This window comes from Pleurodeles waltl, chromosome 6 (assembly GCF_031143425.1).
Source record: "Pleurodeles waltl isolate 20211129_DDA chromosome 6, aPleWal1.hap1.20221129, whole genome shotgun sequence".
In the NCBI taxonomy this organism is placed as follows: domain Eukaryota; kingdom Metazoa; phylum Chordata; class Amphibia; order Caudata; family Salamandridae; genus Pleurodeles; species Pleurodeles waltl.
The window spans coordinates 1,319,865,549-1,319,937,637 of record NC_090445.1 but is presented as its reverse complement, the minus strand read 5'-3'; the positions used below and the strand labels follow the sequence as shown (position 1 = coordinate 1,319,937,637).

At 42.7% G+C, this 72,089-nt stretch overlaps 1 protein-coding gene and 1 long non-coding RNA gene across 2 annotated transcripts; both read right to left on the bottom strand.

Annotated features, from left to right (window-relative positions):
• Window positions 1–15,413: 15,413 nt before the first annotated feature.
• LOC138300816 (uncharacterized) lies at window positions 15,414–27,701 on the bottom strand. Its single transcript, XR_011205013.1, has 3 exons — window positions 27,535–27,701; window positions 21,227–21,277; window positions 15,414–15,611 (listed from the first exon to the last, which is right to left on the bottom strand). It is a non-coding gene; the product is annotated as an uncharacterized lncRNA (long non-coding RNA).
• Window positions 27,702–62,564: 34,863 nt separating this feature from the next.
• Window positions 62,565–70,129, bottom strand: LOC138300815 (cornifin-A-like). Its single transcript, XM_069240622.1, has 3 exons — window positions 69,910–70,129; window positions 64,165–64,215; window positions 62,565–62,832 (listed from the first exon to the last, which is right to left on the bottom strand). The coding sequence occupies exons 1-3, from the start codon at window positions 70,112–70,114 to the stop codon at window positions 62,753–62,755; spliced, it is 336 nt and encodes a 111-aa protein (XP_069096723.1). The 5' UTR covers window positions 70,115–70,129; the 3' UTR covers window positions 62,565–62,752.
• Between the last annotated feature and the right edge of the window lie 1,960 nt (window positions 70,130–72,089).

Here is a 72,089-nt window from a genome sequence, read left to right as displayed (position 1 = left end):
TTGCCACCTTTGTCAGCCTCTTTAATAACAAGTGACTTGTTTGATTGTAATTGTTGGAGGGCCTGTTTCTGTTGCATATTGATATTGGAAGGTAAATATTTACTTTTTTACAGTACTTCTGGTATACTTTGTCAAGATCGCTGGATACTGCTGTGAAGAAGAGATCTATTGAGTTGCCAGCGGGTAACACAGGAGTGAGTGTAGATTTAGTGGGTAGGTCAAACAGATGGTAAAGGTTTGTCTCAATTTCCAATTTATGTGCTCTGGAAGTAATAGGGGTGTCTGGTTGATTAACATTAGAAAAATTGGTCAGAAGACTTATTTCTTCAAGGTCTTGAACTGTGTGATCACAAGTGGTTGGTAGTGGAGAAGATAAAGTGGGTAGAGGAGTGAAAGAAGGATTTGAGCTTTAGATGGCGTGTGAACTTGAATAGATCAATTTTGGTTTGTACAGGGTTCCAAAAATTAGTGGGACAGAATGAAAGGCCTTTGTTCAAAATCTGCTTTTGATTGGGTGAGAGAACTACGTCAGAAAGATTGACTATTAAATTCTCCTCCGGTCTCATGGTCTCGATGTTTTGCTGTGAGCTCTTGTTTGTATGCCTGATGTATTGGGTGCTTTAGTTGAAGTACTTAGTGTTTTTGTGCGAGGTCACCTATTTGGTAGACCTGGGCACTGCCAGAAGTCCCCTTAGGGTGCTTCATGTCAACCGTCTGAAACCTTATTATGACAGGGCTGACTTAACCCTGCTCATGGCCACTGATGAGGGGCAGGAAGAAGAGAATGACCCTCTCCCTGACCTCTTCTACACCACTGAAGCTGATGGCTTAGTGGAGGGAGTTGTGCTTGCAGATTGCTTTACTGCTGAGCAGGACAATTGCATAAATCTCTTAGAACAGTTCTCTGACCTCTTTTCACTGATTCCAGGTACAACTACCTGGTGTGAGCACATAATCAACACTGAACACAGTCTACCTGTCAAAAGTAAGATTTAAAGGCAACCTGACCATGTCAGAGATTGCATTAAACAAGAGGTAGAGAAGATGTTAGATCTAGAAGTGATTGAACCTTCTGAAAGTCACTGGGCTAGCCCAGTGGTGATTGTCCCCAAACCTCACAGTAAAGATGGTAAAAAGGAAATTAGGTTTTTGTGTGGACTATTGAGGTCTCCATCAAGCAACCAAAACTGATGCTCACCCTATACCCATGGCAGATAAGCTAATAGATACACTGGCTATTGCCAAATATCTAAGCAGTTTTGACTTAACTGCAGGGTATTGGCAGATTAAAGTGTCAGAAGATGCTAAACCCAAAACAGCATTTTCAACCGTTGGAGGGCACTGTCAGTTCACTGTTATGCCCTTTGGATTGAAAAATGCACCTGCCACTTTTCAGAGGTTGGAGAATACAGACCTCCAAGAATTGGAAGCCTTTAGTGCAGCATATCTAGATGACATAGCTGTCTTTAGATTCACCTGGGATGATCACCTGGTCCACCTGTGGAAAGTTTTGGAGGCCCTGCAAAAGGCAGCCCTCACTATCAAGGCTTCAAAGTGACAGATAGGGCAGGGGAAAGTGGTTTATCTGTGCCACCTAGTAGTTGGGGAACAGATTGCACCACTGCAGGTGAAGATCCAAACCATTATGGAATGGGCTCCCCCTACAACTCAAACCCAGGTGAGAGCCTTCTTATGCCTCACAGGGTACTATAGGAGGTTCATTAAGAGCTATGGCACCATAGCTGCCCCTCTTAATGACCTTACATCCAAAAAGATGCCTAAAAAGGTATTATGGATAGCTAGGTGTCAAAAGGCTTTTGATGAGCTCAAACAGGCCACGTGATCTGCACCTGTCCTAAATAGCTCTTGTTACTCCAAAAAATTAATAGTCCAGGCTGATGCTTCTGAATTAGGGGTAGGGGCAGTTCTATCACAGCTTAACAATGAGGGCCAGGATCAACCTGTTGCTTTTATCAGCAGGAGGTTGACCCCTCGAGAAAAATATTGGTCTGCAATAGAGAGGGAGGCCTTTGCTGTGGTCTGGGCCCTGAAAAAGTTGAGACCATACCTGTTTAGTAGTCATTTTATTGTTCAGACAGACCACAAACCTCTATTATGGCTTAAACAAATGAAAGGTGAAAACCCTAAATTGTTGAGGTGGTCCATCTCCCTATAGGGAATGGACTATACAGTGGAACATAGACCTGGGAGTACCAACTCCAATGCAGATGGACTCTCCAGATATTACCACTTAGACATTGAAGACTCATCTGGTCAAGGGTAGCCTTATTGCCCCTTGTTTAGGGGGGGTTGTGTTTAGGGGGGGTTGCCTGGAATGTTACCCCCATTTTTACATGTATGTAAGTTTGTTTTTGCCTGTCTCACTGGGATCCTGCTAGCCAGGACCCCAGTGCTCATAGTTTGTGGCATGAATATGTATACCTGTGCAGTGACTAACTGTGCTAACCAGAACCTCAGTGCTTATGTTCTCTCTGCCTCTAAAATTGTCACTATAGGCTAGTGACAATTTTTACCGATTCTAATTGGCACACTGGAACACCATTATAATTCCCTAGTATATGGTACCTAGGTACCCAGAGTATCGGGGTTCCAGGAGATCCCCATGGGCTGCAGCATTTATTTTACTACCCAGATGGTGCTCAGACAAATCTTACACAGGACTGCCACTGCAGCCTGAGTGAAATAACGCACACGTTATTTCACAGCCATTTTCACTGCACTTAAGTAACTTATAAGTCACCTATATGCCTAGCCTTCACTTGCTGAAGGTTAGGTGCAAAGTTACTAAGTGTGAGGGCAGCCTTGCACTAGCAAAGGTGCCCCCACATAGTTCAGGGCCATTTCCCCAGACTTTGTGAATGCGGAGACGCCATTACATGCTTGCACTACACATAGGTCAATACCTATATGTAGGTTCACAATGGTAACTCTGAATATGGCCATGTAACATGTCTAAGATCATGGAATTGTCCCCCCATGCCAAATCTGCTATTGGGGTGCCAATCCCATGCATCCCCGGTCTCCACTGTGGACCTCGGATACTGCCAAACCAGCTCTCTGGATTTTTCTCTGCAGATACCGCTGCTGCCGCCCCACAGACAGGGTTCTGCCCTCCTGGGGTCTGGACAGCCCAGCCCCAGGAAGGCAGAACAAATAATTTCCTCTGAGAGAGGGTGTTATACCCTCTCCCTTTGGAAATAGGTGTTAAAGGCTCGGGGTAGCCTCTCGCAGCCTCTGGAAATGCTTTGAAGGGCACAGATGGTGCCCTCCTTGCATAAGCCAGTCTACACCGGTTTAGGGAACCCCCGGTCCCTGCTCTGGCACGAAACTGGACAAAGGAAAGGGGAGTGACCACTCCCCTGTCCATTACCACTATAGGGGTGGAGCCTAGAGCTCCTACAGTGTGTCCCAGACCTCTGCCATCTTGAATCCAGAGGTGTGAGGGCACTCTAGAGGCCTCTGAGTGGCCAGTGCCAGCAGGTGACATCAGAGGCCCCTCCTGATAGGTTCTTACCTGACTAGATGGCCAATCTTCCTCTGAGGGCTATTTAGTGTCTCTTCTGTGGGCTTTTCCTCAGATAACGACTTGCAAGAAATAATCAGAGTTCCTCTGCACCTCTCTCTTCGACGTCTGCCAAGGATCGACCGCTGATTGCTCCAGGATGCCTGCAAAACTGCAACAAAGTAGCAAGAAGACTACCAGCGACATTGTAGCGCCTAATCCTGCCGGCTTTATCAACTGTTTCCTGGTGGTACATGCTTTGGGGGCTACCAGCCTTCATCCTGCACTGGAAGCCACAAAGAAATCTCCTGTGGGTCAAAGGGATCTTCCCCCTGCTGCAGAAGGCACCAAATTTCAGCATCACCGGTACTCTTGCACCCCTTTCATCCTGACGAGCGTGGCCCCTGGAACACATGTGGTGGACCCAAGTGACCTAGACAGTCCAGTGGCCCAACTGTCCAAATTTGGAGGAGGCAAGTCCTTGCCTCCCCTCTGCAGACAGTATTGCTGTGCACCACGTGAACTGCACCTCCTAGGGCTTCGGTGCACATTTCCAAGACATCCTTCATGCACAGCCAGGCCCAGCTCCCCAGCACTCTGTCCTGCAATGCTCAGCTCCCTGAGTTGATCTCTGGCTTCGTGGGACCCTATTTTGCAGTGTTGCAATGACCGCTTTGTTCAGACATCTTGAACCCATCTTCAAGTTCTTCTGTGGGTGCTACCTTCTTGTGAGTGGGCTCTCTACATTGCTGGGCCTGGGCAGTGCCCTTTTTCTTTAACTGCAACTCTTTCAGCTAGCAAGACTTGTTTGCGGTCTTTTGCCAAAGAAACGACTCTGCATCCTCCAGCACTCCATCAGACATCTTATGCATGAAGGGGAAGTTCCTAGCACCTTTCGTTGTTGCAGAATCTTCAGCTTCTTCCATTCGGAGGCAGCATTTTGCACCTTAATCCGGGGTTTAGTGGGCTCCTGCCCCCCCGGACACTCTCACGACTCTTGGACTTGGTCCCCTTACTTTGCAGGTCCTCAGGTCCAGGAATCCATCTTCAGTGCTTTGCAGTCTGTTGTGGTCTTTGCAAAATCCTCTATCACGAGTTTAGTGTGTTTCTGGGGAAATAGTAGTACTGTGCTCCTACTTTCCAAGATCTTGGGGTGGGGTATCTTGGACACCCTTAGTGTTTTCTTACACTCCCAGCGACCTTCTACACACTACACTAGCCTAGGGGTCCATTTGTGGTTCGCATGCCACTTTCTTAGTATATGGTTTGTGTTGCCCCTAAACCTATTGCATCCTATTGTATTCTACAGTGTTTACACTACTTTCTGACTGTTTTACTTACCTGATTTTGGTTTGTGTGTATATTTTGTGTATTTTACTTAACTCCTAAGGGAGAATATCCTCTGAGATATTTTTGGCACATTGTCACTAAAATAAAGTACCTTTATTTTTATTAACCCTGAGAATTGTCTTTCTTATGATATAGTACCTATATGATATAAATGGTATAGTAGGATCTTTGCATGTCTCCTAGTTCAGCCTAAGCTGCTCTGCTATAGCTACCTCTATCAGCCTAAGGTGCTAGAACCCTACTAATCTACTAATAAGGGATAACTGGACCTGGCACAAGGTACCCACTATTAGCCAGGCCAGCCTCCTACAGTATAGCTACTAGTTTCCTTTATTTTGCATTTATAGTGTATATATACTGAGATCTTAGCCAATAAATTATTATAGTCGCTGAGCTAGTCATTTCGGACACATTTCTCTATTTCCAAGCTGTTAATAATGAATTCCTCATTGCTCAGCTCCAGTAATTTGTCTGAAAAGCCCTGATCCCATCATACTCTATTGTCTTTGATGCTATATTTTCACTTTCTATGCTTTAACCCCTTCGTTGCCAGGCCTTTTCCCCCTGAGGTGTCAGGCATTTTTTTGGTTATTTGTGGCAGTTTGAGCTTAGGCCCTCATAACCTTTTGTCCACATAAGCTACCCATGCCAAATTTCCGTCCTTTTTTCCAATATCCCATGAATTCTAGAGGCACCCAGAGTTTGTGTTCCCCTGGAGCACACAGGAAATTAGCCAAAATCCAGCAAAAATGTCATTTACAAAAAAAAAAAAATAGGAGAAAACGGCTGCAGTGGAAGGCTTGTGGTTTTTCCCCAAAAATGGCATCACCATCTTCCCAGCTTTCAGGAACAAGCAGACTTGAATCAGAAAATCACATTTTGTCAACACAATTTTGGCATTTTACAAGGACATACCCAATTTTTAAAAATGTTTATGCTTTTAGCCACCTTCCAGTTAGTGACAGAAATGGGTGTAAAACTAATGCTGGATCCTGGACAGCTAAACATTTCTGAAAGTTGGACAAAATTCTGAATTCAGCATGGGGTCATTTGTGTAGATCCCACAAGGGTTTCCTGCAGTAAATAACAGCTGAAATAAATATTGAAATTGAAGTAACAAAACAGCCATTTCTCTCCATGTTTTACTTTGTAACTTTTTCCTGCGATGTCAGATTTTCTAAAGCAATATACTGTTACGTTTGATGGACTCTTTTGGTTGCGAGGATATATAGGGCTTGTAGGTTCATCCAGACCCTTAGGTACCCAGAGCCACTAAAGGAGCTGCACCTTTCAATTAGTTTTCATTGTATACTGTGCATGGAGCAATTCATTTGGTGAAATATAAAGAGTGAAAAATAGGTATCAAGGAAACCTTTGTATTTCCGCAATGGGCACAAGATAAGGTGTTGAGAAGCAGTGGTTATTTGCACATTTCTGAATAACGGGTTCCCCATACTATCATATGCATTACAGCGCTTTTCCCAAATAGTTGTCTTTTTTACACACTGTCTTACATTTGGAAGGAAAAAATGTAAAGAAAGACAAGAGGCATTAACACTTGTTCTTCTATTCTGTGTTCCCCCAAGTCTCCCAATAAAAATGGTACCTCACTTGCGTGGGTAGGCCTAATGCCTGCAACAGGAAACGCAACATGGACGCATCATTTTTTACATTGAAACCTGACCTGTTTTTTGGAAAGTGCCTAGCTGTGGATTTTAGCCTTTATGCCAGCCGGCACCTAGGGAAAAATAGCAAACCTATACATTTTTGAAAACTAGACACCCAGGGGAATTCAGAAGTGGGTGATTTGTGGGGCTCTCACCAGGTTCTGTTACCCAGAATCCTTCACAAACCTCAAAATGTGACAAAATAAAACAGAGGAGCCACAAATTTCCTTCCACCCAGCATTACCCCAAGTTTCTCAATAAAAATGGTACTTCACTTGTGTTGGTAGGCCTAGTGCCTGCGACAGGAAACGCCCAAAACGCAACGTGGACACATCAAATTTTTGCATTGACAACTGACATGTTTTTTGGAAAGTGCCTAGCTATAGATTTTGGTCTCTAGCTGAGCCGGCACCTAGGAAAACCTACCAAATCTGTGCCTTTTTGAAAACTAGACACCTAGGGGAACCCAGGATATGGTAATTTGTGGCACTCTCACCAGATTCTGTTACCCAGAATCCTTTGTAAACCTTAAAATTTGGAAAAAAAAACTTTTTCCTCACATTTCGGTGATAGAAAGTTCTAGAATCTGAGAGGAGCACCAATTTCCTTACACCCCGCACTACCCCACATCTCCCGATAAAAATGGTACCTCACTTGTGTGGGTAGGCCTAGTGCTCATGATAGGAAACGCCCCAAAACACTATGTGGACACATCAAAATGATCAATTACAGAACTACCTGTTCTTTGTGGGCGAGCACCTGGGTTTTTGGTCCTGCGCTCAGTAGCCATCCAGGGAAACCTACCAAAGCCAGACATTTCTGATAACTAGACACCCGTGGAAGTCCAGGGAGGTGTAACTTGCATGGATCATTCAGTGTTTTCCTACCAGGAATCCTCAGCAAACCTCAAATTTAGCTAAAGAATAAAACATTTTCCCACATTTCTGTGTGGGATCACGGCACTGGCAAAAAGTCTCTACAACCCAACATTCCCCCTCAGTCTCTTGGTAAAAATGATATCTCGCTTGTGTAGGTTGGCCAAGTGCCTGTGACAGGGAAGAGCCAAAAACATGTTGAAACTGAGGAGCAACCAAAGCGGATCCAAAAGGGCAGTTTGGAAAAAAATGTTTTTAGGCTGACAAGTGGGGCATAATTTTTATTGGTATAGATGTGACAATGCTGGGTGGTAGAAATTTTGTGGATTCCTGCAGATTCCGGAAGGTTCCATTTAAAAAATGTGGGGAAAATGTGTGATTTCAAGCAAAGTTGTAGATTTGCAGGCCATTGTGGGTAAGAAAATGGTGTGGTTGTATGTGAAGCACACCACCCTGGACTCACCCACATGTTTAGTTAGATGTGTCTTGATCTCATAGATTTTCCTACATGGCAGCATCCCAAAGTCCAAAAAGTGCAACTCTAACCATTCCAAGTGGGCCGATTTAGAGAGGTAGGCAAGCTCTCATGGCCCAAATGTACAACCAAAATCCAAAATAATCAAATGTCCTATTGTGTGGTGTGGGATAAGATGCTTTAATGTGCAGGGGGAAAGCTGAAAGACTGTTACCTCCTTCAGTTGGGGTGAGGGCATAACCATGCTCATACTGGTTGGTAGCCACCACCCCACTATTTTATTTTAATTGCCTGGCATCTATTAAGCTTCCTGCCACCCCGGAGAGCGGATCAGGGGTAATTGCCCCATCTGCCCATTTATTTGGGGTGCGGGTATGACCATACCTCCAACCTCTGTTCAGTGGTGTTTAGAGGGCTTTCTGCCCCTGTGAGGCAGATGACCCTTACAAAAATAGGCTGATCTGCCCCAATGGGGGGCAGAAATGGCCAACAGTAATGTGCCCCAAGGGAGAGTGCCCCTTGCCAAAGAGGCTGCCCCCCAAACAAAACACACAGACACACCCCAATTCTTGGTACCTAATTGATTTCTGCCCCCACTGGTGGCAGATCGACCTAATAGAAATAGGCTGATCTGCCCCCAAGGGGAGCACAAATGGCCTAAAATAAATTTGCTTCTGGGGTCAGATTGGCCTAATTAAAATAGGCCTTGGGGCAGAAATGGCCTAATAAATAATTGCCCTAAAAGGGAGCAACCCTTGCTCAAGGAGTCGCTCACCTATATCGCTTTTGTAAAAAAAAAAATACTCCTTGGTGTCTAGTGGCTTCTGCCTCCCCGGGGGCACATCAGTCTAATGATAATATGCCATTTGCCCTCGGGGGCAGAAATGGGCTAATAAATAATTGCCCCCCCAGTGGACCGAACCTTGCTCAAGGGGTCATTCCCCTTCTTCATTTTTGCCCCCCTGGGGGCAGATCGGCCTAATTAAAATATTCCCATCAGCCCCAAGAGGGTGCAGAAAAGGCCTAATAATTAAATGCCCCCCTTAGGGAGTGGCCCTTGCCTAAGGGGCCCCTCCCCTTACATGTAAAACACAAATAAACAAAAAATCCCTGGTGTCTAGTCGGCATTTCTGCAGCCCGATTGCTTTACGATCAGGCTGCAGAAATGATTAAAGAGACATTGAAGGCCTTTCCTTTCCTTTGATGCCTCTGCCTGCCCCCACCCCAATGATCGGAAGAGAAATGCAAAACATTTCTCTTCCGATCACACTGGAAGCTGAGCTTCTAATGTGGTGGGGGTGGCCTCTGATGAGGTCAGCATGCGATCGCAAGCAGAAGTCTTCAGACGTCACAAGGGGTTAGGGGGGTGGGGATGGAAGCGGAGGGGCCCGGGTCCAGGATGTAACGGCTACATACTCGGCACCCGAGCAGTTAAAAAATGTTGACTATATGTCAAAGATAACGCAAACTCCTGTGGGTTCTGATTGCTTTCTTTCCAATGAGTAATTTCAAAGTTTCTACATAAACGGAAAATAGAATAATGTAAAAATGTGTAATAAATTATCAAGCTGCCCAGAGAAGACATAGTATTGGGGGCTCTGAATGTAACAAATTTTGATTGTTATATTTCATTCCTAATGACTCAAGCCCTTGTAATGCCAATCAATACTTAATTATATATTACACTTTAACGTTGTCACACATAAATTTGTGTCTTACCCGAGACCAAAATAAATCCTTAAAATACTTCGGGGTAGAGCGACATAGGCATAGGTAGAGATAGACAGAAAGGATGAGAGGTTTAAATAGAGAAATAGTTTAGAAATGGGTCAAAAAGAAAAAACTCATTTTCTGGGGTTGTCCCTTGAAAGGTAGGAGTCCTGTACAGTTGCCCACTTTTCACATGCCTTAAAACATCTCTGGCTGGGTTTTAGATGGTTCAGTCATGTGATGTAGTGTTCTTTGAGGAGCTGAGGCTTCCACTTCTTAAATTGGAGTGGTTTTAGGGCAATGCTGTTGGACACAAAGATGTTGTTCAAGATTCTGGATGCATAGATGGAAAAGGCCTTCTGTCTTGGTTTTTCTCTTTCACAATTCTTAGTGTCTGGTTGTGCTAGGAACTACCAGATATAGGGGGTCATTCTAACTCTGGCGGGCGGCGGAGGCCGCCCGCCAGAGTTCCCCCCACCAGAATACCGCACCGCGGTCAGAAGACCGCTGCGGTTATTCTGTGTTTCCCACTGGGCTGGCGGGCGACCGCCAGAAGGCCGCCCGCCAGCCCAGCGGGAAACCCCCTTCCCACGAGGAAGCCGGCTCCGAATGGAGCCGGCGGAGTGGGAAGGTGCGACGGGTGCAGTTGCACCCGTCGCGAATTTCAGTGTCTGCTAAGCAGACACTGAAATTCTTTGTGGGGCCCCCAGGGGCCCCACGACACCCCATACCGCCATCCTGTTCCTGGCGGGCGAACCGCCAGGAACAGGATGGCGGTATGGGGTGTCTGAATCCCCATGGCGGCGCAGCAAGCTGCGCCGCCATGGAGGATTCATGAGGGCAGCGGGAAACCTGTTCTCCTGTTCTGACCGCGGCCAAACCGCCGCGGTCAGAATGCTCTGCGGGGCACCGCCAGCCTATTGGCGGTGCTCCCGCCGACCCTGGCCCCGGCGGTCCTTGACCGCCGGGGTCAGAATCACCCCCATAGTGTGGCTCTTCTGCAAGGTAAGTAGGAATGGTGGTTGTGATGGCTTTCTAAATAATGTAGATGGTTTTGAAGATGGTAAGAACTGGCAAGGGGAGTAAACTGAGTTCTATCAGGATGGGGGTGATATGATCATATTTCTCCAGGCCCTAGGTGTGACATGCCTTGGCATGCCCTTAAGGTGTGCGAGGATAGAGTCTGGGAGGCCCTGGGGCAAAGCCTTAGCACCATCCAAATTTGAGAGTATGCGAGATTGAGCAGCAGTTCTGAAGCTGCTTTCTGGTAGAAATAGTTTCCCTTACTTTAGAAGACAGAGCTGATATCAGGCTGCCTTTGTATGGCCTTGTGTTCTTTGAAGGTGTGGTTGACATGCGGTGGAATCCAATTGACTTGGCATCACTGTGATAGTTTGTGTTCAAGCTGTCATGGTTTATGCCATAGGCTCAGGTTTGTGCTTTTACTTGCTAGTTGTTCTTGGCAAATACGAGGTGACAGTATGGAACCCTGTGGGATTCTCCCCAAAATAAGGATCTTTAATTGAATTGCAGTCAGGATCGACCCTGCCCCAGTGCTGTCATTATTTTGCGCTATAGCAGCTTGCTGCTGCTCTTTACTATGTCTGAGACATGGCACCTCAAGCACCCACTGGATCAGTCTGGGCACCAAGTTCTCCATCAATCTACGGGGTGAATGGCCAACAGAAAAGGTAGGCCATGGACACAAGATTTCAGGTCTTCTTGGGCATTTTTAATCATGTGTTTTTATATAGCGCTTTCTGCAACATCTCTGTTTTCAAGCATTATTATTAGACCTGTCAGCATTAGGGTGGTCTTCCCCCCAGCTGTTTGCCAGCTTTCATCACATTTGTGTTTTGTCTTTCCAATTACTTTAATTCTCTGAGCACTTTACCACTACTGACCAGTGCTAAAGTGCATGTGCTTCTAACCTAAACATGGTAACATTGGAATGTACGCAACTGGCATACTTAATGTACTTGTAGGTCTCTTGTAAAGTGATATACCACATACCCCAGCCTTTAGATTAAATGCTACTAGTGGGCCTGTAGCACTGATTGTGCCACCCACTTAAGTAGCTCTTTAAACATGTCTCAGGCCGGCCACTGCAGAGCCTGTGTGTGCAGTTTCACTTCCACTTTGACTTGGCGTTTACAAACCTTGTCAAGCCTTAAACGCCCCTTTTATCACATATACAGGACCCCTAAAGTAGACCCTAGGTAGCCCATAGAGGAGGATACTATGTAATTAAAAGGCAGGACATGTACTATTCATTTTTACACGTCTTGGCAGTGAAAAACACCCAGAGTCATTTTCATACTGTGAGGCCTACTCCTCTAACAGGCCAGCATTGAGAAGTCCTTAATATACTTTTAAAGTTTCCGAAACATAAAACTATAACTGCATCATGTTTCCTATTATTGGAATAGTAATGATAAATCCTCTTTACTGGTAAAGTCGGATTTAACATTACTATTATAGAACTGACATTTTTAGAAAGTAGGCCTTTATCTGCTCTTACAGCTCTGTGTGCCTGCAGCCTGTTTCCAATAGACATCGGGGGTGTGAGACAGCTACCATCTATGCTTTCCCTCTAGCCAGCAACTAACACAGGAAGGTTAGGTGTATTTCAGCAATCATCTGCATTCATCTGTATTCTGATGACTCTTCCTGGGCAGAAAGGTTGAGGGGAACTGACACTTCCACCTAAATAAGGAGTGCCTCTCTCTACACGTAGGGTTGATTAGCCCATACTGATAGACTGGACCCAGGGCTTGGACGAAAAGACCTCTGTGCACTTCAAAGACCCTTCTTTCAAATCAACCACACTTCAAAGGGACATTTGGGTGCAAGAAATGGGTCTCTGACCCTATCAAATCAGTACACTACTGGATCTGTAAAGAACTCTGCCAGGAATAAGGATTGCTGTGCTACAAAGAATGCCACTTTTTGGACTGCTTTCCAAGAAAGACTGCTCTCTGTTTTGATGAGATACCCTGTTGCCAGCTGAACTCTGCCCTGCTGAGGAAGGACTGGATCCCGTTCACCTGAATCCAGAGATAATCCAAGGGCTTGTTGGCTTGCCCCAGTTCTCCTGCAGTCTCAGGGACATCAAAGACTGCCTGCAACCTGCCGCCAGCCACTGAACTCTGTCTGCTGTCAGTCCTGCTCTTCCAAGTTGTGCCAAGCCAGTCCTGGGCCCTTGGAAGTGAGTATCTGTGCTGCAACCCAAGAAATTCCATGCATCATTGACTTTGTGCCCATCAGAATTGGCACATTTCCTGTTGACTCAGATACTTTGCCGCTGCAGCCCAAACTGTGGAAACTGCATTGCCAACTGAACAATGCATTGTCCCCAAATTCTGATGCATCTTCGACCCTGCGCGGCTTGATGCCAACGCATCACACCAACCCAGCAGTTCGACGATGATGCATCGCCTCGATGCCTAACACTGCCTGATCTTTGATGGGGCCTCAACGCATGGCAGCTCGGAACCAATGCATCGTCCACACCTCCTCAATCGACAGTGATGTATCTCCTCCCCGGCAGCACGCATTGAGCCCTCGACGTTAACTCTTCTTCCATCCAAGGTGCATTTTCCGCTAACCCTGCATGGGTTCGGTAGCCGGCCTGCCCTCCATCGTGGTCGGCCTGAACTTTGGATGTTCCCCAGTCAAGCACAACCTCAAGTAATCTTTTAGCTGTTTTTTTGTGTTTATTCTTTAAAAAATAATATTTCTACTTCTACTGATTGGACTTTTTGATCTTATTTTCTACATAAAAATATAATCTATTTTTCTAACCCTGTGTGGAGTACTTTTGTGGTGTTTTCTTTGTGTTATTTTGTGTGTGTGTTGCACATATACTTTATGCATTGCCACTTTAGACAAACCTGACTGCTCTGTGCAAAGCTACCAGAGGTTGAACACAAGTTATCTCTAAGTGTGCATCTAGCTCACCCTGAATAGATGTGGTGGTTCCTGCTTGTATAGGGTGTCTACTCTGACAACCAGAAACACCATTTGTTACAAATTATAAATAACGCATGTTTCTATTAAATGACTTAATTGTACTCAGTTTACTTACAAGCTTGGAAGGCTACGTTTGACTTGCAGTGATCTGAATTTGTGACCATATAATTTCTACATTTGGTAATGGTGAAAATCTAATTAACTCAGCTGTCATGAGAGCAGCTCTTTACTTGTGTTTAAGGGGGTTATTACAACTTTGGAGGAGGTGTTAATCCGTCCCAAAAGTGACGGTAAAGTGACGGATATACCACCAGCCGTATTACGAGTCCATTATATCCTATGGAACTCGTAATACGGCTGGTGGTATATCCGTCACTTTACCGTCACATTTGGGACGGATTAACACCTCCTCCAAAGTTGTAATAACCCCCTAAGTCTCAATAGGAAATAAGGTTCCTGAACATCGCAGATACTGGTCAGATACACTGTTGAAAGTGATTTCTGGCAACCATTATTGGGGTGATCCTGGGTACATATTGAGATGATGTGGTTTAGTAGTTAATTAAGTACAGTTTTAGCTTTCATCATTCCATCAGGGACAGTAAGAGCCATAAGCATCTTCAAAAAAGCTTGGTATTATTATTTGGACTTTTATTAAAAAATATATCATATTGAATAATTTTAATCTTAGTAAATCCAACTGAGGTAATATTTAAATTAACGCAGATCAGGATTGAACCCTTGACATTAGATTTAGGAGCCTGAATTAGAGTTTGGCAGAGGGGGTTACTCCGTCACAGACTTGACGCCCTGTTAGGCTGTATTGTGATCCCTTAATAGCCTATGGAGATCATAATGCTGAAAATGGGATATCTGTCACATTTATGACAGAGTAACCCGACCACCAAACGCTAAATCAGGGCCTAAGTTATGAATGCAGACAATTGCACCCATGGGAGAAGAGCCATATTGATGAACACTTGAGCATACAATTGTTGTCCCAAGGCATTTTAGATTACACATGATAATTGCACGTTGGTAATTATGGAAGCGCCCCTGCCATATCTTGATGGCACTCTGGTCAAAATAAGGTAGTGACTGAAATACACATTTCTGGGTTTTCACAACTTTTGTTTTTATTTGACCCTGCACTTAATGCTCAGTTCTTAACTTCAGTTTTACCACTTCATGTAATATTAACAGTTTTAAATCTCATGTGACATCACTTCCTGAGACATTATTGGGTCAAAGGTCACATAATGATGATATCACTTACTTTGATGGATGTCATGGGGTGATAGAGCATGTGATGTGACTTCTGCTACCCTTGGTAGTTTGGTGAATTGATTGCCATTGACAGCTGTGTACTTTATGGAAAATAATAGGATGCCACCTCCGTTGGCATATCCAGATTATTTTGGCTGCCTGTAACATTTACAAACATTTTGCTGTAAAGGAACATATGTACCTTAAAGGATGTTTTCACAATTTTCTTGGAAGAAGACACCCATCCAGACAAATTCCTTGTAGTGGAAGAGGCTTTCTCAGCAGGACATGCCAATGTATTTCGAAAATGTGCTGTAAAAAGCTTGCTTAATTCCTTCCATTGTAAGGTCTGAATTTACACATTATTCAGTTTAGAATATGCACATTTTGCACTAAGTTAAAATATAAAACTCCTATTTTAGATTACACTTTGTGTCCCATTTCACCACCCACTAAGCTGTTTCTCACACATAATCAGGCATCAAATTTCAGCGTATTGAAGTATGCACTGAAGTGTTCGTCTCCATCTCCAAATGCTTTGCTTTTCAGTGAAAGAAGGCAACAGACAAATAATCAACACTAGGGCAAAATAAATGGTTTAATTTGAAGTAAGAGATTCTTATCACATTAATCAGAGATGGTTGTAAGATGAAGGTGTTGTCACATTGTTATTTCCATGCTTTGGGTACCTCTTCAACACTTCTTGCTTCCATAATATTGCCCTTGATTCTGGTCTTGACAAGGATTAGGTGGACATGGGTTGCAGGGATCCACTAAAAAGACAGAAAGTCAAGTCAATGATGAAACTAAAATTATGACATAATTTAAAAAGTTAAGTGAACTAGTATCTGCAATCTAAACATTTCTATTTGTTCTAGCCTAAAGTACATTATTAATATGTAAAATTAAACGTTCTCAGCGAACCTTCTCTGCTAAGCAAAAACAGCCAGTGAATGCAAACACGACCATGGTGAAATTCAGCAAATTGTGGGATGATGCATATACAACCATAGTAAGAAGGAGCAGATTCAATAAGCTTTTTTTTCAATCTTACAAATGGAGGATAGCAAGGAAGTGAGGGTGGAGGAAGGCCATCACTTCACTCTCTTCCCTTACATTTTCAATGTTGCTTAAATTTAGGTATATTTCCCTTTACACTCCTCTCTGTCTTCTGATGTTTTACTTGGAAAGCTTGTGTGATGGTGTGTCAGGATGAAAGACATAAACTGGCTGGAGTGGTTTCCATGTCAAAGCATCCAATCTGGCTATCACTCCTGCCTGGTGCATACCATCAGACTTTGCAAATCCCCTGTTTTTGTTTGATGATCCTTCCCTATTAGACTTGGGGCATGAGATCAATTGATGTAGTGTGCTCTATGCAATATGTGAATGTGGTGGAATAAAACTCCACAGATTGGTTTGGGTAGTCACACTATTACAATTTGGTAAGTTAAAACAATGAGTAAGCAAATAGCCTTCTCGAGCGTGATGGCAACACAATGGTGCACAATATATTGAAGGGATAAAAAATACTAGGGGACTCAGCACACTGTTGTAAAGGTGTAAGCTGTAACATCACTCAAAATCCTGCTGAGAAGGTGCAAAGCAAATGAAGAAAAGCACCAAAACTGACTCCATTTTGCCACCCTTGCTTAACTAGAGGTTAAACTTTAATTCCAAAACAAATTTCATGTCAGGGAGGGTGGGAACGGGAAGCAGAAAGAATAAAGAGATAAGTCCCATATGGGAAGGAGGATATGGGAGATACCTGACGCAATTAAAGTATGAGAAGTAAAATGCTACCTACTCTCAGATTTTCTGTAACTGTAACTATTTATCCTTCACCATCATTTTATTTATCACACAATCCTTGTTCTAAACATGACATTGTATTGTTTATATGTGCCTTAATATTGTTTATATGGAAACACTAATAAAGAATTATTATCAAGGGGAGTAGGACACCACCATAAATGGCTTTTTTAGAGCAACAAACAGGACAAGAAGAAAAGTTTAAATATTGTGATGCTGAACCTTTAAATTCCATTGAGGTTCACTTACAAGGTGCATAACTACTATTGCTTAAAAGGTATTTGCCAACTGTTTTAGAAAAATTAGCAAGGAAACTGACACTCATAATGAAGGCTTAAAGTCTATGACCCAGTGCTCCCCAAACCTTTTAGAAAGACAACAACTGTTTGCGACTCACCTAGTTTTATTTGACACAAGGCAAGCAATATTTTAATTCAACTTTGGCATTGTGTGGAAGATCAATGTAATTTATAACCAGCACAATTACCATCGAAATGGCCACTAAATGTACATAGACGTAGAGTTTTACAGATAAAACTATATTGCACACAAATTATAATGTTTGGAAATTGGTTTTCAGTGAATATTTATCATTTGTGCATCACCAAAAAGAGTGTGTTGATTTGTTTTGATCTTATTAAAATATTTTTCCATCATACTTCAGAATTACATATAAATGTGCTTCATGTTTGCTTTCATAAGAATGTCCACAATCAATTTACAGGTATTTACATTTTTGGGTATGTTACAAAAAAATGACATTCTACGGCTTTCACACTCCTTGTACCCCAGCAAGATCATCATACAAGTCACTTTACTTTTCCTTCTTTAACCATAAAGCAAGAGGAGCATTAAACACTAATTTGCGTGTTGCAAAATAGGCAGCACTTTGTCAGCAGACATAGCTTGACATTTGCTTTCTGTCTTTGAAGCACAGCAAATGTGACAAGATAAATACAGAATTTAAAGACATCTTTATTTAGTTATTGGTTGGACTTTCTCAACTCAAAAATATTGGCTCACTATACACCAGTGAGTTGCACCCAACACTTTGGGAGACACTGCTATGACTCATTACTTAAATATAGCTTACGGGCTTACATGAAGGGGGTTCAGTATATTATTTATTACATCTTGACCCTATGAAAGCCAAGAAATGTTAAGGTTGGAATGTTAACAAAAAGGTCTCTTATGATAAATGGGTGCCATTTAGAAGTTATAACTTCTTAGGACCCTGTTATCATTAATTGTTTTATCTGAAAGTAAGAACCTTTTTTTACTTGTTTCATTCAGTGATTAAGGCGTATAAATGCGGCCGCACTCCCGCGGCCCCCATTCCAACATTCCTGCTGGGCCGGCCCAGCGGGAATGAGGCCGCAACACAGAAGCCGGCTCCGAATGGAGCTGGCGGTGTTGCGGCCGTGCGACGGGTGCAGTTGCACCCGTTGCACTTTTCACTGTCTGCTACGCAGACAGTGAAAAGCTGTCCGGGGCCTTGTTAGGGGGCCCCTGGACACCCCTTACCGCCAGCCTCTTCCTGGCGGTGAAAACCGCCAGAAACAGGCTGGCAGTAAGGGGGTCATAATACCCAGGCAGCGCTGCAAGCAGCGCTGTCCTGGCGAATTATCGCCGCCGGGACAGAAATGGCGGAAAACCGCCGGCCCCGGCAGTCCGACCGCGGCTTTACCGCCACGGTCAGAATACAACAAAAAGCACCGCCAGCCTATTGGAGGTGCTTTGGTCCTTTTTTCCCTGGCGGTCTCGGACCGCCATGGTCAGAATGACCCCCTATGTCTAGATGCTGTGAATTGAAGATGTGTAGTATCTTAGTGGATGAAATGCATCTACAAATTATATTTTCTGCCCAAATCATTGTTTTATTCTGCTTACTTATGATTGTAAATCTAATTCTGCTACAGCCTTATAGCCCCGTATTGAGGGCTATATGGGTTGTTAAAGGCCCTGAACTTATGTTATAGGCCCAGCCGCAGTAGAGGGTCTATAATGAGGGAGAGTGCCTTTAACAACTTGTATAGCCTGAGGCAGAAGGGCTAAAAGGCTATTAGGACAATCCACTCACTGAGGTTATAATGTTTTAAATTAGAAAGGGAGAAGCAAGAAGACAAACATTGAAATGTTGGAGAAGAAGGCTTATACCTGCCATTTTAAGCTCAGATCTACTTCATTAGCTTCCATTGTTCTAATACACATTTGAAGTTTTGAAAACTGGCCCAAAAGAGCAATTTAAAATTTTGGGGAGTGACTATTAGGTGGTGGAATGATAACACCATGGTGGATCCTGTCCTGCCTGATTTTAAGTTCACAAGGTGAGGACAACCAGTTCTTCCACTGCTGTTTGCACACAGATTTTCCTCCTGCTATTTTTCCCACTGAAATCTGGAGGAATTTCTGTTCAAAAACAGGCCCAGGAGGAAAAGGCCGCCGTAATTCTGGGACTAGCATGTTAGTCCTCATTTTTATGCAAGCTATTCTTGCTGGGGTGGAATAACCAGTCAGAATCAGTGTTTCTGGGCATGATCAATTGGGAACCTGGTACCATATTACTTTTAGGCAGGGCGTTGTTGTTTAATACTGCTGATGTGAAATAAAAATTCTAACCTTTAAATAAATTATGCCTTTTTCCAGAATTTAGTGTTTCCTAAAAAATGTATTCTATGACAGAAGGGCATTTAGGACATTGCTGTTTGACTCAACAAAAGAGATCCGTGCAGTGGCATGGCCTTGCTGGACGACCCATTTCCTGAAATTCTCTAAGGCTGCTATGAAAACTGAATTACTGTTTGATGAGTTTTTCCTTTGAACATTTTAAATTCTACTTTCCTATTGAAATGGATCATTTAGGTTTATCCCACATACATAAAAAATGGCTTCTCTTTTTAAACCTACAGATATATTTTTTCACTCTGCCTGTTTGCAGCCTGGCTTCCTAAATAGCCAAAATGATGTTGCGAACTTTGTTTGATCTTATAATAGCTCTTGAAAAAATGAATGTTTTTATTTGTGCTAAAGAACTTTATATATATAAAAAGCCAGGAGAACACACATTTTAAAATGGTAATTAATGTTCCAAGAGGCTGGCTAGTGTGAGGAAAACAAATTTGATGTGCAGTCTAGGCAAGTCTTAATTTGTCAAGTTAGATCAAATATTCTTTATTCGTCAAATTTTGCCATAAAAGCTGCAAGTCTTTCAAACACTGGCAATAATCCACAATATGGAACATAATAAATAGATATAAGTAAAACTACTCAAATAAAAATTCAACAATTCATGGGAGAACAAATACAATGGACACTCTTAAAAATGTATTCCAATGACACGTCTTCATAACGGTTCCTAATTTTCATAGCCATGTTAAGAATATTTAGGACAGCATGGCAAAATTATAAAGTCGAAAACCTCTGCAGGAGCTTTAAACCTAAAATGTGGTTTCTTAACCTTAGGCAATGCCATATTGGACTAAGAAAGTTTGTGGATAGCCGTGGAGTAATGGGCAAAACAGAATAATGTAATGCATGCTCTGGTTAGTAATATTATTACATCTACATGGAGTTAATGTGCAGTACCATCATTTTTGGATCAGGAAAGCTACCTTGAAATGCATTTTATTTAGCTTGATCAGGGTTAAAAAGTTACCCAGATATGATTTTTCTATTCAACACAATCTAAAAAGCCAGTTTTAGATACTGACACATAACTCATAACTGTGCCCGGGTCAAGTGCACCTTCAATTCTAGACTCCCTACATCTCTCCAGGAACGCATTTTTGATAGCTGCTTTACAATTGAGGTTACATGCTTGTGGACTAGTGGTAACTTCGGCTATATCAATGCTTCTGCAGGTATTTCGCAAATAGGCTATCCATGGAATACTGTTAACGTCATCTAATGTTACACGGTCAGACAAGAACTGACTAGGGTTGCCTCAGGGTTTCCCCAGCACTTGATCAACAATAGAAGTGTGGCTAGATTTATTTGATCCTCAATATACATAACATATATATATAATTTGTCAACACAGCACGTGGTGGGAGGTTGGTGTCATCAAGAAACAACTATCTTTTTTTTTCAAATTAGATTTTTCACATTTTCAATTATTTGAGAGCAATTATTATTGACAATCGGTAAGTTTTATACTAAGCTTCCTGTTCTCAGGATCTCTTACACTACCAACGTCGCACTGTATGAATAAAATCAAGCGCTGGATTATGTAGGTCCTCGAGAGGTGAAACATGTTTCAAAGATCACATGGAGGATCGTGTCTTTGAAATTCCTGGCCCTGACCAGGGTTGGGATGTGAAAGAAGTAGTCTGCCATAAAAATAAAAGGTTGCATGATAAAGGTGACTGCATGCGGCTGTGCTTGCCGCAGGTAATGCTTATGGTAATTTCAAGAAAATCAACTGTGAAGAATGGCCCATCAGGCCATAAAACGGGCCCACAAATAGACAAAACCCGGCCCACAGACTGACCTGTCAGACTTGCCTCACAGGCCAGTCTGACCCAGCCCTATGCACTTCAAAAACAAATCCTGTTCATGCTGAATAACATTCACTTACCTGGAGCACACTTCTGTGTGTTATCCTGGCACTGTGGCACGGGTGCACATGCTGAAATGAGAGAAACGAGAGCCATAGTGAACACAAGCACTTCTGCTTTTTTCATTAAAATCTATTCTAATTGGTATGTAAAAACATAGGAGTCCATTTTAACTTTGCCAATGACACCAATCGATCATTTCGTATTGGGGTAGTCATATTTAATGGTGTTGGATAAAATTGCTCCTCCATTCTGAGTTTTCAGCTTGATAATAGGGATATCCTGCTTCGGTGCATGCACAGCCTACTTCAGCATACTTCAGAAAGAGGATGAAGACTTTCCTCTTTCTGATCAATGTTCTCAAAGCAAATGTTGCCAGTTTTTTCCTGGCAAAATGTGTGCAATGCATTTTCGGTTGTGCACTCATTCCTCGCGTCCTGTAATGCAGATTCTTGTTCAGAAACCTTTTTTTCACTCAATGGGTAAATGACAATGACTGAGAACTGCGAGGACATATTGCTGGAGCTCTCTTTTTTTCTGTGGAAACGATGTACTTCTTCTAAGGTTGGTATGCAAACTTCATTTTGACAATCTGGAATATCAATGAATCAAAACTGATAGAATACCCCACATATTTCAACAATAACGCATCTAATGTCACACTGACACTAGAATAGAGTTGTGAAATATTGTTTTTCTAGATGTTGAACTATGTCGAAGAGAAAAGGGCATTGATAAAATATACTGGAAAAGCACTTTATAGCTGTTGCATGTTAGAGCAGGGTACCCCAGAAAGGAAAGACAGAACATTTGATTCAGGAAACTTTTACAGGCCAAATGTAGTTGCAGCAAGGACGGTATTTACCAATTAAAGAAAGGGAATAATAAAAGAAACGGTATGGCCATGGAATGCAGGTTTAACTATATAAATGTGCACAGGCTATGGGCCCTAATTACACATGATTGAATCAACATGTCTAAATTTACTCATACACTTTGTGGTAAATTTACCATTCTTTCCTATTCACCATTCCTGACTGCATGCCTACATGACTCTACCCCTTAAAAGAAGGCGTGGAGCCAAATTTATTAAAGTAATGATACTGCTAGCAACTTTTCACATGTGGGGAGGGCCTCTGCCACCTTGGTGGAGGTCTCTGCCACTATGGTGGAGATCTCGCTTTGGTAAAGTATATGGAAATGTAAAAACATTTATTGACCTTTAAAAATAGTTTACATTAAATATTAATGTAAATTATGTGAATATATTTATATTAAATGTAGAGCAAAATAAAAAGATTCCACATCACTTTTAACTTAATTTTCAATTAAATATGTATTTAATGTAAATATATTAAATTACATTGTTTTTAATGATTACAACAATCTACATAAATTAAAATAGTTATATTTATTTATTATGTATCAAAAGTTAATACAAGTTATATTTAGATTTAGTGTAAATTAATGTAATTATTTTATAAAAGATACCATTATTTGTAACCTTCAAACAGTTATGAACATATTTAATAATGCAGTATTTACTTTTACTTGTTTACATTTTTAACATTACATTAAAGTTATATATATTATTAAAAAAGTCAAAATAAATTAATATGTGTTAATAATATTTACTACTGCATTTTATTTTAAGTCCCTGCCTCCATCATTTTTTGTAGGAGGCCATTGCAGTCCCTATGAATAGCCTATGTGTATTGCTAGACCTACATTTACTCTATCTTGCGGTCTTTTGAGATGTAATCACTTAAGTAGTGTAGTTGGTGACTAACAATGGGCTTACTTTTTTTGTGGGTGGGTGTTTGTATTTGCGTGCCCCTCTCTGCAACCCCTCTTATGCCTTCCTAAGCCCTCCTCTCTACTTCCTAGCTCCCTCCCGTTTTGTGGTAACTCCTCCCCATTTCCCCACCACTCTCCTTGCTTGCTGCCTCATTTCCTACTAAGTACTAAACTTACACGTGTGCGGATCTACCAATATAAAAGATAGAAAAGGTGAAGTTGGAAATTTACACCGTTAAGTTTGTGAATTACATTTTGTGGAAGGCAATTAGTACTACTATGTAAAATGAAGTTTGTGACTCAGGTCCTACATGTTCAATCCAGGTGCTGGGCCTGGGCTATGTTATACTGATGGAAATAAATGTGTTGCTTCTAGTTTAGTTAATTATAGAGCTCACCAATTTAGGGAATCTCCATCACTTATTTGAAACTTACAAGGGCATTTAAGATTTACAATATGGATTAGAGAAGATGATCACTTGCAGTTCATAGGGCTTTTTACTAAGAAGATGTACAGTCGTTTCTGAGATGGGTCAAGGGATCTAGTAACAAGTGTAAACTTACAAATGAGTAAATCTACAAATGTAAGTTTACTCTTACACTTTTGAACAACTTTATTACTTTTGGCTATTTACCATTTACTGGTGTAAAGTTACTCAAAAGAGGAGATTTATGTGTCTCCACCCCTTGAAATAAAGGGGTTGAGCCAAATTTAGGAGTATTAAATTAAGTTGCTACAGCCAAAAGGAGCAGTAGTAGGTCCAGCCTCCCACTGATGCTGCATCACTTTCCCATCAAAGATAATGGAGGAGGGACTGAAAATGGAACCTCATGAAGTAACCTTATGAAGTAATGTTAAATTTAAAAACATTATTTCACCATTATAAAAATACATATTATTTAGGGAGAAATCTGATTTTTTAGTAAACATTTATTATTTTAAAAATAAATTACATTTTATCATGAATTTCTACAATTTATTTACATAACATTTACTTTAGGTGGGCTGTTTTCCATTTCTCTTTGAAACATAGTTTTTATTTAATTTAATATAGTTACAATAATGTAATTTTTTTTTTTTTATTAGTTCATACTAACTGTTCACATGTATGTGAAGATCTCCACCACCGGAGAGCATCAAGGTTTATTAAACCTTACATAAATAGAAAAATGTTGGAATGTAAAATATTAGTGTTAAATAATTTTCCATAGTTATTTGAAAGGTAAAACATATTTTACAATGTTATGTAATTAAGCCCCTAATTTAAATTTGCAGTTCATTTCAACTTCATTATTTTAATATATTGAATTTGATTACAATTATTTTTGGGGTATAACATACAAAATAAATTCCTACCTAAAGTAAAAACATATATATATTTTAATTTCTATTAAAAGTATTAAAAGTAATGCATAAAAATAATTTAAAGTACTTGAATTATTTTATTAAAATAATGTTACATTTTATAATTTAAACAATGCCAGTAAAACATATTAGATTAAATTAAAAATGTTTTGTGTTTAGATTTGGTAAAACTAAGTTAAACTCATTTATATGGTTAACAATGTTGGAATTGTCTAATTCAATTTAACATTATTTAATTTAGGTTTTATTGTAAGTTTCTACCTCCATTATTTTCTATGGAATGGGTTTGGGGTACCAGCAGCTGGGTCTAAGATTGGTGAACATGGGGTTTAAATAAGGTAATAAGTCGATTGAATATAAATGAGAATTGAAAATATGTCAGTAATGGGTATGGTGTGCAACAAATGTAGCATATTCATGAAACGAACACTTCACTAAGAATAGGAATATGTTGAATAGGGACAAAATTGAAATACGTGCAATATACATCAAGTTAAAGAGGCTGGGGCCAATATGACAGGGATCATTATGGGACTGAGCAGATGTACTTAACAATATGTAAGAATGATGTTTGTGTATATAAGTAATGATTGTACTACTATATTTTGGATTGGTTATATTTCAGAATAACAAACTGTGTAATATAACTTTTCAGCTTTGAGAAAGCAGTTCCTGCAAAACACATGCTGACTGATGTTATATGAAGAAAAATGATTGATGACATGTTAATTTATTATACACTGAAGGCCTCATTATGAGTTTGGCAGGCAGCGGAGGCTGCTAGCCAAACTCGTTAGGTCAGAAGACCGCCAGCTCGGTCTTTCGCCCGCTGGCCCTATTACGACTTTCCCACTGACCCAGTGGGAAACTACCCACAACATTGACGCCGGCTCGTAATCGAGCCAGCAGTAATGTTGCGGTGTGTCAGGTGCGACAGCACCTGTCGTTCTTTTCAGTGCCTGTAATTTAGTGCATGGGCGGTGCAGGGGCCTCCATGGGTTCCCAGCACCCCGTCTCCTCCAGCCTTTGCATGGTGGTGGAACTGTCATGCAAAATCTGGCAGACACAGGAGTCGTAATCCCCAGGTCAGCGCTGCTTGCAGCGTTGCCCAGGCGGATTTGGATGCCTGGCGAAAAAGACGCCCGTACCGGCGGTCGGACAGTGGCACTTTCGCCATGGTCATAATGTGGCTGTCAGACCACCACATTGGCGCGGTCCAACCGCCCTCGCGAGTCTGGTGGTCTTAGGACAGCCAGACTCGTAATCACGGCCAGAATCTTGGGGATCTGAACTACAGTCACTATGTGATCAAAATATATAGGAAGCAGAAGAATGTGAATGATCAAATAATAATCTATTCATCACTCTGATTTAGAATTTAATCAAACAGGGAAATCCAATATCTGCATACTACACACTATGATGAAGGAGGAGTGTCCTGCATGTCATAATTTTATGTGTAAAACAATTTTACCCAAATTGTCGTTACTTGGCTAGAGTATACTGTTGTGATGTAAGGCTTCAAAATACACTGAAATCTTTTTAAAGAGGTACCTGTGAAATAAGGTGGCATGCTTTTAAAGAGAGTGGGGAGAATGGCGAGCAATATTTGGGCTTTTGTTATACAGGACATCATTCTATGAGATGAGCTATGCAAAATTACTAATTTCTAAGACTAATGGGCAACACGCACTTCCCTCACACCCCATTCTTCTGGTAGGTCACACCTCCTTGTGCAAGAACATTACTCTTTTCACTGCACCATTCCCTTTTCATTAGCATACCCTATGCTCACCTGATATGACTTTCTGCTATATGATTGATTCCCTTCACACTAACCCACACCTTCTTCATCTATGACTCATATTCTTGTGCTGGACCACATCGAAAAAATATAACTTCTCCTACTAGACTATTTAAGCTAGACTGCACATCCTACAAGACCACGTGTCCTTCCAGTAAATACATCACTTTCCATGACACCATATCACTTCATAAAAGGCAACACCTCCTTTATCTGGGAGACATCTCCTTTCCCAGGAGCATGCACAGCTGGAAATATACAAATAACTATATTGCCAGATCTCCCAGGCCTAAAAATAATTACACATTCACAAATACTCACACCGATATCCCCACTGTAACTAAAAGACGTAGATACTACTGCATGTTTCACCATATATAAAGATTTTCACTCACAGTCAAAGCTCACAACTTGCACACGTGAGGCAACACCATGTTTCTGTCCTGAGGTTTTACTAGTTAACACAATCCATCTTGGCTCTTGTAGTGTTGAAATCCATTTTAAAAATATGTGGGCCTACACCAAATGACAATATTTTGGAAAAATGAGAGGAAAAAAACACGGTTTGACTCATTTTGTTCACTCTTTAAATCGAGGGTTCTAACACAAATTTTGATACGTGGCAGAGATTGCGTGACACCAGATAAATCATGTAATCTCCCTTTGGCTAACATTTTTTATGTATTTGTAATATCACATATTTGTGTACTCTAAGCAAACGTGTGATACTGATATACGAAATCCCACTTGGAGTACATGATCTGTAGTTATATCCCGGCGACAAGTAACTACCACGCTCTATGGTTCATCGGCTTGACTCACTCTATGTCAATACACATACATTTATGGGGATGAAGGAAACCTTCTTAGACTCAAAAGCAGTTCACCAGTGTTTATCTACATCCTGACAGAAATAAATTGGGAAACTAGTTTTGAAGCAGGACCCTTAATAGTGTGCTAAGGGCCTCCTTCAGAGTTATGCAGAGTGGTATTTCACAGATCTACTGTGGAATTACCACAACCTTTCAATATTACACGTTTTACTGGTAGTTGAATTCACCAGGTAGCATTACCTGTATGTCTGCTTACTTTTCTACCTTCCGTGCTCAGGTGGAAAATTTCAACGCTAAAGGGCCCTGAATTCCTGGAAAAACGTGATAAAAAACTGGAAGTTCCTGACCTGTGAGGCATTCCCCATTCTAGGCCTCAAACATGTAATGTCCGTCAAAGGGGAGGTAATGCTACATGGTAATCCCCGTCCCGCTGTTATCACGTCGCTTCACTGGCTCCTAAGAGCTGTATCTTTTCCCTACAACATGAAGCCCAGGTTGAAGCATTGCTAAGAGCACGCCATCACTTACGGTCCTGACAGGGGTTTGTCTGTTGGCAGGGATCATTGCACTGCGTCTTCTGGTGGTGGTGTCCTCCGCCCTTGGCAGACATGGTTCTCTCGGGTAGTGTGGCACGGCCTGCTTGAGGAAGAAACACCGGATTCTCCGAGCTGTGTTTAGTCTGTCCAAGGGTACTGCTTATATACACCGGACAGTGACTATCCAGGTCAAGAGGCCTGCCTCACATTCGTGAGAGCGTCTGTCATTCCGCACTAACTAATAATTATATAGCTGGTGTCGCAATTATGCACCTTACACCTTGCCACCCTAAGGCTCGGGTGGTTCCTAAATAAAAACACTGAAGGCAGCCAGGAAATTAGGTCTCGTAAATTCATTATTATTTCACGCTTATCATTTGCATTATGCCATTCTCATATGTGCGTTTAATATGCACTTTAGCGCTCTTTGGAGATGCATGCCTAAAAAATAGAATTCGATTAATCGTGCCCCGTTGATAAGCTAGTTTGGACACAAAGGGAAAGAGAGAGGCATCATAAATATTTTTAAAATAGGTAAAGGGTGGAGTAGGAAACTTGTGTGTTCGTACCGTGAGGGTGGTGTGTGTAATATGTATAACGATGTAACCAGCGTGACCAGGGTGGTTGATAGTTGTCAAAAGGACCCTTAATTATCTATAAGTTCGAGTGCCCATTCTTAAAAGGTCTGCGTAAAGATCATAGCCTGTTTCCAACATGCTTATAAAATTCGTGAGCAAGGGAACAGGGGTTTGTGGAATGGAAATATTTTTCTGATCACCCAATTTAACCGCGTGTGGCGAGACGGATTAGAATTCATTCACAAGAAAAATATTTCTCTTTATTTGCTGGTCTCACGAGTCTAGTATCAGTTTGTCTTGATTAGTCTTTTTTTATTATTTTTCTCCACTTTACCTACTCTACTTATGTGGGGAACACATGGATGGAATTAGAGAGGAACACACAATATTTATGGAAGAACTACGAGATATGTAAGAGAAATTCGTAGATTCGAAAGATAAACTCCGAGAGATGTAAAAGTAATGATGTATGACTGTTACTTATTTATACTACTTATTGTTTAATTGTAATTGCATTTTCTCTTCATCTCTTATCAATTTCCTTCCAGTCTGTAAATATTTTAATAAAAACCCCAATAAAGGTTTTGATCAAAAAAGACCAAAGCTTCAGGAAGTTGAGTCGAAAGAGAAAGCCGTACTTTTCGGGTGTGTGTTGACTGAGAAAGTACTAATGCATACTGACTGGCCAGTGTTATATTATGTTAATGGAATTTCTAAAGTACATGTTCAAAAACAAGGAGCCCATCAGAAGGGGCATAGCTGTCAATAACGCAGAAGGAGAAGTAGCTAGGGGTCAACAGTTTGCAGGCCCTCTCTCCCAAATTATCCCTGACGTGATGCATAACCATGTCATATGATACTTACACATTGGACTCAACAAATAATACTAGTGTTTAGCTTGTGCTGGGGGTTTCAGGTGGATGGCACTAGCACTCCTTTTCGAGGACTAGTACTTTATTCATCATCATACTTTGACTATGAACAAGAGAGAGAAAGGGAAGACAGAAGAAGAAAGATAAAGGTTCGGGAACCGTGAAAAAGGAAGAAAGACAGGATGAAAAATAACCTGCAAGAGTGAGATAAGGAGAATAGAAGTAGTGGGTGGTGGTGGAGACGAAATAAAATCAGAACAATGTAGTGTTGGTATTTGCTAACTGGAATTAATGCAACACTGGCAACAGTTTACTGAAAAAACTTTGAACACCTTCACTTATTTGTTTTTCACAAATTAAGCACTGAAGGCTTAGAAACAGGCCACACAGACCAGGCATGAACTGGCCATAGGAGGCAAAGGAAATCCAATTGTAGAATGAAGGGCTGCTGATAGGGATTAGAGGTGGGCGAACCCGAGGTCCTGTTGGAACTTCACGCCCATAACAAGCCAAGCTTTCATGTGGCTTCTGCAGTACTCTTGACCCTGAGCTCGGGATGATCGATATTTTGAAAGGGAGATATTTTCTCCTCAAACAATCTTGGATCAGTTGCTGCTTTGTATTTGATTTGACAGGTTTAGACATTGTCAATGAGTCTACCTCATCCCTCTCCTCAGTGATAATAGCCGGGGCTATGTGCTTTGACTTTTAACCCTCTGTTGTGTTTGTTGTTGACTTTTTTAATTAAATCTTTGGAGGTTGTTGATCTCTGACTGTGCAAGTGCTGGCTGCCTGGTTTTGTTGAGCACGTTTTCATCCTCCACAATTGTTGCCCAACATATTCCAGGGAAAGATAGTGAGTACCAACCGCTTGGCATCTGTGTTAACCCTTATATTATTTGTGGAGCAGCACTGGACCCCCGATTAGGTGTTTTTTCTGGATGATACCTTACGTTAGCACTGGCAGACACAAGCTCTTATTGGAAGTATTATTGTGGTGGGGAGGACTGGATGGTGAGCAAGCCAAACCGACCCCAACACTGGCTGCTTTTGTGCACTGTGAACCTCGACCCTGCAGTTCTGAGCCTATTGCACAGCCACCTCGCCTCACACGTAGCTTCTGCTTGCCTGCCTCCCTCTACCCAGGATGAGGCGATGCGGCCAGAGGTGCCTACCAGGTTCAAGTCTCGGTGTTGTTTCAACATTCTATGTGTCTAGGTGTATGATTTAATCTCCCCCTGCATAACACAAAGAATGTGAAGGTGTAGTGTAAGTAACAATCATGTAAAGTGCTTCATTACCTTCGAGTCTAGTTTCCACTAAGTAAAAACTGCAGAAAAATGCACAAAGAGATCAAAATAAAGCTGTAACATAAGTAAAGAAAAATAGACTCCCATTTCCTGGCTGATTTTTCAAACTAAAACTGGAAAACCTGGATACACCACAACTTCCCTGCTTAAATTGTGTGATCTCCGGCAAATATTTTATTTCACCAAAACTCTTTTGATTTAATAATTGTGTATGAATGCCCTTTCAGGTATTTGAGTTCAGAATATCAGTTGTCCAGAAACCTATTGTGCTTGATTTAATAGACTGCATTGTTGCTCTATAATAATTCTGGTAACGTAAAATGTTTACATGACAAATGTCTTACGTGTAAGTGCACTAATGGTTTATTTTTTAAAACTTTTAATTTTTGTAAGCACTTCTCAGTACAGTGGTGTAATGTGATTTATTAATGTCAAAGTGTCACATGTTAAGCAAATACACTTTCTTGAATTTAGAGGCAACTTAATCATATTTTATGTGATGTGTATTGTATGATTTATAGAGCAAACATTTTGCTTATGCACAGGATCTGAGATTTGAGCCAGGGTTGTTTGTTGTTAGATTTACCAGGTGTGGTTTCCCTGTCCTTTTGGTTTCTGGCCTCCTGTTTTTGATCCTGTACTGAATTTCGTTTTTGCTGGCTTTAGGACTCTGGGCCCTTTACCACTGCTGACCAGTGCTAAAGTGCAAGTGCTCTCTGTCTTAATGGTATTGTATTGGTGGTTTACATGTCCTGATTGGAATATTTGAATTACTAGCAAGTCCCTAGTACAGTGCACATTGTTTGCCCAGGGCCTGTAAATTAGATGCTACTAGTGGGCCTGCAGCACTGATTGTGCCACTTCCTGAGAATTGCGTGGGAGCAACTAAGTGACCCAAGGTGCATGAACATGAAACAATGGGTGAATCAGTTCTGAATGATCCTCCCCGTATAAGCCTCATGCAAACAACCTATACTATACCCCGTGCCATAGAACCAGTGTTTGAATTCAGTGAGAAAGAAATTGCGCAAGCCATCCTCGTCCCAAAACCACACAAGGCTGCAGGCCCAGATGATATTCCCTCAGACATCTATCATAATCAACTACCCTTATGGTTACCAGCTTCAACTCGCCTATATGATAGTGTTTGATTTCTGAGGAAATTCCTCCCTCAGGGAGAAAAGCAATAATAGTTCCAATTCACAAAAAGGGGCCATAGGACATGGTGTGTAATCCAGGGGAATCCAGGATGGGGTGACTTGTGGGGTTCTGACCAGGTTCTGTTACCCAGAATCCTTTGCAAACCTCAAACTTTGGCTAAAAAAAACACATTGTCCTCAAATTTTGGTGACAGAAAGTTCTGGAATCAGAGAGGAGCCACAAATGTCCTTCCACCCAGCGTTCCCCCAAGTCTCCTGATAAAAATGATACCTCACTTGTGTGCGTAGGCCTAGCGCCCCCGACAGGAAATGCCCCAAAACGCAACGTGGACACATCACATTTTTTTAAAGAAAACAGAGGTGTTTTTTGCAAAGTGCCTACCTGTAGATTTTGGCCTCTAGCTCAGCCGGCACCTAGGGAAACCTTCCAAACCTGTCCATTTTTTAAAACTAGAGACCTAGGGGAATCCAGGATGGGGTGACTTGTGGGGCTCTGACCATGTTCTGTTACCCAGAATCCTTTGCAAACCTCATAATTTGGCTAAAAAACAAGTTTTCCTCACATTTTGGTGACAGATAGTTCTGAAATCAGAGAGGAGCCACAAATTTCCTTCCACCCAGCGTTCCCCAAAGTCTCCCGATAAAAATGATACCTCACTTGTGTGGGTAGGCCTAGTGCCCGCGACAGGAAATGCCCCAAAACGCAACGTGGACACATCACATTTTTTGAAAGAAAACAGAGGTGTTTTTTGCAAAGTGCCTACCTGTAGATTTTGGCCTCTAGCTCAGCCGGCACCTAGGGAAACCTACCAAACCTGTGCATTTTTGAAAACTAGAGACCTAGGGGAATCCAAGATGGGGTGACTTGTGGGGATCTGACCAGGTTCTGTTACCCAGAATCCTTTGCAAACCTCAAAATTTGGCTAAAAAAACACATTTTCCTCACATTTCGGTGACAGAAAGTTCTGGAATCAGAGAGGAGCCACAAATTTCCTTCCACCCAGCGTTCCCCAAAGTCTCCCGATAAAAATGATACCTCACTTGTGTGGGTAGGCCTAGTGCCCGCGACAGGAAATGCCCCAAAACGCAACGTGGACACATCACATTTTTTGAAAGAAAACAGAGGTGTTTTTTGCAAAGTGCCTACCTGTAGATTTTGGCCTCTAGCTCAGCCGGCACCTAGGGAAACCTACCAAACCTGTGCATTTTTGAAAACTAGAGACCTAGGGGAATCCAAGATGGGGTGACTTGTGAGGATCTGACCAGGTTCTGTTACCCAGAATCCTTTGCAAACCTCAAAATTTGGCTACATTTTTTGAAAGAAAACAGAGGTGTTCACCTGTAGATTTTGGCCTCTAGCTCAGCCGGCACCTAGGGAAACGTACCAAACCTGTGCATTTTTGAAAACTAGAGACTTAGGGGAATCCAAGATGGGGTGACTTGTGGGGCTCTGACCAGGTTCTGTTAGGCAGAATCCTTTGCAAACCTCAAAATATGGCAAAAAAAACACATTTTCCTCACATTTCAGTGACAGAAAGTTCTGGAATCTGAGTGGAGCCACATTTCCTTCCACCCAGCGTTCCCCCAAGTCTCCCGATAAAAATGATACCTCACTTGTGTGGGTAGGCCTAGCGCCCGCGACAGGAAATGGCCCAAAACACAACGTGGACACATCACATTTTTTCATAGAAAACAGTGCCTACCTGTGAATTTTGGCCTCTAGCTAGCCGGCCCCAGGGGGGGCAGAAATGGCCTAAAATAAATTTCCCCCCCACCCCCAACCCCCCCCCCCCTGGGAGCGACCCTTGCCTACGGGGTCGCTCCCCCTGCGTGACATTGGCGCAAAAAAAAGATCCCTGGTACCTAGTGGTTTCTGCCCCCCCATGGAGGAGATTGACCTACAATCGGCCAATCTGCCCCCAAGGGGGGCAGACATGGTCTAAATACAATTTGCCCCTCAGGGGAGCGACCCTTGCCTAATGGGTCGCTTCCCATCTCTAAAAAAAAAAACCCACAAAAAAACAATTTGCCTGGCGCCTAGAGGTTTCTACCCCCCCTGGGGGCAGATCGGCCTAATACCAATAGGCCGATCTGCCCCCAGGGGGGGCGGAAATGGCTTAAAATAAATTTGTCCCCTCCCCCAGGGACCGACCCTTGCCTACAAGGTCGCTCTCCTTGCATGACGGCGCAAAAAAAAAGATCCCTGGTACCTAGTGGTTTCTGCCCCCCTTGGGGGCAGATTGACCTACATTCGGCCAATCCGCCACCAAGGGGTGCAGAAATGGTCTAAATACAATTTGCCCCTCAGGGGAGCGACCCTTGCCTAATGGGTCGCTCCAAATCTCTAAAAAAACTAACAAAAAAAAAAACACAAAAAAACAATTTTCCCTGGCGCCTAGAGGTTTCGGGGGCAGATCGGCCTAATACCAATAGGCCGATCTGCCCCCGGGGGGGGCGGAAATGGCCTAAAATAAATTTGGCCCCCCAGGGGAGCGACCCTTGCCTAAGGGGATGCTCCCCATCTGTAAAACACAACAGATAAAAATAGGCTGATCTGCCCTCATGGGGGGCAGAAATGGCCTAAAATAAATTTGCCCCCCCAGGGGAACGACCCTTGCCTAAGGGGTCGCTCCCCTTACGTGAAAAACAAGCAAACAAAAAAAACTACCTGGTGTCTAGTGGTTTCTGCCCCCCTTGGGGGCAGATTGGCCTCATAAAAATAGGCCAATCTGCCCCCAAGGGGGGCAGAAATGGCCTAAATATAATTTCCCCCCTAGGGGAGCGACCCTTGCCTAAGGGCACCTCAAAACTAAAACAAAAAAAAAAAAAATGTATCCCTGGAGGTTTCTGCCTCCCCTGGGGCAGATCGGCCTAATAATAGGCCGATCTGCCTCCAAGGGGGGGGCAATAAAGGCCTTAAAAAAAATGCCCCCCGGGAGCGATCCTTGCCCAAGGGGTCGCTCCCTTGTGTCACTTTCATAAAAAAAAAAAAGACATCCCTGTTGTCTAGTGGGCGTTTTGGCAGCCGGATTGCTTTACAATGCCGCTGCCAAAACGCAGAGAGAGACTTCAAAGGGAAGGAAATATATTTCCTTCCTTTTGAAGCCTCTCTGCCTCCTCCCCGTGATCGGAAGAGAAAAGCTCAGCTTCCAGCACGAAGGAGGAGGCATTGTGATTTTCAGCGCGCGCTTGCGCGCTGACATCACAGGGGGGGTGGGGGGGGTCGAGGGTGGAAGGGGAAAGGCTTCCCCTTCCATCCCTGACGGTGGAGGGGGGGGGACCACACAGATGGAGCGCTAGCGCTCCCTCTGGGCTGGGTGCCCAGGACGTAATGGTTACGTCCTGGGCACAGCAGCACTGTGCAGCAGGACGTAACCATTACGTCCTCGGCACAGAAGGGGTTAACAAGGGCTAAACAAAGTTTATGAGTCTCAACCAAAAACAGAAGATGCAAGATACCTTCAAGGTTAATAAAAAGCCTTTGGAACAAGTGGAAACATATGATTTTTTGGCTTGCCATGAGAATGATAAACTGACCTGAAATCCACAAGTTTATAAAAGCAACATCTCCATGGCCCAACAAGCTGGAGCTGTACTCAGATAAGCAAAAGCCACTGGGAACCACTCTGTGAGCTCTACACTGCTCGCATATAAAATGAAAGCAAGGGCTACTGCACTTTACGGTGCGGAGATCTGAGGATTCAAAAAGACCCCACCAACACAAGTAACTGAAAATAAATGTATACGATGATTACTTTGTCTAGGTAATGGTACACCGATGAAAGCGATAAGAATAGAATAAAAAATGAGAAACATTAAGGATTATATTGCATTGGCTCCTATAAGATACTAAATTTGCATTTGGACAAAGGAGGAACTTAAATCACATAAAGCTGTAATGATTGATATCTTGAATCTACAAAATCATTGGAAATTGCCCTGGTTCAAGCATGTTTCAACTACTTTGGCTGCAATAGGCTTAGATGTACTTTGGCTCCACCCAGAAAAAATCACGAAGCTTAGCCTTGTTGCTGTAAAAAGAGACATATTGGGAGCACAAGACACAGAGGCCCTCATTCTGACCCTGGCGGTCTTTGACCGCCAGGGCGGAGGACCGCGGGAGCACCGCCGACAGGCCGGCGGTTCTCCAATGGGGATTCCGACCGCGGCGGTAAAGCCGCGGTCGGACCGGCACCACTGGCGGGCTCCCGCCAGTGTACCGCCGCCCCATTGAATCCTCCACGGCGGCGCAGCTTGCTGCACCGCCGCGGGGATTCCGACCCCCCCTACCGCCATCCAGATCCCGGCGGTCCGACCGCTGGGATCCGGATGGCGGTAGGGGGGGTCGCGGGGCCCCTGGGGGCCCCTGCAGTGCCCATGCCACTGGCATGGGCATTGCAGGGGCCCCCGTAAGAGGGCCCCTACATGTATTTCACTGTCTGCTGCGCAGACAGTGAAATACGCGACGGGTGCAACTGCACCCGTCGCACAGCTTCCACTCCGCCGGCTCGATTCCGAGCCGGCTTCATCGTGGAAGCCTCTTTCCCGCTGGGCTGGTGGGCGGTCTGAAGGCGACCGCCCGCCAGCCCAGCGGGAAAGTCAGAATTACCGCCGCGGTCTTTCGACCGCGGAACGGTAATCTGACGGCGGGACTTTGGCGGGCGGCCTCCGCCGCCCGCCAAGGTCAGAATGAGGGCCAGAATGTTTGTGACTCACCTAGTCCTTTATTAAAGCGTTATATTTTATTTATTTAAGAACTTAAATCAGCTGCCTTCGTGGATAGTATTTACAAAGAGGAAAAAAGATCTTGTTATTTTAAATTTCGCATGGGTACGGTACCGGTGATCTCACTGACTAATAAGTGGCAGCCTGTTCCCTTGGGGAGATCTGATTGCTGTTGCAGCCTCCATGGAGGTCAAGAAACATTATCTCACTTCCATGTAATATGTTTCTTTACGGTTCAACTTCGAAAATTGTACTTGCGACCACTTTTTAAAAAGTATGGTGTTTGGAAATGTAAGGAAGCTGAAGTGTTGTGTATGCATTCGGATGAAAAACACATTGTGATGATTATTTCAACTTATATCTTGGAGGCATGGAAGTTAAGATCGTCAATGCACTCACAGTTTTCACCATACTAATAACTATTTAGTGGGGTCCTATTAGTGCCTATTGTTTGGGGAAAAAGGTGCAGGATGAGGCATAATAGGAAAAGTATTCTGGGACGTTATTAAGCTGGAGGGTCACATCAAACGGACCCATATGATTAGATCCAGGATAACTTCATCTAACTTTAAGCTTTATCATGCCTCTACTGGGTTGATTAGTTTGTTATGCAAATAAACAACGGTGTGACTGGTTAGCCTCTGTCACAAAGCATTTACATGATACTTTGGGGCATTCTTGGCATTGTGCGGTGGTGTACGTGAATGAATTGACCGTTAAGTATAGCTTTTTTCCTTAAGTTTGCATTCTGATATGTGATTTTTTAATGTTTTATGTGATGTTTGTAATTGTATGTGAGAAATTGGTAAAAATTGAAATGGATTGTGCCACCCACATGAGTAACTATGTAAGCATGTCTCCGACCTGCCGCCTCAGTGGCTGTGTGTGCAGTTTTAAACTGCCATGACAACCTGGCAACTGTACCAACTTGTCAGGCCCAAACCTTCCCTTTTACTACTTGTACGTCACCCCTAAGGTAGGCCCAAGGCAGCCCCATGGGCTGGGTGTAGTGTATTTAAAAGGTAAGGCATGCACTATTGTGTTTTATATGTCCTGATAGTGAAATACTACTAAATTCAGTTTTCACTATTGCAAGGACTGTCTCTCCCATAGGGTAACATGGAGATTGCCTTGAAGTATCTTATAAGTGTAATTTCCCATTGGGAGCATATAGAGATGTGAAGTTTGAGGTCTCTGAACTCAAAATTAAAAATACACCTTTTGTTAAAGTTCTTTTTTAAATTGTAAGTTTGAAAATGCAACTTTAGAAAGTGGGCATTTTCTTGCTTAACCATTCTGTACCTCTGCCTGCTTGTGGAATTTATATCTGGGTCAGACTGACAGTTGGGCCACTTATGAATTCCCTCTAGACAGTGACACAAAGGGAGATGAGGAGTGTCCTGCATATCCTGATGAGTCTCCCTCGGCTAGAGTGGGGAGGAAGGAGAGGACACATGCACCTGAAATGGTTGTGCCCGTCCTCACACAATGCAGTCTTCAACTCCCTTTTGAGTGTTCGGTGCCAGGCCTAGGCAAGGCAGAATCCTGTAAACAACTTCGACTTTCCTTTGAATTTTGCCTACTTCAAAGGCAGAAATTAGTATAAGTAGAGGACTTAAAACCCAAGAAATTTAGATTACTTCTGGATCAAGAGGAACCTCGGCCAAGGAGAAGAGTTTGATGCTTGAGGGGGACCTGCCACTCTACCTGATGCTTTGCTGTGCTGGCCTGCTGCTTCTGCCTAAGAGTGAACGGACTGGACTCTTCCTTCTGAAATCCTGCTTGTTAAGTGTCTCCAAGGGATTGGACTAAGTTTGCCTCCTGTTAAGAAGTCAGAAGGACAGCAAAGACTTCACGTACCAGCCACTGTGTTTACTTGCTGTGGACCCTAACTCGCCTGGTGGTGCCTGTTCCAGTCTCTGGGTCCCTGTGAGTGAAAGCTGGTTGAAAAACAAGAAAAAACTGTTGCACCGACTTAAGACAACGCCAGGACCAATGCCTGCTGCCTGACTCTGCAATGACGCCCGTGTCCGAAGCCGAGGTCATCACTGGAGTGCGATGACCATGACTAACTCCACGTGTCACCAAAATTTGTGACTCCTGACTCCAAAGTGGCACCTGCCGCCCAGTGGCATGACCGTGACCCAGAGAGGTCGCCCACCATGTCTTGACCTGCCGGATTCATTGACTCCGCCTGAGAGTAAGGAGCTGACAATTCGCACCAATGCCGCATCATCTCCCCTGCTCTCCAGTAAGGAACAAACACCACACCGGATCCAGTGACGCCTCACCTCCCCAACTCCATACTTGTTCTTTTTGCAGCTTTTAGAAAGCGGACATTTTCTTGCTTAAACATTCTGTGCCACTGCCTATCTGTGGAATACACATCTGGGTCAGAATGACTGTTGGTCTGTTAGTGAATTCACTCTAGGTAGTCACACAAAGGGAGCTGAGGTGTGTCCTGCATTTCCTTAGAGGTCTTTCTGGGCTAGAGTGGTGGGAGGAGCTGACACTTGTACCAGAAATGGGTTGTGCCTGTCCTTTAACAAAGCAGTCTCCACCCGCCTGAAGTGTGTCTGGGGCCAGGGCAGGAAAGGCAGGGTCTTGTGAAGGCTTGTCTTTGAAGTTTGTTTACTTCAAAGGCAGAAATGAGTATAAGTACTGTACCTCTGAGACCACAACTTTAGAATCCTTCTGGACTGAGGACATTCTGCCAGGAAGAAGAGCTAGTTACTGTAGAAGGGACTGACACTATGCCTGTTGCCTTGCTGTGCTGGCCTGCTGCTTGCTGCTTCTGTCCTGGGAGTGAAAACACTTGACTTTGCTTTCTATATCCTGCTTTCTAAAGTTCTCCAAGGGCTTGAACTGAGCTTGTCTCCTGATAAGAAGTCTCAGGGACATCAGAGATTTCACCTGCCAATGTCTGGGCTCTTCTGCTGAGAGCTCTGACTTGCCAAGTTGTGGCAACTCCAGTCCCTGGGCCCATGGAAGTGTAAGCTGGTGACCTGAAGGAGAAAATCCATATCCTGACGCAACAGAAAAATCAATGCAGCACCTGTCCCGCACTAGGAAAATCGACGCAGCACCTGTCTTGCGACGGCAGAATTGACCCAACACCTGTTTTCCTGTGGCTTGATCAACACTGTGCATCTGGATTTTCCACGCATCGTCCCCGGGGGGATAAATTTCTCATCACCCCGCACCACAGTAATGATTTGAGGCTTTGTGCCTAGAAATCAATACATCACCTTTCCTGCGAGGAAAGAATTGGCACATGACCTCCCCTGCCAGTAAGGAACTGTAGCAATGCCTCTCCTGCAAGAAAAGAATCAACACATCACCTCCCCTGCGCAGTAAGGAACCGACGCGTCACTTTGCTTTTCGCTGCCTCACCTCTCCTGCAGCCTGCATCTTCTTTGTTTTTGACACATACCACATACTTGGTTCTAAAAAGAGACAACCATTGATTACTTTGGATTAAGACTTATTGAAACCTTTAAAAAGTGATATCTTTACTTGTGAATTTTGGATTTTTGCCATTTTGATCTTGTTTGACTCAAATAAATATTGGCTATTTTTCTAAACAGTTGTGGAGTACTTTGTGGCATCTTCACTATGTTACTGTGTGTGTCTGTGTGTGTGTGTGCGTACAAATACTTTGCAGATTGCCTCTGAGATAAGCCTGACTGCTTGTGCTAAGCTACTAAGGGGGTGAGCAGGGTTGTCTTAGCTGTGTGGCTCTCTTACCCTGATTAGAGTGAGGGTCTCGACTTGGACAGGGTGCAAACACTGCCAACTAGAGACCCCCTTTATAGCATAATTTAATTAAAAATAAAAACAATGGAATTCCATTAATGAGAAACCATTTGACGTAAACTGTTTAATTGAAAGTTTCAGAATGAATGGCATTCACCTTTCATGGAAAGTCTTTTTGTTTGAAATTGGCTTTCCCATACATATTTTTTATGTTGTAAATACAATGGTTGCACCCATCCTCATAACCTAAAAGCCCCCTTTATCCCTGTACTCCACCCATCCCTGAACTGTAAAACCCCTCACCATTTCTAAATCCCAAAAAAACATTTTCACTCCTAATCTCCAAACATCTCTGACCACTTAAAACACCTTTCCTCATTCAAGCTCCACCAATCCCTGAACCGTAAAAAACCCTCACCACCCTAAAACACCACCCATCCATGACACCTAAGACCCCACACCACACATATACTCTACTCATCCTTGAACCCTAAAACCTCTTTCTCCATCTAAACTCCACCAATCCTTTACTCCTTAAAACTCTTCTCCACCCTAAATTCCACCCAACCCTACCCTAAAAACTCTTCACAACCCCCATCCTCTACCCAGCTCTGAATCTTATGAATCCTTGGCAGCCCTAATCTCCACCAACCATTAACCCTAAAAATTTCAACTTCCCTACACTCCACCTATCCTTGGGCCCTAAAGACACCTAACTCCCCTAAACTCAACTCATACATGAACCCTAAAAATCCCTCACCACCCCTAAACTCCACCCATTAGTGGTACCTAAAAAAAAACTCCCCACCTCTACACTTCACCCATCACTGAACCTTAAAAACCTCTTTCTGTGCCTGAACTCCACCCATTCTTGAAACCTAAAAACCCCTGGCCACCCATAAACTTTAGGTATCCCTGAACGCAAAATCCCCTCAGTAGTCCTAAACTCAACCCAAGTTCAATACAATTTTGGATTGTCCCTTAAAAAGTTTTTTCTTTTCAAATGATTCCATAAAATTTCGATTTATTTGTATTTTATTAAAAATGTCTTTCTTTGAAATTGGTTTTCATGATTTGATTTTCTCCAGTAAGGTTTCTCAGTTTTTTGTCCATTAATTCACATACATCACAGAGCCAAAGCCTTGCCTAAACTCTGTCTGGGCTCTCTCTGTAAATCTGCTAGCTTGCCCACCTCTACTAGGGGTGGAGGGATGGAGTGATCATAAGATTTCCAATCTGGCGAACAGCTCTGATGGAATCCTCAAAGAGATGGTCAGTGTTGGACCGGGCCCTCTTACAAGGTCATTCCCCAAACATTTTGCCTTTTTCCTCCTTATTTTTCTGACCCTTGTTGGCTGACGTTATGACTCTGAGCACTTTACCACTGCTAATCAGTGCTAAAGTGCATGTGCTCTCCCTAGTAAACTTGGTACGATTGGCTTATACCTAATTGGCATATTTAATTTGCCTATAAGTCCCTTGTAAAGTGGTATCTCTATACCCAGGGCCTGTAAATTAAATTCTTCTAGTAGGCCTGCAGCGCTGTTTGCGCCACCCACTAAAGTAGCCTTTCAAACCTGTCTCAGGCCTGCCAGTGCAAGGCCTGTGTGCGCAGTTTTCTGTCACAGGGATCTGGCATCTAAATTTACTTGCCACACCCAGAACTCCCCTTTTACAACATGTAAGCCACCCCTAAGATTTGCCCTAGCTAAAGCTATGGGCAAGGCACTATGTATGTAGAAGGCAGGACATGTGCTGTGAGTGCTGCCTTCTCATAGGAATGCACTGGAAATGCCCTGCCTTATGTGTAGGGGGTATTGTCTGATTTATAAGGGGTAGCAAAGGGATGTTTGGTATGGTTGTAATGGTAGTGAGAAATGCTGCTTATTGGTGTAGGTGGATTTTTTTTTTCATTACAGAAATCCCACTTCTAGAATGTGAGTATTTCTCTGTGCTTATGACTCTGGTGTTTTGCACCTTGACTCCAATCCACATCTGGGCAGAGTGACAGTTGGGCTTTGTGCATACTTTTCAGACAGCCTGTACACAGGGAGGGTGGAGGTGTCACAGAGGTGCATCGTCATACTGAATTGCCTTCCTGGGCTAAGAGAAGGGAGAGGCGGGGCACACCTGTATTTGTAAAAGCTATGCCCTGGCCTCACACAATGGGGTCGTTTACCCCCAGCTGATATTTGGAGCCTGTGCTGGAGGAGAGAGTGGGCACTCCCAGAACCAGTTGTAACTGGTTGGAACCTCCTCTCCCCCCTCTTTGTGAAACACACTGTAAACTAAGTTTCAGTACAGGGGATTTTTCCCCACAATTTGGACATGAAGAGACTTACTTGGAACTGGACACAGGACCCTGCTGAAATGGACTCACCAGGGCCCACCTTGGACTGCTGCATCTGGGCTGACCTGTGACCTGCTAGGTCACTAGGAGGAACTGCCACCATCTGCATCCCTTGTGCTAGCCTGTTGTTGGGCCTGCTAGCCTGTACTTCCCACCCCTCTTCTGTCTCCAGGGGCAGGGTGCTGTTGCCCCTGACCCCTGCAACTACCTAAAGCTCAAGAAGGGCTTCCTTTCATATAGTGTGTGGAGAGCGCTTTGACAAACTTGTCCTGAAGGGCTTGGAAAGCGCTCCTTTGCTGGTTCATTTTTGCGCTTAAAAGCACTTCTTCATGGTGGCCTTTGCACTTGGTAAAGCGCAGTCTTGAATAAAAAAATCACTGCCCGACCCGGGCTGGAGGAATGCCCCTTGCGCTCTGAAGGGCCCCTGGCGTTGTTTTAAAAGCGCACCGGAGTCAAGCTGTCCCCAGTGCCCTTGGGGCACCACCAGATTGAAGGAAAGGAGCGAGCGCACTTCTACGGTGCCACCAAGGTGAAGCGGGCTCTGATGTGCACCCCCGGGGTACAAGCAGGCACCTACTTCAGTGCCTGCACACTGCTGCGGCCCTGGCGGGCCAATCCAAGGAAGGCGGCATCGGGCAGGGAAGAAAGCGGTGTCTGAGGCTCCCCGCCCCATCGAGACAGGCAGGGGGAAAAGGAAGCCTCATCGGAGGCTCCTCTGCCCCAACAAAACCCTGATCTTGCTTGTAGAGACAGTGGGCGGGGTGGAAGCCTTGGCAGAGGCCCTAGCACTGCAGGTCCTCCTTTTTGCGGCGCCCACTGTGGCCCTTGTGGTAGGTTTGGGCCTGCCTTACTCGCCCCTCCCAGGAGGGCTAGTTGTGGTCCGGGGGGGCCCTAGAGATCACAGGCCCCAGAAGGGACCCATTATAAAGACCGGGGGGGGTGCGTGCCACTCCATTACCCCTAGGATCAACACTGGGCCCCTGTTTTGCACATAGGAGTGTTGAGGGCCCCCAGATTGATCCCCTTGGCACCCGGAGTGCCTTTCTCAGCATAATTCAGGTACTTCGTGGACATATTCGTTCCTATGATTCTTAGATGGACATTGGGGGGTGATATCCTAACCTGCTTACTTTATGGTATGATACATGTATGTGCTGATGTTCCTTTTATGGGCATGACATGCTGATATGTGTTTTATGACTTGCCATAGGTTCTCTAATGTCCCTATATGGATTGTTATGATGGACGTATGACAAAGGCATTTGTTTTTTAGATTGTGATTCCTGACTACTGCCTATGTTACAGAATACTGAGTACTTACATGTTCTAATGTGACTACTGCTTATTCTTGCAGATAATTAGTAACCTATGTTACATTCTGACAACTTCTAAGATAACAGGATATTACTGACATGGAATGTTTGGCCTAACTATGTTTTCTGCAACTGACACAACAAGGTACACTGTTCCTAACTCTAGGGGGACAATTAAAGTTTCAGGAGCAAGAGCCCTCACACACCCAAATGGGTGTCATGCTTCATTTTCTGGAAGCTCCTCGTCAGACCGGCTGGTGCAATATCTGACGGGCTCCCCTTTCAGGGGCTCTTTGCCGGAGATCTTTTTAAGTGTCACGGGTGGCTGCCGTTAAGTTCATAGAGGTCAGACACTCATTATGGCAGGAGAGTGAAAGAATTTAAGATTGATTAGAAACCCCTAAACTAATCTTGTTTTACTGGTTATCCGAAAAAGGGGTAACGATCAAGATTAAAAACATACAAAAGTGGAAAAAGAGGATAATGCTCAACCACTTTGGAAAAGCCTGGAGTACTGGGAAATATCACCTAACCCCTAAGGTGTGGTCAACATGTTTCGCTAACGCTTCATCAGGACCTTCATTAAACTAGACTTCTCCTGGCTATATACAAAAGGAAAAAAAAGGAAGACACTGTCTAACTTATATGTGTAAATAGGTAACAGTCACTTACATCAGTGTAAACTGTCTCGTCAAGGATCTGAATCAAAAAATGGCGCCCTAGAAAATAATAAATACAGTAAAGGATAAAGAGCACGGTTAAATGACCATCACACCCAAGGTGAATATGTGCATAAAGTGATGTTAAGCGCATAGAAAACATCTGCTTACCATCCCTCTTCGTGTGGGGGGCCCCTTGGGGAGTAGCACGATCCGGCTTATTGCTTCTAATGGAAGTTATAAATCATTAGGAAAAATATAGATAATATGTGCCTTGTGAGGGGGTCGAGATATGTAGTAGGATGACCCCTGTGGCAAAAGGTACAAATGTACGCAGACATCATAATAGTACAACACAATTCCTAATATTGAAAATATTAGAATCTACGTTGTATTAGCAGTATCACCTAGTCAATCCCATATCAATAGATACATAGATGACAAAATGCGTGTTTGTGAAGTATGGGTTACTCATTGTCTTAGTAATGTGTCTAATCGAGAGGCTATATCCATGATATGTGGTCCTAGCTCAGCGCGTACATTCGAACGATACTAGGTGAAGTAAAGTCTCGGCGAGAACATGTCTCTCTCAGTCAAAAACGGGGAGAGAGTCTCCAGCCTGCATATATATACGGAAAAGGTTTCTTAACACTTACTTGCAACAAGGCGTCCTCGTATGGAGTCACCTACCCATCGCGTACTAGCCCCGGAGTCAGAATGCCGAGGTGGAAGCGAGGTATTTAAAATGCGGCGCGGGAGCTAATTGTTACCGCGTCGCGTCAGAGCTTCGTCATAGAAGTTGAAAGCGGACTTTGGGAGAAAGCATAAGTATTTTGCGAAAGCCTGAACCCCCGATATTTGTGTAGCGGCCATCTTACAAAAGGTTGGTATGTAAGTCAATGGTAGAGATAGCAGGTCAAGACTAAACTTATAGCTCCTGCTAATTGCGAAGCGGCCATCTTACAGAAGATTAGTATGCAAGTCAATAATGGAGATAACGAGTCAGGAATAGACCTTTTGTGAAATACAGTTACTAAGCCTGCGTCACACTTCAAAATTAGAGTATTGTCAAATAATGAAAAAATATATATAAAAAAATAAACAATGAGAATCGGTAGACCGACCCGGAAATGAACCATCTTGTGTTATATTACATGGGTTTATTAGGCTATGAGATATAAACGGTGGAGAAAATCGTCACTACTATGTCTATTAACCTAAAACGATCAGGGATAAGGCCTTGATTAAGGAACCACAAAAAAGCAAATTCAAACAAGTGGAAAAATGGGAGTTATCCAAGCATAGTGAGGATATGACAATAATCTCATGGAAAGAGTTTACCGAGATAGGGACAACCAAGGGATGTCATCGTTCAAACCAATGGTATCCGTGTGTAATTTGAACACCCATCGTTGTTCAAGTCTGAATAATGATTGAGAGGAGTCATTAGTCAAGTTGAGGGATTCCAAAATGACCCAACGTAGGTCATCTGGTCTATGAGGTGTCTCCAAAAAGTGGGCACATAGTTTTGTAGTTATACGCCCACATCTTATGTTGCTCCTGTGTTCATTAATCCGTATCTTGATGGCTCTAGGTGTCATGCCGATGTAACGGAGACCACATGGACATGTAATCATGTAGACACAATTCTTGGTATTACAATTAGTATGTTTTTTCAGGTTCCATCGGCCAATGGGAACCAAATCAAGTGTCTTGGTCTGGTATGTCAAGGAGCAAACATTGCATTGTCCACAGGGATAGTGTCCTGACACTGGGGGGAGATTCCATAGTGTTGATTGAGTCTTAATGATGTTTCTGGGACGTGTGTGTATTATCAAGTCCTTGATGTTCTGGGACCGTTTGAATGCAAAAAGGGGTCTAGGAATTGTGCAGCCACTGCTGCCGAGTATTGACCATCTCTTCATGATCAGACTCTTGATCTTGTTGGATAGAGGGGTGAAAGTGGTTACGCATGTCAGCGAATTGTTGCTGTCCCTAGTATTAGGTGCGAGTAATGCTTCACGGTTATTATTCCTCGCTCTTTTCCGGGCTCGATTAACAACATCCAGAGGATAGTTACGTGCTAGCAATTTAGTTTGAAGATCATTGGCCTGTGTCTTGTATGCGTTTGTTGAGCTACAATTTCGTCTTAATCTCAAGAATTGGCCAAAAGGTAGGTTATTGCGTAGCGATTTGGGATGGTGACTGTCATATGTCAAAAGGCTGTTCCGGTCCGTCGGTTTATGGTATGTACTGGTAGTTAGTTTGCCATTATGGATAGTAATCAGTAAATCCAAAAAACTGATCTCGTTAGTTGACATTGTGGATGTAAATTTCAGGAAGGGATTAAGAGTATTAACCCAGTCTGTGAAGGTTGAGGCAGTCTCAAGGGAACCATGCCATACTACCAAAATATCGTCGATATAACAACGCCATAATTTGATGTTGGCAAAGAATGGGTTGGTAGATGGTAGGATTAATTGTTTCTCGAAGTTGTACATATACAGGCATGCTAAACTAGGAGCAAAAGTACTACCCATGCAGGTCCCCCTCATCTGATGGTAAAAGTCGTTTTCGAACTGAAAGAAGTTCTCAGTCATTGCCAAGTTAGCACATTGCATAATAAAGGAGACAGGTGACGTGAGATTCTCACTATTTTCTAGTGTTTATTTATATACTGTTTATTTTTACATAGCTCAGTGCTGTGTTTACTTTGTTGAGTATATATTGCGTCCTGTATGTTGTGTGTGTTGTGCAAACGCTTTACACATTGACTCTGGGTTAGGCTTGACTGCTCATGCCAGGCTACCAAGGGGGTGAGGAGGGGTTATCTTGGACGTGTAACTCCCTTGCCCTGACTAGAGTGGGTGGGTTCTGCCTGGCTTAGGTGCATACCCTGGCCAACCAGAAACCCCATTTCTAACAGTCAGGCATGCTACACTCATTTGGTTTAATATAGGGTTGGTATAAACATGTTTCCAAGAGATGTTTTTACCTCCCAGTCCACCACTAATACAGAGTAGTTTCTGGAATATGATGTAAGCACACAAAGGCATGATGGTGATGTACTGAACATAGGCATATGATATATTATCCATCCATGTGCTGTTGTAGTCAGTGTTTAATTTGAGCCGGTGGCTGCTGGTGTTCAACACTGGCACTTAATTGTAAACTCTGGCACTTATGACAGTCTTCCACATGGTGGCACTATCTAATTTAGAGATGAGTACAACAGCAGTTGTTTATTATATAATAAACATTTCTATTACAGAATTATATTATACACTTACAAATAACATACCTTCCACCCATGCAATTCTTATAATCTTGGGGTCCTGGAATAGCCTAAATTGTCACACTTGTAAAAGTGTAATTTTTAGTAGTTGTATTGGTACTGTCACTGAAGTGCTGGCAAGGGTAATGGGTGGGGAAAAATGTAGTGGCCTCTTAGGGAAGGGCCTGGCACTTATGTTTTTTCTACAAAATAAACATAAGTTGCAGTAAATGTGTGCACTTAATAAAACTGATAACTTATAATTTGTGACTCATTTAGTACACTTACTAAAATTCAAAACCGGTTGTGGGGAAAGAATAATAATTTTGGTTTTATAAAGTTACATTCTTTTGCCATAGTGAAAACCAGTCAATTTTCGAAAAATGAAAAGTTATTTTAGTGGGAAAGGAGAATATTTATGGTATTTGAGGGTTCATTTATTGTATTTTCATAAAACGGTAAGCTGGTGTTCTGCCCGTCAGGAAGCAGATTTAAATTTAAGATATCAGTAATACATGTTGGATTTGGTTAATCTATTTATGATGTTGTGTTATCACTTCCTTGATGTAAATAGACCTAACATGATGCTTTGGTGGTTATTTCGTGTGTTGTCAAAGCGTTACACGATGTATCTGTATATAATTTTATCACATTATTATCACTATATATTACGCTGTCTGAGGCTTGATTATATAAGAACATCGTTAGCTAAGTAATAGATCTCCAGTATCTAAAACCTGAATGGTAGCTCTGCTGTCTGAGGCATCTGCCTATATGACATTAGAAATGTGATATTCTAAGATATGTGTGACTGCCAATCATGCTCCTTCGATGTATATTTTCAAATATACTATATAACTGACCAATTACTTGGAATGAGTATCATGGGTGATAGCGCGTCAGAACCTTGATAAGTAAACTTACAAGGGGCATGCCTAGGCCGATGAACCTTTTGACCATGTTCGGGGACTTCTCAGCACAAGATATCTTTTTGGAATTACAAATCAATATATCAATAACTCAATGAATATTCACAATACCTAATCAACAAGTTAGTCAATAACATTTAATAAGCATTAATAAAGTGAACACACCATGACCTTTCAGTCATGAATAACCACACCAATTTAGTTAAGAGTTAGGATATTTATTTCCCTATTAGTTACAATCTAATATCATTTCCGTTAATCTTGTTAGCAATCAATCTAATTAGTAACTCTTCTGATTTGTAATTGGAACGCAATTAATCAATACATAGCGAGTATTCATTCAGCATTAACACATCATTAATAAGAAACAGCTTAGCAAAGTCTCAGTAGATTCAACAAAGCAAGAATTCAGTCATTTGTCTATTTGCGTCAGATATTTGTGAACACCTTAACTTACCTCGAATTAGCATCAGCATGTTGGGCTTCATGCAAAACAATTTAGCAGACATAAATTTGGAAAACATCTAACTATGGCCTCTGTCAAAAGAGCAGTTGGTACCTAGAAAGAAAAGGCAAACAGACAATTACAATTATCATTAGATAGTTACCCCTCCAACGAATCAGCAATCAGCGTCAGTCTTCGTCCTCAGGACATCAGTTGATTCAGCATCAGCAAGGATAGGACAAGGCAAAATCTCAATGTGGCATAGCTAAAGAATAAGACTCTTCCCTCATATGGAGGAGAAGTAATTATCAGATAAGGAATGGGCTGAGCATGGTTTAAAGTATCCAGTTGCATAAACAGAAAAGTCTCAAAGAATAATGGCAAAGTAAGGATTGGAGTGGAATCTTCGAATAATGGCTAGTAACAGCAAGGAATGGCGAAGAATGGATGGTTTCTCCTCGGGTCATGCAGTTATATCAAAACTGTCGAACTAGCCCTTAATTCCCCATTGGATAATATTTGGTGCATCATTTTCTCTGTCCAATAATTCTCCACGCACCTTACAAAAATTTTCCACAAAACGCAGTTCTCATGTAGTTGATTGGCTCCTGTAATTGACGTCTGCATCAGTTGGAATGTCAGGTAAGAAAAGTTACACTTTACGCTCCAGTCTGTAGTCCCATTGTTTCCTCGTAGTCCAGGTAGCCTTGCACCTGTTACGAATTACACTGTTGCATTTAGCAAGAATGTCTCCTTGAGCAAGTCAGGTCCCATGAGAAAGAATTTACTACGGCTACACACACACACATCTCTAGTTTCTGGAAAAGTACAGCGTTGTGTCCTTCAGGAAGACAACAGATTGCACGTTAGAAAAACACAGTTTAATATAAGACCAGGCAGCTAGGCCCAGACCCTCGCTAACTAAGGCCTAGTGATTAATTTTTGCAAAACCCTAACACATGACTCTAATTATAATATGCTAATACAAATCCATACATTAGTACATTATTGATTCATCATTAATAAATTCCATTAGTCTTCGTATACATTGGTGGCCACTCCCCGTGGGCACATTTCAGCGGCGTGCATTATTTTCTACGTTAACACATTTTCTATGCAGCTTCATTACACAATACATTTCAAGCTTTTCATGTTAATATTAATTTTTGAAGGTCACACTCCAACAATCCCTCCTCTGATGACTCTTGCCATCACACAAACCTTTCCCCTCAAATTTTACATTCTAAAATTCCTTCATTTCAATTTCCTCCCTCAAGCGTTCCCCCTGTGATTTTGCCCTGATTAATTCTTTCCCTTTGTTTTTCCTCCCTCCTCTTATTATTTTTGGTCATTTTTAATTTTATTCTTTTACTAATTTTACATGACACCCATAATCCAAATAAGCAAGCTATAATAATCAATATTCCCTGTATTATTTTCTCCAATATCCCATGCCAAGTACTACTAAACCAATTTCCCAAATCCTTTCCCAACCTTTTCCCAAACACCCGGCTCTTTCAGCTCCTTCAAGTCTGTACTATCCCTAGTTAAGTCAGTGAGCATACTTCTAATCTCATTACTATTGACTGGTATGTAAGCACAGCAATGACGCTCATTAATCATCCTACAAACTCCGCCATTTTTCGCTAAAAGAATGTCTAAAGCAAGCTTGTTTTGAAGAGTCATAGCCCTCTACGCAGCAAGTTCAGTATCCATCAGGAGTATAGCCCCTGAAAAGTTTGCCAGCATGTTATTTCGAATCTTTATGGCCTTTAAGATAACTCCCACTGAAGGAATTATCGCCCCAAATATGTCTCCTACTACACCAGCAGCAGTCTCTCTCTTTTGTCTAGTGCGATGTGATTCAGACAATTTCGGAAACCTTTTCAAATCCTCAAGTTGATATATCTTTGGGAAAACTATCCCCAAATAACATGTCCATACCAACCCTTGGGAAGACGGTAATAAGCATTAAGTCCACATATATAATAGATCCCAGGGATCGCTGGATCCTGTCCATTTAACATGAACGTCTACTTACTCTGAAACAAAAACACATGCTTACATTCACTCGTTCCCACAAACACATTGTCATAATATGATTTCGGCCTAGAAATGCAAAGCTTACCTACGTGTAGTGCATCTAAAGCTAACTTCCCCTGTTCCCTAATTGCACTGTAACCCTCACTACTAGCAAAAGCTCGCTGCTGCAATCCTTTTTCCAATTTACCCTTCAATGCCCTTCTTCTGTCTTCCGTGTGATCTAAAAAGCTTTTCTCTACAGGTGTAAGCAAACATGTCAAATTATTGCGGTGTGCATAAAATAATCCCTTAACTAACTTTATGCTATAATACTTAGCTACACTACTCAAATCCTCTATGATAGGCACATAAGAAGACACAAGATCATGGTTGGAATAAAAATACTGAATCTCTAACTGGTTATAGAATCTTGTTAGTAACAGACTATAGCTTATCCCATATGTTAATGGCAGACTATGACAGGTAACCGCCTCTTGTACCGAAACAGGAATCTGTGTACACACATAATAATCTTTCACATCCATTGTATCAACATACTCACTCAGCAAGCAATAGAAAACATTATTTGATAATTCCCCTTTCGCGTTAGTTCCCTCATGCAGATTTTTTGTATCCTGTTCGAACCTCTCCCAAGCTGTTAGTGCAGTGGCGGTCTCAGGAATTGTAGCATTGTTAGTTCCACTCCTACCCACTAATGGCATACCCACAATCACAACTATGATGAATATCACACACACGACACCCAAACCAACAGCCAAATATTTACAGTGCCTAATCCTTCTATTATCCTAGTGTTAGCCATGATCTGGAAAGAATCAGAAAGTGAAGGATGATTAGTTCAAACAACAACCAACAGAGGATGGTTAAAGCTCTTTTTCTTTTCATTTTTTTTTTTCCAGCAAAGTTAAAGCGAGCGAAAGTCTTTCTTCAGCAATTATTTACAGCTTTCACTTTCACTCCCAGGATCCTTGCCAATTCATGTTAGCAGCTTGTCAAAATCGGGTTTCAAAAGTCAATTCAGGTTATCAGTGTCACATCCGGTAAGTTATCAGTCTCTTTTCTCAATTCTTCTTTAATTCAATTCTAGTGCCAACTCAGTCTCTTTGGCCAGACTCAGGTACCAAAGTACTAACCTGGGACTTCTCGATCAAAGCCGAAAGCCAAGAACTCTTGTTGCCATTCAGCTGACGTTGCATACGCCCATTCAGGACCCTCGTACCTTCTGTTGGCTACTCTCTTTCTTTTCAACTTGAGATCACCTTGCAGCTCTCCTTCACTTAGATCTTCTCTCCTTGTTGTATCAACCTCTTCCTCTATTGCATCTTCGATGACCACCTTTCCCTTCTTCACTTGCAATTCCGGCCACTTATCTCCTTTCAGTGTCTCTGGCCTTTGATCTTTCCTGTAGCGGCCCTACGCCCTCCTCTGACTCTCTGGTGTTTTCTCTTGATGGACCTGCAGTTTGCTCAGGAAGAGTCTGGACACTTTGACTCTCTTCCGCCTCAACTCTTTCGCCTTCTGGGTCTGGCAGGAGCTCTATCTCATTTCTGTTTTCATCTGCTTCTGGGAGAACCTCCCTCTGATCAGTTGAGATAGGCTCACCGTCACCCCTCTGGGTCTCTTCTCCTTCGTCTCTTACAGGAGTGACCAAGCCGTCCTCAATGGGCTCTCCTTCAGTCTCAGTTCTCCTTCGATCACTCTCCGGCCCTGAGACTTCCTTCTCTATTGTTGGTACTTTCAACAACTCAACTTCCTCATCAGTTGGACACGTCACCTTCTTCGTGTGACTGGCATGGATCCAACTTGGAATTCCCGCACACTTCACAGCAGTAGTAGTCGTTAGTATTACTTGAAATTGCCCCTTCCAGCTTGGCTCCAAACACGACTTCCTTACGTGTTTCTTGATGACAACCCAGTCACCAGCTTTCAGATTGTGTCCTGGATCATTTATCGGTGGCAGGGTGGTAACTTCCACCTGGTGGGAAATAGAGCGGACCACATCAGCCAGACCCTTACAGTAGTCCAACACCATATCATCCGTGATATTCACAAGAGCATTCACAGGCACTGCGGGTAGTCTCATAGCTCGGCCCATGAGAATTTCAGGAGGAGACAGTCCTGTTTTCTTGTTAGGTGTATTTCTCATTGACATTAACACCAAAGGCAATGCATCGGGCCATTTCAAATTTGTGGCTGCACACATTTTCGCCATTCTCGACTTCAGGGTACCATTCATCTGTTCCACTAGTCCTGATGCTTCAGGGCGGTAACTACAATGCAACTTCTGCTCAATGTTCAATGCTGCACATAATAGCTTAACCACCTTGTTGTTGAAGTGACTTCCCCTATCTGATTCTAAAGAGATCAGAAACCCGAAACGTGGTATCAACTCCCTAAGCAGCAGCTTCGCTACTTTGAGACTGTCATTCCTGCGTGTAGGGTATGCTTCAATCCAGTGACTAAAGATACACACAATCACCAACACATATCTCAAACCTCCACACACAGGCTTCTCAATGAAATCCAGTTGCATTCTGCTAAATGGACCTCCTGCTCTCCCACTGTGGGTCAAATTCACCACTGTCCCTTTCCCCGCATTCATCTGTTGACAGATGATACACCTGTGACAAATCACTTCTTCAGCTTGTCTGAACTTCGGGTTAAACCAGTCAACTTTGAACAACCTGATCATGGCATCTCTCCCAATATGTGCTTGACCATGGTAAAACCTTGCAAACTGTGACAGGAGACTGTTCGGCAAGACCATTTTCCCTTAATCTGAAACCCACAAGTCGTCTGGCCTTTGTATGCAGTGCATCCTAACCATAGAACGCTTGTCATCTTTGCTGGCACGTTCCTTCAACAATCTTAGTTCTTCCAACGTGTCAATCACCCTTAATGCGTAGCCTGTACATGTCTCATTTTCTGTTTCAGGTAACAATTCCCACTGATCCTTAAATGATATACAGTTCAATGGACAAAACCTTGCGACTTGATCCGCATATCCGTTTCCCATTGAAACAAAGTCTTGTGACTTCAAATGAGCACTGCATTTTACCACTGCAATTTCATGAGGAATCTGAATCGCGTACTACAACTCCTTAATTCTCTCACCATTTTTCACTGGAGAACCAGAAGAGGTCAAGAAACCCCTCTGTGACCATAGTTGGCCAAAATCTTGGCCATTCTGAATCTGTATCTGCTATCAGTATATATAGTAACCCTAGGCTGGGCAGAAGCATGGCAAGCTCTAGTAAGAGCAAGCAATTCAGCCACTTGAGCAGAATATACTCTCTCAAGCCAAGACGCTTCCAGGATACCAGATATTGTACATACAGCGTATCCGGCTCTCAGCACTCCTACTGAGTCTCTTAAAGATGAGCCATCTACAAAGATAATTTGGTAATTTTCTTCCAATTGGGTATCTTTAATATCAGGCCTTGGTTTGGTGTACATTTCTGTTACCTCAAGATAATCATGTTCTACATCTTCAACATCTTCAACCTCTGTGTTTTCATTTGGAAGCAAAGTTGCCGGTTTCAACACTGTACACCTTTTCAACGTTACATTTGGTGACCCCAATATAATTGTTTCATATTTCGTCAATCTTGCATTTGTCATGTGTTGCGTCTTTGTGTTGGTTAACAGGATTTCAACTGATTGAGGGACCATGACTGTTAGAGGATGTCCCATCACTATACCTCCACACTGTGTGAGGCTTTGACCAACTGCTGCTACCGCACTCAGACAACGCGGTAAGGCTGCTGCAACTGGGTCCAAAGTAGCTGAAAAATATGCTACTGGTCAGTTTACACCTCCATGGATCTGGGTCAGGACAGACAAAGAACATGCATCACGTTCATGACAAAACAGAACAAAAGTCTTCGTGTAATCAGGCATAGCTAAGTCTGGAGCCCTGCACATGCTCTCCCTTAACTCAGTAAACGCTTTCATTTCCTTCTCTGTCAGCACTATGACATCTGGCCCTTCCTTAACTGCCAGTCTCACCAAGGGCTTGAGATGACTGAGAAATTTGGGATCCACTGATGACAGTAACCCACCATTCCCAGAAACATCCTAACATCTCTTCGTGTCGTTGGGGAATGCGTCTGTAACAGTGCAGTTACTCTCTCCTGGATAACTTCTTCGACCCTTTCTCGATTTGATGACCCAAGTACTTCACCTCTTTCTGACAGTATTGCAATTTCTTTGGGGACACCGTGTGCCCGATTTTTCCCAAGTGGTTCAGTAAGGCAATCGAATCATACTTGCACTCATCCCTTGTTTTGGATGCGATCAACAGATCATCAATGTACTGCACTAGGGTCCATTGAAAAGGCAATTCCAATGACTCCAAATCTTTCTTCAGTATCTGATTGAATATGGAAGGTGATTCCGAAAACCCTTGAGGAATTCAACACCAATTGTAGACCTTGTCCAGGAATTTGAAACTGAAGAGAAATTGGCTGTCCTCATGAAGAGGCACAGAAAAGAAGCTTGGGAAAAATCAGTTACTGTGAACCACTCTGCATCACACAGAACCTGGAACATAATCACAGCTGGATTTGGCATCACTGTGCAGCATTTCACCACTATGTCATTAACCTTTCTCAAGTCTTGGACAATCCGAACCTTCCCACAAGGCTTTGTCAGACCCATTATTGGTGAGTTACATTGACTGCTCATCACCTCCTTCAAGACTCCCTGGTTCATAAAGTCTGCAACTAATTGCGCCACCTTTATAAGAACATCTTTTGCCATATGGTACTGCGGTACCTGGGGGAACACAGCATTTGGCTTTACATTGACTTTAACTGGTTCTACTCCTTTTACCAGTCCTACTTCTTTCCCTGTCAAGCCCCACACTTCCACTTGGACTGTCCCCTGCAAGTCTGCTGGAAGATCAGCCACTGTGAACATTGGGAAGAAGTTAATCAGAGGATACTCCTCGTCTGTGGTCTCCGTTTCAGGCTCTGAAACCTGCTCCTAATCTCCTTCATCATCACTGTTTGTCTGAATCTCAATCCCCTCATTTGAACTGGTGATCGAACACCTTGTCTTACACAGTAAGTCTCTTCCCAGTAGGGACACGGGACTCGAATTGCAAACCACAAACCTGTGCAATCCCTGAAAAGTGCCAAGCTCAACCTGCACCTGATCTGAGATTGGGTTAGTCAGGAGCAGGATTGCCGCTCCTTCTACCTTGACTGTACATCCGAAAGGGGCAGTTTTAGAACCTCTGCACTTCTGTCTGTAGAGCGTGTAGCTCCTGTGTCAACCAAGAATGAAACCTTGTGACCCGTTACTTTCCCTTGCACATAGGGCCCTTTCTGATCTACTTCTTGGGATGCTGCAAGCCTACACTCCTCACTATCTGAACTGTCATCCGACCATTCATTGTTTATTCCATTCTCACCATGCAATGGGAACTGTTGCACTGTGTTATTTTGACTCATTCTTTGACCTGTGACCTGTTGAGGAAGCATCGCCTGGTGCTGTTCCATTGGCGCTAAGGGCACTTGCATTTGCTGTCTAGGTACCATGGGAACCTGCTGTTGCATTTGTTCCAACTGCACCGGTTGTATACGTGTCATCTGCACCTGCTGCATGGGCTGGAGACCCTGCATCTGAATCATGTTATTCTGAAAATTCGGATTAGGACCTCTCAGGTCCCTTCGCATTTTGAAATGCACTGCCATCATTGCTTTGTTGAACAACACCCTTTTGCACCATCATCGAGCACTCCCGCTTCCAATGTCCAACGACCCCGCAGGCATGACAAGTTAACATCTTCTTCATCCCCTGTACATCATTTTGAACAACTACCGTGTTCAAATCCGGACTTCTATTCACAAAACCTCTGAGACCTCTGCCTCTCACTTGCGCCTGAAACATCTTGTTTCCTTGCGGCTTTTGCACCATCTGTTGTAGACAACCTCCCTGCATCCCTGACTGTGCTGCCTTAATTTGCATCACCATCGCTTTCTCCTTCAACTTTCTCCGCTTCAACTCAATTTCGTCACTACAGTACTTTGCATACTGCAACACCTCATCAATCGGCTTTGCTTGCCAACAGATCAAGTGATTCTTAATCATCTGACTAATCTCAGGTCTCAATCCTTCAACAAATCTAAACACAAGGTGATTCATGTCCTTCGCCTCAATAACCTCTGTACCACTGTAGTGCTTGAACGCCTTCAACAACCTCTCATAATAGGCATGTATTGACTCAGTGGCTTCCTGAGACATCGGATCAATCTTTTGCCAGTCAATATTCTGCGGCGAAACTCTCTGTTTCAAGAACTCGGTCACCTTATAGTAGTACTTCATCACCTCAGGAGACTGTGCTCTTGTGACTCTATCCCTTGCTAGTTCCGCAGCCGGCCAATCCACACTTCTCTTGCACTCAAGCCACAAATCAGCTGGAACTATTAGCTCAAAGAGAGTATTCAGGTCTTCCCAGAGACATTTCGCAAGCTTCACAAACCTGTCCGTCTGCTGATACCACTCTATTGGTTTCTCCCTCAGCCTGGGAAAGTAATTTGTAAATGACAGGATGTCACCTCTAGTCCACGGCACGTGGACAAGAACCCCTCCAGCTGTTTCTCTCATTGGTAACATATTTACTGCACCCGTATCCTGTGAGGCTTTAACTGGCTGCTCTGTGCAGTCATTCTTCCTCTTATCTCTCTTCGCCCATCTGCCTTCCCATCTCTCTAAGGCTCCCCAAACTTGTGCACGCTGCAGTATCTCTTTAAGGTGTGCCTTCATCCCAGTAGATCTCATGTGTTCAAAATCCTTAGGCTCAAAGTCTAACCTGTAACTCCTCTTCAGATGTTTAGTACTTTCTAAGTCTATTCCATTTTTGTCTGCCAAATTTGCCAACCTCTGGTGCACCCTGCTCACTTCTTTGGTTATTTTTGGACACAAGTACCTCAATTCTGCCTTTGTGTATGATTCTAACCTGTTCACTCCCATGCTCCCTTCAACGAGTTCATTTGTTTCCATGCCCAACCTCACAAAATTCAGGTACTCTTCCCCTTCTGACCTTCCTGCCGCTGCAGGAGTAGTCTGTGGCGAATTTAACTTGTCTAACCAATCGTTCAGCTGTTGCGCAGTTAAATCTTGTAAGGAGATATTCCCAGCCTGCACTATCAGTGTTTGCGGTATATTCGTACTCGAGATCTGCAGAGTCAGCAGTCCCAATCCTGATTGTCTCATGGCATCTGGAGGAGCCTAACAAAGACCTAGACCTTTCTAATGTCAGTTCCACTGGAGTCATCCCTTGGGAGCTCCCTACAAACCCTTCTCTTGTCATCTCTTGGGTCATTATTCCCTGATCACATACACTAGGCTTCGCCTGTGCATACAATGGTACTGGTGGACCAACTGTAAAGGGCAAAGATATGGCGTCTGGCGTCTGCCTGTTTCCCATAACCTGTGGAGCATTAACTCCCATATTCTGGTTCATTACTGGTGCAACGGCTGACTGTGGTCCTGTGACCGAAGTGTAATTCGGAATCATTTGTTGCTGTACCTGGGGCAGTAAAGGTGTAGTTGGATCGGTCTGAATCAGCTTTGGTCTCACATTTGCCGGATCTGATGGCACCATCAGATTTGTGGTAGTCTTCAATATTGGGACATCAGGGTAAAGACTCTGAACCTGTGGTGGCTGTAGCTGAGGTTGCATCTCTGGAGCAGTGGACACACTAATACTACTTTGCCCCGAAACTGGTGTGGAGACAGGACTAACCTGTATTGGATTCGCTGTCACCTTGTTCTGAGTCAAACTTGCAGGACATGTACTAGTACTCGGTCTATTGTCATCTATTGCATATGGCAGCGGTCAGTCATTTAGTAACTGATTAAGGAACTCATCATCGTCTGAGTCATCCATCTCTGACCAGGGCTTCTTGGCCTCTTTGTCTTTTGAGGAACTCTTGTCAGTCTTACAAGTTGCTTTTCCCCCTTTGTTTTCACTTTCTTGAGCTATTGCTGGAAACATCCTAATTCTGTCTATTGTTTCTCTCCTCTAAACTCTCTGTGCACTATCCCACCTAGCCTCCGCTAGTGCTTTTTCCGCTTTCCTCATTCTCCTCTCAAATTTCTGTTGCTGTTGTCGTATTGCCATCAGTTCCCAAATTGCTAGCGCCTCAAACTGTGCTGGCCTTGGAGGTGGCTTTAATTCATTTAGCACCCTCAGCAAATTCTCCAAAACCCTTATATTGAATGTTCCATGCTCCGGAAACGCCAAACACCCTTCCTTCTCTGTCGCTTTGGACCATTGCTTTAGCCAAAGGCATGGCGCGACTCCCCTCTCCTCCATTGAGGCATAAGCCGGTGTATCCTCTGGCGGAGTAACCTCCCCTACACTGGCAGTAATGTATGTATCTCCCCTCAAAGCGCTCTTTAAAGCCTTGAAAATTTTCATTTTTGCGTCTTTTATTTTGATCACAATCGAATCAGGAAGTGACTTTAATTCCCAGAACACTTTTCGCCTACCTTCTCAACCAGTTGCCTCTCATGGATGGCTGCCAATCTGTGCGCGACCATTCTCACTAACCGACCTATCCCAGAGCGGCTCCAATGATGTCACACTCAGACACTGTGGCTGACAAAGTCTTGCGGCTTGTCTTCCCCACTCTCTCGATTCACACAAAACTAATGTAATATTGCGAGCACCAACAAAACTCAAATTTGCCGGTTTACTACAGGAAAGGGTAACACAATCGCTTCAGAACTTTACAGAGAATTTGCTTAGCCTTGGTCGCTACTCTCTCCTTCTCAGATCCCGCACTCGCAAGCAAAATTTGACCCGCAAATTTTACTCTTGACTTGTCAATGGGTTGTTCTAGTGCACTTTAGAACTCTCCAAATCTCCATCGAAGTTTTCATTCATTCACTTTGACTCATACTCGACTCGTCGATTTCACCATCGACCTATTAAACCGCACAAATTACAACATAAACCAAGTGTCTCATACACTTTTCAATTATACTCAGGAGTCTTAGACCACGCAGGGTCCGTACATCACCAAGAACCACGTGGACAATTTTTGAGCACAAAGCGCCACACTCACATGAAGTTCGCCGACTTCCTCACTCCCATACTGTGGAGTACGCACACTCCTACTAAAACGTCATCATTTGGCCTAAATCCTCACAATTCACCTGCGATATGCATAAACTGTGCAAGCGCAAACCCTATTTCATTCACACTATCACTAGAATGCCGAGAACATACTCAAATTCCCTTCAGCAAGCTCCGAGATCCTGGGAAAGTCGTTTGGGGCTTAGGGGTACATCATCTCTCCAATTTGCTCATCGAAAAAGAATAATTTTCCCAAAACCCAATTTTCTGATACACCTTGCTTACTTCCAAACTACACACACACAGTGGTCCCTCGTCCTCGGGCCCCAAAGGGCCAAACCATCCTCTGCTACCAAAAACTGATAGCGCGTCAGAACCTTGATAAGTTAACTTACAAGGGGACATGCCGAGGCCGATGAACCTTTTGACCACGTTCGGGGACTTCCCAGCACAAAATATTTCTGGCATCACAAATCATTTTATCAATAACTCAATGAATATTCGCAATACCTAATCAACAAGTTAGTCAATAACATTTAATAAGGATCAATAAAGTGAACACAGCATGAGCTTTCAGTCATGAATAACCACACTAATTTAGTTAGAGAATTAGGATAATTATTTTCCTATTAGTTATAATCTAATATAATTTCTGTTCATCTAGTTAGCAATCAATCTAATTAGTAACTCTTCCGATTTGTAATTGGAACGCAATTAATCAATACATAGCGAGTATTCATTCAGCATTAACACTTCAGTAATAATAAGAAACAGCGTAGCAAAGTCTCAGTTGTGCAAGATTCAACAAAGCAAGAATTCTGTCATTTATCTATTTGCGTCAGATATTTGTGAACACCTTAACTAACCTCGAACTAGAATCAGCATGTTGGGCTTCATGCAAAACAATTTAGCAGACACAAATTTGGAAAACATCTAACTATGGCCTCTGTCAAAAGAGCAGTTGGTACCTAGAAAGAAAAGGCAAACAGACAATTACATTTATCATCAGATAGTTACCCCTCCAACGAATCAGCAATCAGCATCAGTCTTCGTCATCAGGACATCAGTCGATTCAGCATCAGCAAGGATAGGACAAGGCAAAATCTCAATGCGGCATAGCTAAAGAATAAGACTATTCCCTCATATGGAGGAGAACTAAGTATCAGATAAGGAATGGGCTGAGGATCGTTTAAAGTATCCAGATGGATAAACAGCAAAGTCTCAAAGAATAATGGCAAAGTAAGGCGTGGAGTGGAATGTCCGAATAATGGCTAATAATGGCAAGGAATGGCGAAGAATGGATGGTTTCTCCTCAGGTCATGCGGTTATATCAAAACTGTCAAACTAGCCCTTAATTCCCCATTGGATAATATTTGGTGCATCATTATCTCTGTCCAATAATTCTCTACGCACCTTATGTCTCCTTGAGCAAGTCGGGTCCCATGAGAAAGAATTTACTATGGCTACACACACACATCTCTAGTTTCTGAAAAACCACAGTGTCGTGTCCTTCAAGGAGACAGCACATTGCACGTTAGAAAAACACAGTTTAATATGAGACCAGGCAGCTAGGCCCAGACCCTCGCTAACTAAGGCCTAGTGGTTAATTTTTGCAAAACCCTAATACATGACTCTAATTATAATATGCTCATTAATAAGTTCCATTAGTCTTCGTATACACTGGTGGCCACTCCCCATGGGCACATTTCAGACATGTGCATTATTTTCTGCGTTAAAACATTTTCTATGCAGCTTCATTACACAATACATAGAAAGCTTTTCATGTTAATATTAAATTTGAAGGTCACACTCCAACATGGGATATAAAAAGGTGCAAGGTATAAGTGAAGGAGGGTGTTATATTCATTATGAAAAATGAGAGGAGTCCATGGCTACTTGCAGATCATCGTTAACTGAATTGCCTATGAAATCTTTTTAACCACGTTATGATGGAAATGTTACTGCAAAACTAAAATTTGGCATACCTTTTTTATCATTTCTTGCAGTTGGGAGACCCTCTACCCTACCTGCCAGCACCTAGTGAGCTTAGGTGTGCTTTATTGGTAGATAAAAATATTGAAAAGTTTCGAGTGGTTACTTCAGAACTATTTGTAATATGTTTGGATATTTGCAATTTGTGTTGAAAAGTGCACCACTCGATTGCAATTCTTCAAACAATCCTCAAGGTTGGGAAGTGAACCTTTGTACCTTTGTGGGGACATGCTCATTTCACTTGCTTGTTGTTTTGGCGCACATCAGGGCAGGCATTTACCACCCATCATTTGCATTTGTTCTAGTATTTTGACAAGCTATTTTCTTTAAAAACGACGCGTCAGCATGGCAGCAGCTATTAGAATGTTTGTAAAACAAATTTGTGACATACTGATATAATGCAGTTTCTGGTTATCCTCTTTAATCAAATATAAGAATATTGAACTGCCTGTTACAGTGTAGGTCACCCATCCTAAAATTACCCTTCAATTTGCATTAAAAAAAGCCATCAGTCGATAAGCAACATAAGGTCAAAAGAGTTGGTTTTATTTTTTTAATAGAATCTACACAATAATCACGAATACGGTTAACAGCAAGATGTTTGCATGGAAACTAGATCTTAAGAGTGGTGTTTGAATGAGCCATGATTTCAGGTTTCCCTCCAGCAGATTCTGACATCTCATGTTGTTAATGGAGAGACCCTGCTAGGCAACTCACTTCTTGCCTCCGATATAGTGTCCTGGCCTTTGCTGGTCTTGGCAGGGATCAGGTATGCATGGATTGCAGGGATCCACTAAAAAAAAGATAAGTAGAGAAGCTGATTGATAATATTGAAATTTGGACACAGTTATGGAAAATCTCAACAGCTGTAATATTTCTGATCTTCATAAACCAGCCAGGATGAGACATGATACTCATTGTTTGATGTTGAGCATACAACGTTTGACAAATCCTCTCTAGTGTAGGCATCAGGAGATATATTGTTTGAAGCTTAATGTTATTTTGGTTTTGATCATGGACAAAGCTACCTCTGCATGGACTGACAGTGGCCATTAGAAATAATTTACTTGTAGGTGAGACCATGTGTCCATATGAAAGCATACACTGATGGGTTTTTTGCTACAAAACAATTTTTCTGTCACAATTTTATTTCTGGTGGCTATCCACCTGAAATGGAAGGTAAAACTAAGCTGGGCTGGCTGTGTTATGCATCTGAGCCTTGATCAGTCATTTATGCTCCTCCCTAGAGGCAGTTTGTGCAGACCTGTGAGGTGCAGTTGGGTAGACTGTTGCATCTCCAGGTAAATGAGCTCTACCCAATCACGAGCACATCAGTGCACTAATATTAACAGGGCAGGAATATGTTGTGTGCTTCACTGCTCACAGTTGTGAAGGCACGAACAGAGGCTAGCAAAATGCAGCAGACCCCCGTAACTTTCTCTTTCTTAGCATGTTATCACCGTAACCCTTAATAGAAATCTGGGATGTCACAAAGGTGCCACATTGTTAACGAAAAGGTGGTCTGATCTTGTAGCAACCCATCATGCTTGCTTGACAAGGGTGCTGCGTGCTCTACTGCAAGCAAGTATAACCCCCCTCTGAGTCTTACGGGAGTAGTAAAATACAGACATAATCAATGTTCAATGGACCTCCTACTGCAACATTGATAACTATGCCCCTGCTGCACAAGACCGCCCCCAAATGCCAGAAGCGTGAGCGTGCAGAGTGGAAGATGTATGAAATGCACATCTTCCACTTTGGCAGTGCTTACCTGCCACCATGGAGGTCCGCTATCATTCTATGTTTTGTGTCAGCAGGAAAAGCTGCAAAGCAGTTGTGCATTCTCTCATGAGTTAGAAGCAGGGATGACCGTCACTTGGATACCCCTCTCCTATTGGTTTCCATGTTGCCTTTACAAAGGCAGCTAGATTGCACCACGGTGTCATGGTGAATGTGAATGTCGTTAGCACATTCTGTCCCATGGTTGGATAAAATTGGGACACAGAGAGCTGAAAACATGGTCCAGAGGTCACACAAGATATCCATGCAGAGAATGTGAATTTAGAAAATCCTCTCCTCAGTACACTAAAGCAAACCTTCCTCCCAGCCGTGAACCTTCCCTTACCTGGAGCGCACTTCTGTGAGTTGTCCTGGCACTGCTGCACGGGTGCACATGCTGAAATGAGAGAAACAGGGGCACAGTAAGTACAGGATTTCCAGTGTTCTCTGAAAATCAAGCCTGTGTTCTAAAGAGTCCTAAACACGCAGTCTCCTATTAAGAAGAAAGGAACCAGTAAAGTCATCTCCCCACCTTGCTACTGACACAGTCGCTCAACTGTATGACACAGGCCCTTCCATTTACACATCCGCGCATCAAAGTACGTGAAGACGATTAAACTCTATAACTGAGGAGACACACACATAGATAACAATAGACACTATCACGTAGGTTAACCCACACACAAACACACATATATATTAGGCACAAGTGAAACTTCCATTAGGCCAGAGTACTCTCACTAAATTTTGCAAATTCTACTTTCTGCTTGATATTCAAAATTACACCACTATGTCACATTGCATATTTACATCACTATTTATTGCAGGACCATAGGATCAATATTAGAGTGAAAAGACAATCCTAATTGCCGGTTTTGCACTTCATATAAATTTGTATAATTTTGTGGAATTTCACATAATTAGCAAAAACAAATTATGCAAATGGAAAACTCTTGTGTGAATGATCGGTAGATAAGATTACCTCTTACTATCTATCAGCAAGGATTTTCTGCTCAAGTCCTGGCCTTTTCGTGAACAACACAATGTACTCTAGTAAGTGTAATACTGACTGTTTATAAAAGGAATGTCCAAGACTTGAGCATCCTACTATTAGGACATAAAGTAGGGCCAGATGTAGCAACAAACCAAATTGCGAGTTGCAATTTGCGAGTCCATCCGACTCGCAAATTGCAACTCGCAATTTGGTATGCAGTACGGTGTCTCAGACACCGACTGCGACTCGCTATGGGGTCGCAATGACCCACCTCATGAATATTCATGAGGTGGGTCGCAAATTGCGGCCGTATAGCGAGTATAGGCACTCGCAAACATGGAGGCCTGCTGTCGTCAGCAGACCTCCATGTTCGTGACTGCTTTTAAATAAAGCAGTTTTTTTTTTTGTTTAAGTGTAGCCCGTTTTCCTTACAGGAAAATGAGCTGCACTTAAAAAATACCGAAACCTTTACTTTCGGTATTTTTTCAGGGCAGGGAGTGGTCCCGTGGACCACTCCCTGCCCTGAAAAAATATTTGTGGGTCCAGTCACAAACTGGAATGGGTCCCGTGGGGACCCCTTCCAATTTGCGAGTGGGTTACCATCCACTTGAAGTGGATGGTAACTGCGATGCCATTTGCGACCGCGTACGCGGTCGCAAATGGTATTGCATCCCACTGCGAGTCGCAAATAGGAAGGGAACACCCCTTCCTATTTGCGAGTCGGAAATGCATTTTGCGAGTCGGTTCCGACTCGCAAAATGCATTTCTGCATAGGAAACTGCGTTTTGCGACTCGCAAACGGCAAATTTTGCCATTTGCGAGTCGCAAACAGTTTCCTACATCTGGCCCGTAATCTGGTTGTCATAGATTTTGAGGCAAGTGTTTAAATCAATATACACTACAACTTTGTTTTGATAGACCAAGAGCTACTGTTAATTCAAAAACACTTTGATTAGTAAGGAATCTGCTGTATTAAAAGCTTTTGGAAAGGTATTACTAACACCATTTTGATCACCTACTCACACAAACCTATAGAGAAGATCTTAGTAATATTGTTTCAACACTGTGTGTGAACTAAATATGAACATATCAGGGACATAGTTACCTTGGTATGTTGCAGTATTCTGTACATTGTATTGTAAGGCATGCTGACAAATAACCTGGCTCCTACTGATTTTGTGTTAGTGCTTTGCGGAAACCACCACTATACATAGGCGCTTTTATGCTACGAGAATGCAGTAATATCAGGTCTAACTTAGCACACTGGGCTGTTATGTGTGGGGGGGCTAAACAGAAATGTCTATACGTAACAATCATGAAAGGGGGAAGTGAATCCTCATCTGTGAATTGCTAAGAACAGTGTTCCCTAAACTGTGAGGAGTGACCCACTGGTGAGACATGAGCTGAATTTTGGTGAGTCGCGAAAGTCTAAGCATTAATTGAATAAAGAAGCCTTTAATTCTGTATTTATCTTGTCAAGTTTTCTGTGCCTCAAAGACAGAGGTTAAATGTCAAGCTATGTCTTCTGGAAAATTGCTGCTTATTTTGTTAATGGGTTTGGTGTTTACAAACTCCTCTTACTTTGCAGTCAGAGAGAGAAAAGTAAAGGGAATTATGTGACAATCCTGCTGGGGTACAGTGAGCGTGAAATGAAAGGCTGTGGGATATTAGGCATTTGTAACACACAATTAATAAAATACCTGAACATATCCAGCAGTTTGGAAAGCAGAAATGAAGCACTTGTTTGAAATTCTGAAGTGTCACGGAAACAAAGACTTTAGTAGGATCAAAACAAATAAAAAAAAATACATGGCTATGCACAAACTATAAGTATTCACTGAAGCCAGATTTTCACACATTATTTAATATTTGTGTGCAACCTACTTTTATCAGTAAAACTGTACGTCTGTGCAAATTTAGTGGCCATTTCAAATGAAAATATGTTGTCTGTAAATTACATTTCACTACCAAAAAAAGCTTTAGTTAGATTAGAAAATCGGCCCTTCAGGTCCAATAACTTTAGGAGAGTTTCAAACATTTCTCTTTCTAAAATTGGTTATCGTTCTCAAAAGTTTGGAAAGCATAGGCTTAGGAAATGGCAATAGTTGATTACATTTCTGTAGTTAGTCCTCTAATATGGCATCCTAGTCATCTCAGTCTAGATACAAATCTACATAACCTACCTGTAAAATCCTTACAGAATGCAGAATTGTAAATCTTGTAGTAACAAAAAGTGTTTAAGGCAATAGTTGCATTAGGGCCAGCCAATGATAATTACTCGTGTCACATCCCATTCCATTATTTTTTTGCTCACTGTGCCTTTCCAAAGAAGGTCCCATAGATACATTAGTCTTGACCCTGCTCTGAAATGGAAAGCCAGACCTGAATTATCAGTGCATGTCCCATCTCAGCAGAAATACTTGCAAAGTCAGAAATCTCTTGGGTATGTAAAGTTGCAAAATTGTCTATTGGGTGGTCAGCTTAAATATCTATTATGGGCTTCTCCTTGGAAGGATTTCCATAGCATACACAGCACGTTGAATTGTATTTTTTGTTCCAGTGGGCGGTAAGTTAGGAGTAAATGGATTATGTTTTGTCCTATTAAGACAGAGAGTATTGCCTCTTAGTTCTGTATTCCGTGGAGTGGAGTTTCCAAACCTTTCAAGTTTTATTTTATTTAAAAAATTTAATTTTTAATTTTCAATTTTTTTCTTTTCTTTTTAATGTTATCTCCTGGCATCACCATTCCTCAGTGTGCGATAGTAAGTGTGGTGAAGCAAATTGGTGTTGCACTAGTCCAATTACAAGAAAGATTATTGGTAGGCCAAGGAATTGGTTAGCTCATCTTCTTAGCATTAGGGTTTCACTTTAGCTATTGATGATAGCAACACCATCTCAAAACAAGCATTTGCAATGCAATGGTTCTCGCATTTGCTACAGTTAGAGCTATTGGCGCTGTAAATTCCTAACTGGATTTTTCTTGCCACATAAATTGAAAATGAAAAGTAAAACATTAGTTGACCTAAGCGAGCTGATTCAAATCACCATGGCCACCATGAGCATGAGAGTGAAGGAGAGACACAATAGGAAAAAGAACTTAGCTCACAGTCAAACATATCGGCAATTGTGATACTATCCATATAACAGGGTCAGTATGCAAAGAGGTAACAAAACCTCCCCAAGAAGGGACAAACATTAAGCATTTACTAATGATAACAAAGGATTTTTGAAAGGAAAGACAATGAACAAGTGAAAGTGATGAACGTGAGGTGGGAGTGGTTAAAAGCACACAATACTAACAAAAGGTCAAAGCACTTGCGCACTCGACCTAAAAAACCACCAACCAGAATTTAACAATCATAACTTGAAATAAAGTTTTCAGTAATTTCCATTTTTTGCCAGTCGATTGATCATGACTCAGATTTGCATTGAAGTTGTGCAATGAAGACCAGCAAATAAAGTCGTTGAGCCGCTTTGCCTGAAAGGGAGAGAGCAGAACATCACCATGGGCCAGATGTAGGAAGAAAGCAAATTGCGACTTGCAATTTGCGAGTCCGTGCGACTCGCAAATTGCAAGTCGCAATTTGCTATGCAGAAAGGTGTCTCAGACACCTTCTGCAACTCGCAATGGGGTCGCAAAAACCCACCTCATAAATATTTATGAGGTGGGTCGCAGTTTGCGACCCCATTGCGAGTATGGGCACTCACGGGGATGGTGGCCTGCTGGAGACAGCAGACCACCATGTCCGTGACTGCTTTTTAATAAAGCAGTTTTTTTTTTTTCTATCTGCAGCCCGTTTTCCTTAAAGGAAAACGAGCTGCACTTAGAAAAAAAAACGAAACCTTTTGTTTCGGTATTTTTCAGAGCAGGCAGTGGTCCATAGGACCACTACCTGCTCTGAAAAATTGTTTTTGTGATCATTCACAAAGGGGAAGGGGTCCCATGGGGACCCCTTCCCGTTTGCGAATGGGTTACCATCCACTCCAAGTGGATGGTAACAGCGATTTCATTTGCGACCGCTTTCGCGGGCGCAAATGAAATTGCATAGCATTGCGAGTCGCAAATAGGAAGGGAACACCCCTTCCTATTTGCGAGTCGGAAATGCATTTTGCGAGTCGGATCCGACTCGCAAAATGCATTTCTGCATAGCAGAGAGGCTTTTGCGCCTCGCAAACGGCGTTTTTTGCCGTTTGCGAGGCGCAAACCCTTTGCTACATCTGGCGCCTGATCTACTGAGCATGGTTGTGCTGCGATCTCCCTGTACTACTGCACTTTTTTGTTTAATGTGCCAACATAGACACCTTTCCAATACAAAAACAATGCTTTGAGGCACTTCCCACATTGTATATGTGGATTGTAATGCAAACATGAAAAGAGGAAAAAAGAGGAGAAATGGAAATATGCCACCTCGTTAGGGCTGCCTTGAAGAGGCACAGGATTGTGGCACAAATCCCCGTCCGCAATTCTTTCTAGCTAGGTATTTGTATCAAAACGTATGGGGGTTGCATGCTAGCACCCATTCACCGCTGATAGAACACACCCTTGGTGTAAAGCAATACAAGGCAGCACAGGTTACAATTCAACACAAATCATGATTTGAACTGAATTGCAAATCTCACCACAACATTTGCGACGGGTTTGCATTAAAAAAGTAATGCAAACCCAGCATAAAGTGTTTGTAAATCCGGGCCAAGGTATGGAGATGTGCTCCAACCGCTATGTTGTTGACTTTGGATCTCTGAGACTTGTACTGTACTCCTTTCTTTAGCACTTGACAAAAAATTGCGCAGGCCTAACTAAATCATGTAATCCCCCAGCCGCAAATATGTGGCAATATAGTTCATTTCTAATTCAAAAATGTGAAATCCACTTCGTCTATTCAAACTTGAGTAGTCCTCTAAACCCCTAAATGAACGCTGCTTTGTTGCTCCCCAACTTGTCTCTCTAACAATACCTTTATGGAATGAACCCCTTGCAAGTGCTTTTATGAAAAGCATTGTTCCCAAACTAAGACAGAAACATTAAAAGCTGCACATTTTCCTTACAGTGATAAGTCAAAATAGGAGAAGAATGTTTAAGAACACGCCATCACTTACGGTCCTGGCAGGGGTTTGTCTGTTGGCAGGGATCATTGCACTGCGTCTTCTGGTGGTGGTGTCCTCCGCCCTTGGCAGACATGGTTCTCTCGGGCACGGTGTGGCACTGCCTGCTTGAGGAAGAAACGCAGGAAGACGGGCTGTCTGATCTGTAGCGGGGCAGTCCAAAGGTGCTGATTTTATACTCTGCTTCGTGGCTAGTCATAACAAAGGCTTACCTTATTATTCTTGCAGTTTCTATGAATCTGCACATTATAATTAAAGGATAGTTGATTTATTTTGCAATTTGTGTTTCTTTCACCCTGACATTAGAGTGGGTCGTACCCAATAAAATCACCCACACCCGTGAAGTTTGGTTGCCTATAAAAACACTGACTCAGGTTTCATGGTGACTCTTTTACATGGCATCATTTCATTCACACCTAAGGATTCCTTTTGTTGCATTATCCGGTTATGCAGTCCAGTCCTGCTTGGAACAACTATCAGCTTCTGTGTTTAAGCACCTGCTGAGATAATGTGTACACAAGAGGGCAGAGTGCCACTTAGGAATGCTTTTAGACTTCCTGAAAGGTAGTCAGAACAGTGAGCATGTGGCAGGTTAGTTATGCCTGGTTAATGGGGCTAGTTCGGAGTTTAAGGCCCAACACGCGTATGGTTTGTGTGTCTGAGTCTTCTATAAAACCAATGTAGTTGGCTGCCACCAACTATCTCCTTCATGTGTCTGTAAGTGTGTAAACTACTTTTTACAGAGCTCTTAAGAGAAAAAATAACTGAGTTTTATGTATTCGGATAGCTGTAGCTGGGGTTACCTATTTCATAAAAGTCTTTAAAGCTCCACTGAAAACAGTAGATTGGTCTAGCAACTGTGAGAAGTCTTAAAGGAGAAATAATAAAAACATGGCCACAAATGTCTCTATTTAAAATTAATTGGATAGTCATAGTCACATGCAATGTACCTTTCTTCTCAAAAATTTTGCTAGATTGCACTGCCTCCACACATGTATGTACATACTTTATACACTGTATGCTGTGTGTCCATGAGGTTATCCGAGCACTGGAATGGAAAACTAAAAGTCATACGAAATTAAGTCATGACACTAACTTCTACGCAGGGATGCAGCTTAATCACTGAGATTCGGGTTGGGGGGCCATTGGGAGAGGATTTTGAATCTCAAATTCCCCAACTAAAAAGTGCTGGGCCCCGTGGTGAAAGGATAAGATGACCAATGTTTGGGTTGGACTGAATTTGCATTAAATGGGCCTCTGTGTGCACAGTCTGTGGTCTGTGAGTGAAAACACTGGGTTGGAATACTACACTGGGTGATTGCAACACTGCTTAGACTAGTTGCATGCATTCATCATCACATTTTGGCTGTTTGATTGCCAGTAGTAAGCCTGGAAACCTGAGACTGTCACAGCTTTTCAAGACTATTACTGCAATGCCTGTGCGTTCCAAAAAGTAGTAAGTATGCACCCATTCTAAGAGTACTCCTTGGGGTGCAGATGTACCATTCTTCTAGTAAACCATTCTCTAACTATTCCCAAAAAATCAACAAGGTAAAAGTTCTTAGTGAAATAGGAATGACAAAAACAACGACCTAGACATAGCAGACCAGACTTTGGGCCTCATTTACAAGGTGCGTCAGAATTTTTGCTCTTATAACAAATCTCCTAACTACTCCAATTGATTTTACAATGCTGAGCTCCCTGGAGCATGTTTTCACAGATGCGTCAGAAATTCTGACGCATCTGTTGGTGCTAAACTCAAGCATTGCTGGAGTAGCATTGTTAAACTTATGCAACTCCAGCAATGTGCACAATCTCCCATAGGAAAAAGACCTGCATCAATTTTACCCCTGCACTGAGCAGGTAGTAAAATGTTGAAGTAGTGAAGTCACAGAATGATGCAGTGAAATGTTGTAAATTTTACTGCCTAAGTTCTGCCTGTCTTTTCCCTTGGGAACACCAACCCTGAATACATTATACCTGTCACAGGTATAATGTGACCAGTGCTTTACAAACTAACAAATTGGACCCAATGAGTCTGTTTGTAAATATGGAGCAGCGTAGTGCACTGCTAACACCACTGATGCATCCCAACAAATGAGGCAGCGGTGGCGCAAAGGGCGTGTTAATGAGGCCCTCAGTGCCTCAAGACTCAACTATCAAACCAAACATTC

Excerpts from the sequence above, each read along its gene's own strand:
- LOC138300815 (XM_069240622.1), bottom strand. The coding sequence starts at position 70,114 with ATGACTAGCCACGAAGCAGAGTATAAAATCAGCACCTTTGGACTGCCC. Across the intron at positions 64,216-69,909 it reads GACAAACCCCTGCCAGGACC|CATGTGCACCCGTGCAGCAG; the intron begins GTAAGTGATGGC and ends CTCTCATTTCAG. Across the intron at positions 62,833-64,164 it reads CTCACAGAAGTGCGCTCCAG|TGGATCCCTGCAATCCATGC; the intron begins GTAAGGGAAGGT and ends TCTTTTTTTTAG.